Source organism: Chenopodium album, chromosome 11 (assembly GCF_948465745.1).
Source record: "Chenopodium album chromosome 11, dcCheAlbu1.1, whole genome shotgun sequence".
Taxonomy (NCBI): Eukaryota; Viridiplantae; Streptophyta; class Magnoliopsida; order Caryophyllales; family Amaranthaceae; genus Chenopodium; species Chenopodium album.
Genome location: NC_137844.1, coordinates 12,285,155 through 12,357,243, shown reverse-complemented (window position 1 = coordinate 12,357,243; position 72,089 = coordinate 12,285,155). Strand labels below are relative to the sequence as shown.

At 35.2% G+C, this 72,089-nt stretch overlaps 4 protein-coding genes, 1 long non-coding RNA gene and 2 pseudogenes across 8 annotated transcripts; 4 read left to right on the top strand and 3 right to left on the bottom strand.

Annotated features, from left to right (window-relative positions):
• Positions 1-2,123: 2,123 nt before the first annotated feature.
• LOC145566307 (zinc finger BED domain-containing protein RICESLEEPER 1-like) lies at positions 2,124-4,099 on the bottom strand. The gene is made up of 2 exons (XM_081625765.1): positions 3,462-4,099; positions 2,124-3,342 (listed from the first exon to the last, which is right to left on the bottom strand). Exons 1-2 carry the CDS (start codon positions 4,097-4,099, stop codon positions 2,124-2,126), a joined length of 1,857 nt encoding a protein of 618 aa, XP_081481891.1.
• Positions 4,100-9,149: 5,050 nt separating this feature from the next.
• LOC145567399 (magnesium protoporphyrin IX methyltransferase, chloroplastic-like) lies at positions 9,150-12,178 on the top strand. Of its 3 annotated transcripts, none has more exons than XM_081626665.1 (3): positions 9,150-9,795; positions 11,088-11,507; positions 11,753-12,178. In XM_081626665.1, exons 1-2 carry the CDS (start codon positions 9,196-9,198, stop codon positions 11,493-11,495), a joined length of 1,008 nt encoding a protein of 335 aa, XP_081482791.1. In that variant the 5' UTR covers positions 9,150-9,195; the 3' UTR covers positions 11,496-11,507; positions 11,753-12,178. The 3 variants fall into 3 exon arrangements, with proteins under 3 accessions (XP_081482791.1, XP_081482792.1, XP_081482790.1); XM_081626666.1 differs by having other exon boundaries at positions 11,750-12,178; XM_081626664.1 differs by lacking the exon at positions 11,753-12,178 and having other exon boundaries at positions 11,088-11,743.
• A 1,070-nt stretch (positions 12,179-13,248) lies between these two features.
• Positions 13,249-16,532, bottom strand: LOC145568597 (trihelix transcription factor ASR3-like; annotated as a pseudogene).
• Positions 16,533-17,283: 751 nt separating this feature from the next.
• LOC145568596 (uncharacterized) lies at positions 17,284-18,153 on the bottom strand. The gene is made up of 2 exons (XR_014095852.1): positions 17,965-18,153; positions 17,284-17,658 (listed from the first exon to the last, which is right to left on the bottom strand). It is a non-coding gene; the product is annotated as an uncharacterized LOC145568596 (long non-coding RNA).
• A 22,540-nt stretch (positions 18,154-40,693) lies between these two features.
• On the top strand, positions 40,694-41,819 carry LOC145566306 (uncharacterized). The gene is made up of 2 exons (XM_081625764.1): positions 40,694-41,374; positions 41,502-41,819. The coding sequence occupies exons 1-2, from the start codon at positions 40,694-40,696 to the stop codon at positions 41,817-41,819; spliced, it is 999 nt and encodes a 332-aa protein (XP_081481890.1).
• Positions 41,820-49,998: 8,179 nt separating this feature from the next.
• LOC145568595 (protein MHF1 homolog) lies at positions 49,999-55,817 on the top strand (annotated as a pseudogene). Its single transcript, XR_014095851.1, has 5 exons — positions 49,999-50,164; positions 50,235-50,306; positions 51,561-51,641; positions 54,587-54,740; positions 54,830-55,817. The product of XR_014095851.1 is annotated as a protein MHF1 homolog (transcript).
• A 5,703-nt stretch (positions 55,818-61,520) lies between these two features.
• On the top strand, positions 61,521-62,111 carry LOC145566304 (uncharacterized). The gene has a single exon (XM_081625763.1). It carries the CDS (start codon positions 61,521-61,523, stop codon positions 62,109-62,111), a length of 591 nt encoding a protein of 196 aa, XP_081481889.1.
• The last annotated feature ends 9,978 nt before the right edge of the window (positions 62,112-72,089 follow it).

The window sequence follows — 72,089 nt, the reverse complement described above, 5'->3', positions numbered from 1 at the left end:
TATATATATATATATATATATATATATATATATATATATTAGTATGGAAATGACCATTTATCGATATAAAAATGAACAACTATTAACACATATTTACGTAATTCAATATGAAAATGAACAACCATTTCTTTATAAATGAGCATATATTAGTTTGAAAATGATCATGCATGAAAGATAACAATTAATGAACATGAAATATATACGTGAATGAACTCTTGAATCTATCAATATGTGATTGACCATATATTCATATGAGAAAAGAAATATTAAAACAATTCAAAATTGAAATGTACATGAAACATTTGAAGTAGATAACAAAAGAATATGAACATTTATCAAAATTCTAATAATCGTATGGTAATATGTGAAATTGTGAATGACCATGTATTATTATGTGATTGAACATTTACCAAAATACAAATGAACATTCGTCAAAATAATTTTCCACTTCAAACTATGAAAAAAATGAACATTATTACATGAATGACTATGATTTATTAAATAAACGAGCATTTATATTAATTATCTATTAATATGTCAATGATAGTTTTTGTTTAAAAAAAAATACAAAAAAACACGTGAATAATAATATACTAATGTATAAATGAGCATTTATCAAAATGGAAATGAATATTCATCAAAAGAAAAAATTCACTACGAATTAATTTTATTAGTACTTAATTTTTTCCAGGATATGTGTTTTCCTTCTCTGGAACTGTTTATTTTTTGCTGTAATAAAAAAAAATGAAGAATCAACTGATTTGATTTACTAGTTTTTGAACAAAAGTTACTAAAACTATAGTAAATACTTACGTTGATGCATTTTCCATTGTTGATGTTTCGATTATTGTTCTGAAATACAACAACAACAACAACAACAACAACAACAACAAATAGTAAAACCTAGGGTTCATACTCGTTTTTGAACCAAATATGAACAAAATCACTTATTCTTTCGAATTTCGACCTTATTTTGTTGAATTTTATAATGATTGAACAATTTTTATTGATAATTTATCACTAATTCGTAGAATTTTTTTTATTAGAAAAAGTAGATCAATGGGTTTGGAGAGAGAAAATACAGAAAATGGGTGTAGAGAGAGTAAATGGAGAAAAATGGGTAAGGAGAGAGAAAATGAAATGAAATGATGGTTTTTTTAAAAAAAAATAAAATTACAAGGGGTAAAAAGTGTGGATATTGTGCGGTTACTACACAATTGCAGTTAGGGCTGTGCACCGGTCCAAAACCGGACCGGTCCGGACCGGGACCGGCAGGGACCGGAACCCGGAATAAGCAATTTTTAAGAACCGGAAACCGGACCGTATTCTGCTGGTCCGGTTCCGGTCTGGACCTGTTTAATACGGTCCATTCCGGTTTTGGACCGGTTGGGACCGACTGTACCTTTTTTTTTTCCTGCATTTTAACCTGTTTTTTTTAACGATTTAACCTGTATACTTTTTTTATCATTTTTTTTAACCTGTGTACTTTTTCCCCAAAAATATATAAATCACAAAATTAAAAAAAAAACCAAACATCATACACACTCAATAGTCAATACATCCGAATATCCGATTTATCCAAATACAAACCAAAACAAGTCCCAAGTTAAATACAACACCAAAGTAATACAAGTTTAATGAAAAAGAGCTAAGTTCTTCAATCTTTGATAATTTCTCCTCTCCATTTTTCTATCAATTCTCCATCACCGCTCTAGCAAAAAAAAAAAAAAAATCATCAACGTTAGAGATTAGAAGTTTAAAGATACTTTAAATGAAAATAAAAGTTGGAAACATTACCTCCAAATCTTAAATCATGCAAAATAGTCCACAAAAATGACCTCATGATCTCCATCATCAACTTCCACCTCTAATCAAATGAAAAAAATAAATATTTAAAATTTCAAAAAAATTGAAAATGCAAGTAATAGTGTAAGAAATACCTTTCTCAATCTCCTCTAAATCTTTTACTTTTTCTTCAACATCAACTTCCATCATTCCCTTTGGTTTAAGCCAATCTTGAGAGCAAATCAAAGCTTGAACCATCTTTCATATAAAAAAAATAAAAATTAAATAACAAAGCCAACATAGAATATAAGAATATCAATATGTAAAAATAAAATAACTTAAAAGTGGCGACCTCCCGTACTAAAGGCGGATTCCGATGCAACGGTAGACAATGGAATGGCTAATATGTCACGTGCCATACGTGAAACAATAGGATAACGATGTCCATTTTGTGCCCACCAAGATAAAGCATCCATTTCTTCTTCCTCCGGCCCTAATTGTTCATTGATGTATCTATCAAACTCACTATTTGCAAATGAATTATCCGCTCTCATCTTTTTATTAACTCTACCCTTAACTTTTGCAAAATACGCCTTATTCTTACTCTTATCCGCCACATCAACATCTACATCAATTGGCACATGATCTTCACTGTTGCCACTTTGAGGAATGAAGGAAGAATACAAATTTTTATACTCTTCAAATAAAGAGTAAGTAAATTGCTTTACTTGAACACCAAGTCTTGTCCCTTCTTCCTCTCCATACATATCCCTAAGTATTTCCTCAACAATACGAAATTTGGATTGATGATCAAGAATGGCAGCAACATATATAAACATATTCATATTAGCCACTTTTCCCCAATACTTATCAAATTTTTTCTTCATTGAAATGGCCATAGCTTGAAAATTCAAATCATCACTTTTTTCCCATTCCTTTAGCAAATCATAAACATATGCAATGTCAAACAAACCTTTATTACTTGTCACATAAAGAGAACCAGAGACATTACGAGTCAAATGATAAAACTCCTCCAAAAACAAAACTAACCTTCCCACCTTGACCCAATCATCATGGTCAGGAGGTTTTTCATTATCTTTCACACCTTCTCCATCGGGAAGTGACACCCCACCAATAACTTTTTGAAATTTCAAAGCTGTTTCCAACATCATGTAAGTTGAATTCCATCGAGTAGGAACATCAAAGCATAAAGAAGATTTGCTTTGTATATTAGCCTTTTGAGCAAGATCTTTGAACCTAGCAATTCTAGCAGGAGAATTCTTGATATATTTTACAGCATGTCTAACCCTATCAATGCACACACCATGCTCTCTAATACCATCCCAAACAATAAGATTAATAATATGAGCTATGCATCGAACATGAAGAGAATTTCCATTATTAACACATCCGGTTCGTTGAACCATTTTTTTCAAATGTGCACAAGCAAGATCATTAGAGCTAGCATTATCAACTGTAACAGTGTACAACTTATCCTCAATACCCCAATACTCTAAACATGCCTCCACTGCTTTACCAATGGCCTCACCCTTATGACTAGAAATAGGACAAAAATTTATAATTTTTTTATTCAATTTCCAATCACTATCTATGTAATGAGCTGTGAGACACATATAGTTGATTCTTTGAATTGAGGTCCAAGTATCAGTTGTGACACAAATTGACATCCCTCAAATGATTTTTTAAGTATTTCTTTTTCACGATAATAAAGGCGTAAACAATCACGAGCAATAGTAGTACGACTAGGGATGGTAAACCCAGGACAAGCAACTTCCACAAAATACTTAAAACCAGGTTTTTCAACATGTTTGAATGGCAATTCATCAGTAATGACCATACGAATCAATGCTTCTCTAACCTCTTTAAAATTAACAACCCCACACTTCAGTTTTCCAGCCTCATTTTCATTATCCCCGGGTTGAAAATTCAATTGACTTTGCTTACCCTTACCCTTGTCTTTATTTTCAGGATTACCAAAACAATTTTCAGAATGATTTTTAACATTTTTAGTACCATTAACATTGCCATCAGCAGCAAAAGTTTTTGTACAAAACTTACATTCAGCACGTAGTTTGCCATCATCATCTAAGTACTCAATGTAGTTCTTCCAATATTCAGCCTTCCTCTTGGTTTTTGTTCTAACCAAATACTTCCGTCCCTCCGTAAGTGTCTTGTCCGGAGGCAAGGATTGCCGCAATAAATCAATATCAGTGTTGTTAGCAGCATCCGAAAGTGTATGTGCCGTTTGATCAGAAGAGTATATAGGTGCCCTTTTGGATTGGGAGCTCGCCATCTACAACATTATATTTAATTATATGTTAAGAATAGAATGCATTATATGGCGAAACCGCAGAATCATAAAACATTATATTGAACATGCAACTGAATACAACATTATATTTAATACTCTGACATTATATAACATTATATGGCAGAAACCGCAGAATACAACATTATATTTGATTATATATCCCAAAAATATGGCAGAATCATATGAATAAAAACATATTAAAATCAAAAACAATTTTGTAAAAGAATTGAACATGCAACTGATGCAAGCAACTTACATTGCATGAATATGAATCCGTTGTTGAACAATTGAATGGTAATACTCTGAAAACAAATTAAATACACACAATTACATGATTTACATCCAAAAATGCCTATCAATTTATTAAGTAACAAAAACAGAAGAAAAAAAATTAAAAAAAAAAAATCACAAACCTGACTTTCGAACTAGAACAGGAGCAATTTCCGGTGAGGGCTGTTAGGCGTCGACGGCTGGAGTCATCGGAGGAGGAGGCTGAGTCATACAAATTGAATTTAATTAAACAAAAAAAAAACCGAAGAGATGAGGAGGCTGGAACATACCTGGAGGGCTGTAGGCTGGAAGTCGAAGAAGAGGGCGGTGCTGCGGCGGTGCGGCCTGCGGAGATGAGGGCGGTGCGGCCTGCGGAGATGAGGGCGGTGCCGCGGCGGCTTCGGGCAGTGAGTGAGAACGGGAAAGAGGTTAGAGGAGGACAGAGAGTGAGAGTGAAGACTGAAGAGGCTGTGAATGAGATTGATAGAAATTAGGGTTTTTAGGAAATTGTTAAAAAAAAAAAAAAAATATACATTTTTCCCGGGTTTCCGGTCCAGCCCAGAATTTACCAGGTTTTACCCGGACCGGACCGGGAACCCGGAATGACTGATTTCAAAGGACCGAGGACCGACCCGGAAGGCTACGGTCCGGGTCCGGGTCCGGGTCCGGTCCGGTCCCGGTCGGTCCCGGTCGGTTTTACGGTCCAGGTCTAAAAGTGCACAGCCCTAATTGCAGTGGGGTTATTAAGGTTGTTTAGGTGTCGTTTAGGAAGGGGTGTAGGAATAGCTACACTAGACTACTAGAGTCTAGGAGTATATAATTTTATTTTTTTTTTGACGGGAAGGAGTATATAATTACTAGGTGTAGGGTATTAATAATTAAGCCATAATTGGGCTTTCGTATAAAGAATCAGGCTATTTATTTATTGGACGGATCTGACCCATTTATGAATGGGCAAGTTAGGGGTTTTATTAATGGGCTCCAATAAGTAAGGAGAAAAAAACCCGATGAACATCTCCATTGAAGCTCACGTTCTCCATTGAAGCGCACTCAAAATCGAAGCCATCTAACAGTTGTATCCCCCATTGAATTAGTTTATGAGGTTAGTTGTTGTTTCTTTGAGTAATCTTCATATTAATTTCACAATCTAGGGTTCATCTTTCATCTAATTTAATTTAATTGTCAGTGTAGTAGTTTAGGGTTCGAAATTTTCAATTATTGATTCTATTTCTAAGATTATGAAGGATCATAACCACCGATTATGTTGCTAGAAAAGAAATTTTTTAGCCTAATTTGATAGTTGATTCACATATTCCTAAAATTAATTATGTGATTTTTCGAGATAATTGAATTAAATTTGGTTGCTAACTGTATTGCACAACCCTTTAATGTTGAGATAGAACTATCAAATTTTATAAAAAAATCTCAAATATTGGTTCTAAATACTAAGTTTATGAAAGTAATCATCAAATTAGTATTGCTTTAGTTTGAATAAAAGCAGTTAAAGAATACTCCGTAAATTTTTATTACGTGATAATTAATACTAAGATTAGGTGATAATTTTATGATTGCTACACACCTTTGGTAGGTGTGCAAGATTAGGTGATAATTTTTATTACCTTGCAACTTTGGAATATGTTATTTGGTAAAGAGTAAATTTTGATTGATTGTTAATTTTTAATTTGGTAGATAAGTGATGATGAAAAGCAAACATGGTAAGTGTAGGAGGCGTCGTAAGCGCATACATTTACCTCTTGAGATGTGGCTTGAGATTCTATCTAGACTGCCAATCAAGCCTCTTGCCATATGTACTGTTGTGTGCAAGAAATGGAGGTATATTGTCTATAATCTTAGGAAGAAATTTAAAGTTCCTAATTGTGGTTTGTTCTTAAGGCTTGCCACTAACACACAAGATTTTGTGGGTTATTTTTGTTTTAAAACTAAGAAGTTTATCAACAAACCAAAAAGTTGTGCCATTGATGGATATGTTGATGCTATTAATAGTGGGTATGATAAGGGGTTATTGACTAACTTATCATTCGATTTGGGACCTTTATTTAAGATTAACCCCTTGAATCCTAACAGGCAGGGTACTTTCTTCACTTTCTACCTCGGGTTGTTACTCTTGGGATTATATGATGGTATGATGGTACTTATGAGGTACACAATGTCGCCACTAACCAAGTCTATGTTGTGCCCAAGTCACCTATTGTATTGCGATATGGTTCAGAAACCGATTGTAGCCGGGCGGGTGCCATTATTCAACTTCCATCTAAGAATCGTTTTCGTCATTTTATTGTTGTGAGATTTAGCCTTGAGTATCGCTAGTATGAGGTATACTATTCGAAGGATGGTACTTGGGTTGGATTTGGGTTGGAAGGGTATGACTTCGATGCTGCTCATAAGTTGCTTACGGATAACTATGCTGTCATCTTTATGGAATTCGACATATGTATATATTTATTGACAAATAGCAACCATGGTGTAGGATTTATGATCTCTAGGCCTAAAACTCTTCACAAGAAAACATATCGTACATTTCCCTTGCCAAAGCTTTTGGATGGGAAACATTTGAGCACAAAATTAATGGTATGTGACAATACACTCCATCTATCCTATTATGATTTTGGTACACTCTGCATTTGGAGAGCTGATAAAGAAATTCGAAGACAGGTGCAACATCAATAACCTGGGGATGGATTCGCAAGCTTGTGATTACCAATAACTTGGAGTTAAGTATATTGCCTTTCATCAAGACGAATGCTCAGAAACACCTAGCCAAAGCTTTTGATGCCAGTCATAGTGTGGTGCCACTCACTTGCCTTCGTGATGCTCCCGTTATCTTCCTCGTCAATTCGACTACCATTTATGCATATAATTACGTTATTGACTTATTGGAGAAAATTAGTGACATTAAAGATTATGATGATATAGCTTGTGATGTGGATTTAAACCCCTTAAATTAATAAAGAATCTATCACACAATAAGAATAAAGCTTCGTTCTTGATAAGAAATTCGAATCAAAAACGATTGAAAGTAACCGGATATGACCTTGAAAACGACCACTCCTGGAATGAATTCAATGCCTAATCAAACTACTTAGACTAAACCTAGAACTAAGTATTTTGATGAACAAATCTTAGACTACTCCTAGAACTAAGAATTGCACGTTCTAATTATCAAAACAACTCCTTGAATTGAAAACTAGCAAGAAAACGTTTAAGCAAAGCTAAACAATTTTTATTGAAATTAATCTGATTTTCTATGTCTCTAAGAGCCACGAAATTCCCCTATTTATAGACTAAAAATAAACTAATTCCCATCCCTACAAGGATTAGGACAAACCCCTAACCTTGCCCCCCAAGTATCCTTACTAGAATAGGAAACTACTCCTAATTAGAATAGGAAAACTAAAACTAATCCTAAACAAACTTTACTTAATTAACTAAAAAATTTCCTAATATACTTAGGAAGTTTATAGCAACTAAATAATCAGAAAATAAACCTAATCCTAAGTGATTAAACCAAGAAAAACCCTTTCAAGTAAAAGGTAAAAACTTACAAGCAAAACTCTAAAAAAAACTAAGTATTAAAAAACTACCATTTCACATCGCCGCCTAAAAACACCCTCACGCGCCACCATAGGTGACACGCGCCTGACCGGCGTGTAGCTGGCCTCAATCCGGTGCTGGGATGCCGGCGCGTGGGACCCAGCTCGGCGCGTGTGCATCGTCATCATCGCTGGAAGTGAACTACTGCAAATCTTCTTCCTTGGTGATCAAGCTTCCTTCTTTCTCAATTGATCTATTGAACCTTTCCTTGTTTATTTCCTTGTTTGGGCAGCCTATAATGAAGTTATTAAGACCTTCTAAAAGTACATTAGATCCTTCAAAAGAATTCCCCTCTTGATTCACATCAGCTTGTGTCTCTATATTTAAGCCATGTTTAAGATCAATCTCTACCCATGGTAGTTGAGCAATGTAAGCAGATTTTTTTGTATGTAGTAACTACTAAAGGTATAATAGTTTAAAATAAGTAAGTTGATAGCGGTTCATGGAGCAAATTGATGTTCTTTTCTCTTCAATTATCAGTGCTTGCATCTCGCTTCTTTGAAGCATAAATTGAGGTATTTATATAATTACTAATCTCCCCTGATTGTTTATTAAATTTAGATTTCTGATTTTCTTCCGCTTAATGAATGCCCAATTTTTATAAAGGATTTAATACTTTGTAATTTGTATGCATTGCTTCTCTAATTTGAAGCATTTATCCACATTGATCTAAGTTTGGAAGGAAGTTTTAGTATGTTAATTTGCTTTATTGCTTTAATTAGATCTTTTGTTGTTTTCTGATTTAATTGTAGAACAAGATTTGACAGTCTTAACATTTTTCTTTCTCGTGGCTGTAATACTCAACTTGCTAAGCACTAGAATTAGATATTGAAGTAAACAACTGTAAATAATTATCCTAGTAGTTAGTTACATATGATAACTTTTGTATAGTCAAATATAGTTAGCATTCTTATCACTTTTATTATCAAACTAATCAAGTCAAAACTAACAAAATCAAGCAAATAACTTGATCATCAATGAAAACTTAGAAGTTAGAACTAACCAAAAAAAATTTAAACAAATGAAAAGACAAAACAAAGGAAAGACATTGAGTTAGCCACATAATCAAAATGTGGACCCCACAAAAAATCAGAAATCAAACCCACATTCTATCCTCACCAAGATTACATTTACATCACTCACACAAACATTACTTGGTTCAATTTCAAACACCCACTTCACCCCTCCTTTCTCCAATGGCAGCCTTAGCAACCACCACCACCACCACCATCACAACCCTTTCCCTCAACCACCTCACACACACTCGCAACAACCCCACCACCACATTCTCTCTCCAACCCCACAAACGCAAACTGACCCCACCACCCCTCTCCGCTCTCCCACCCCTCCTCTCCACCATCACCGACATCGACTCCAACCCAACAACACTCGCCGTAATCGGTGGCGGATCACTCGCTGCATCAATCGCAGCGCTAGCAGCATTGCTCTCGCTAACCGACCCCGAGAAGCGGCGTCAGCAGCAGGCCGAGGTCGTTGGCGGGAGCGACAAGGAGGTTGTTAGAGAATACTTTAACGGAACAGGGTTTCAGAGATGGAAGAAGATTTACGGTGAGACGGATGATGTTAATAAGGTTCAATTGGATATTCGGATTGGACATGCTAAAACTGTTGAGAGTGTTGTGATGATGTTGAAGGAGGAAGGGTCGCTTAGTGGTGTTTCCGTTTGTGATGCTGGGTGTGGAACTGGGTCTTTGTCTATTCCTTTGGCTAAGGAAGGTGCTCTTGTTTGTGCTAGTGATATTTCTGCTGCTATGGTTCAGGAAGCCCAGGCTAAGGTACTACTCATCTTATCATGTTACTGTCTCAATTTAATTGTCACGTTAATAATTGACACGCTCATACCGTCATATAAGTACGTATGTAAATAAATATGAGTAAAACATGGTCGGTATAAAAATGTTGATATTGTGAAGCTAAGGTATTATAATAGTACTGTCTCAATTTAATTGTCACGTTTTTAGTTTATGTTACATTGGACTTTAAGTAAGGCACATTTTATTGTTGGAGTAGAATTGTAGATTAGTATTAGATGATTGTTAGTTACTAATAGCTATTTCAATATAAATTATCATGTTATTAGTTTGAATTACAGTAGTAATATAAATATATATTGTGAGCAAGCTCGGTGAAGATGATGGGGAACTCACGAATTGAGCCTACCAGCTACTTGTGCTTGGGAGTGTGGGATTTCCTTACCCTAACGATATCATTAATATCAACATCAACTCAATCAGATGTACGCGGACTTACCCTGTGGCTTGTGGCAGTAGAAATATTGTTTCCAATTGGCTTTAATCCTGATGTTCAATAACACTGTGCTACTTTAACATTGTAAGAGATCTTTGCACCAGTCTTAGAAATCAAGATAAAGGCCAGTTGTTTACAAATTTGTACTTCTTGCATTCATTTTGAACCAAACCGATGGTACCCTTAAGCATTGCAAATATGCTATATAAACAAGCAATTGTACATCAGTGTGTCATTAGAAAAAATCTGTTTGTAAGTGGCAATGAGTGCTCTTATGTTCGAGTTTTGAGCAGCAGAGGTGCTGGTATGGTCTTCGGTGTTTATAATTTCATGGACACTGAGCAGGATCAAACAGAAGTTTCCATTTCTATAAACTATAGCTATTTCAGCAAAGAGAAATGCAGTAGATTCATGATTAGACCATTATAGAAAGAGTAACTTTGTTTCGTTTTATGAACCTAAAAGTTTGACATTCACATATTTTATAACTCACAAAGAATGGCATAAAAATAATTGAACTCAATGCATGAGCACAGTACGACCTTCTTGGGAAAGTTAGTTCAAGGAGCAGTGTTTGAATTAGAAAAATACAACTGACTTTCATGGTTTAGTTGTATAAACCGACTTTCATGGTTTGGTTTTATAAGCTGGTTTATTTGGTGGCATATATGTTACTGTAGACACCCAAGCTGTCAGACTGTATGACAATATGATCCATTTTATCTATTAATAATCGTAAACTCTTAATCAACACTCTCTTCTGTTAATTAAATTGTAAATTGCTTTCATTTGATATGTTGAACCTGTTCTATACACGCAGGCAAAAGAGGAGCTTCAAATTACCGATACTAGTCCCTCATCAAATATTGTGATGCCAAAATTCGAGGTGAAAGATTTGGAGAGCTTGGATGGGAAGTATGATACAGTCGTTTGCCTTGATGTTCTCATTCATTACCCCCAAGATAAAGCAGATGCAATGATTGGCCACCTTGCTTCATTGGCTGAGAATCGATTAATACTAAGTTTTGCACCCAAGACATTTTTTTATTCTCTATTGAAGAGAATAGGAGAGCTATTTCCAGGGCCTTCAAAAGCCACAAGGGCATATTTGCATGCAGAGGCTGATGTAGAAAGGGCGTTGCAGAAGGCTGGGTGGAAGATTAGAAAGAGAGGATTAACTACCACACAATTCTACTTCGCCAAAATTGTCGAGGCAGTACCTGCATAAATAAATTGAGAGGTTAGATCCATGTTTTGATTTGTTCACGTTCTCAACCTGTAGATTATTTTTTTGGGTTAGTCTTATGTAAAGTCCTGTGATTTAAGAGTATCTTAATATTCTGTGTTATTATAAATTTCTGTATTCATCAAGTATAGGCAACTCTAACTTTAATTAGACAAAGAACAGAAGTTCCAATTTTGTATGGGAGGCTTTTGTTGTCCATGATAATGAAAATAATCAGCTCATTTTTCTTATGACAGCAGATGTTTTTTTACTTCTTGTGGCCATTGTGTTCTTGACAGCATGTGTGATCTACATTACTTGAAGTAGTGGAACACTCGAACTCTTTGTTCACCTCAACTATTCGTGTTTGGTCCTAGATATGCTGACATGAATGAGTTAATAGGCGCTTGATGCTTTACTTTGGACCAAAAAAAATTGAATTACTATCTATCTCATACATACAATGTATATGCTGTGCTTTGAAGTGATGATGTCCATCTGTAATGGCCAATTGTGAATGCTGATATGAGTATCCTCTGGATCTATGTACCATAAACAAAACATTGTACCTTATTTAGTGACTTATGTGCAGCAAATCAGTATAAAAAATGTTTCGATGTTAACTTCCAGTTCAGAGAAGATAATACAAAATCAATATTTGATGATGGCAGTGTGATTGTTTTTTACATTATTGGTCACAATAACTCAGACTGTAGTGTCTCCGCAATTTTAATCAGGACATCAGTAAGCTTGCTGAGTATATTCGTCAATGCATTGTTGTTTTTCTTCTTCTGTTCTCCGTCCAGTTGACACTGTTGACAGATGTTGTGCCAGTTGAGTTCTGCATTCAATAATTTGTCTTCTGCCTCCATGACCCTATGTCTCTGTGCCTTAAGAGGAGTTAGAGCAAGTTTTCTTCTGTGCCTTCGAGCAATTTTGGTTTATGGTCATCGCCATCTTTTCCCTTGTTATGAGGAATCCAATTAGAGATGTCTAGGCATGATCCAATTGCAGTGTTGAATGTGAAGAAATCAAATGATTGAACCATAATTGTGACAGAATATAAGGAGGAAAAAGGCATATTCCAAAGATAGGATGGCCTCCCTAATGGAATGGTGAAACTCGAATTGGTGAAACCAATTGTAACCTGGAGAAAACTCAACCGTCTCCAAGAGTATTTCATTCTTCTGGTGCCAAAATTTGAGGTGAAGAATTTTAAGAGAATTGACTGATATCACCCCATGTTTAACCTGTACTTTTGTTGACCTTGATAATTGGGAAAAAATAAATCACCCCATTTTTCTTATGATCAACATAATTTCATTGCCTCCTTTTCTTCATCTTGTTTGAGACATCATGCGTGATCTTTTGACTAGCCACCTTGGGTATGAACTCTTACTTAATTGCAGATCAAAATATGAATTTATGTATAGAATAGTGGAGATTGACACTTGGACACGCACCCCATGTTTGATAGCAGGGGTCTTTTAGCAAAGTATGCGATTATTCCAGTATCTATATCGTTTATTCAATCATTCAATGTATATCCTGTGCTTTGAACTTCTGATATATGCATTTAAAATTGCCATTGTCAATATCCTGTGTGTCAAATAAAGATGATTCCAAGATTTTTGCACCTTGATCTTAGTATACCTTAATAAAAGGGACTTGGGAGAAACAAATCAGAAGTACAAAATGTTTAAATGAAAATTTGCAATTCAAAGATAATAAGTAATTGTGTCAAGCATGACGAAGGTGTAAAGGTACTATGAGGTGTTGACATCTTTTACATGGTAAAGGTCTCGAATTTTCAGGTCACAGCTTCTCAGCAATCTTAGACAGGACATCAGTAAGCTTGCTAAGTGTAGACATCAATTCATTGTTGTTCTGTTTCCTCTGTTCTCTCTCCAGTTGACAGTTTTTGTTGTGACTTTCGAGTTGTGCATTCAACAATCTGTTGTTTTCCTCCAACACCTTTAAGAGTTGTGCTTCCGAGCAGTTTGCTTTACATTCATCTGTAGATAATCGCTGTCTTTTGCCCTTTCCTTGTGAATCCCAGTTAGAGAAGTTTGGCCTTGATTCTTTTGGAATATCTGTTAGTGTGAAGAGAAATCAGTTTTTTTATGAAGTACAAAATATAGAATGTCATTTACTTTAGCTTGTTTTGTAGAGAATTCAGAGAAATCGATGGACTGATAACCCGATAATGCATATGCATACTGATATTTGGTCTTGATTTGGATTTCTAAGTCGAAGATTAGGATATATCCATAGATTTTTATAAAATGCAATAAGTGAACTATTGGGTTTGGTTAAGCTAATGTGTATAGAGTGTTTCATTCTCGTACCTTGATTCGAGCTTTTGTTCTTTTCCTGGAATGCTTGATGATGCTGCTCTTCTGCTCCCAAAGAAATTACAGTCAGAAAATGTATGTCATAGAAACAAACTGAATTTCAGTACAAAAACAGTAGATGGCAAAAAGAAAACAACTCCCTTTAAGACTGAACTAAAGGTGCAACACAATATTTGATAGAGTTATGAGAAAGAGAATGTTGGAAAGCTTAAATTATATTGATGAATATACAAGAGTATATATAGTACAAGATTAGAGTATTAAACATTACAAAACTATGACTAGATACATTATATAACTAGGTACATTAGCTAATATTAAGGAAAATCTTTGACAATCAACTAATTATATAAATCAAGGAGTAAATCAAGGGATATTGATATTGATGATATCATTATCCTTTACACGCCCCCGCAAGACGGACGTCCGGAACAAGAGGCCGATCTTGAATATAATATCACAAACACTTGTTCAATGTAGAAATTGGAGTGTATGTGAAAAAGGTTGCATTGTAATTCTCCGAGATGGTTTGGAGAAGGTTGAGTATTGGGAATTTTTTTTTTTTTTTTTTTGAAAAGGATATAGAGGTTCCTTCACCAGTTCACCACCATTGAAGGTGAGATAGAAAAATTTCATGGTGTTGTTTTAGAAGGGAATTATATGTTTCTCCATTATGGTTTTGGAGAAAGAATTTCATGTTTGGCAACACTTGGTAGGTAAACTACGGGATGCTGAAAAGGAATTGTTTCTCCGGAAGGGGTTTGGAGAAAAAAAAAATTGATAATTGACATCTCTTGGTATACAAAATACGGGGTGTCAAAAGAGTTGAGCAAAGTGTGATTTTGGTTTGAAGCTTTCCAGGAAGGAAGTTTGATATGGTCACCATCATTTTTCGGCGTCGGCAAAGGGTTTTGATAGTGTAACCATGGTAGTAGCGGAAGTAAGAAAAGATGGATCAAAAGCTCATGATACCATTATATGACTAGGTACATTAGCTAATATTAAGGGAAATCTTTGACAATCAACTAATTATATAAATCAAGGGATATTGATATTGATGATATCATTATCCTTTACAATATTGTCATCCAATACCAAGAGTATCTTGATACAGGACAATAAATAGGAGAGCCACCCCAAAAGCTAGCTCAAAGGGAGGTGAGCCCATTGTCCTATATAAATCCTACATTAGCCCCCCATATGACCGATGTGGGACTCAAGTCCCATACCTTGCAATGGATCATTAAATCCGCAGTCAAGAGCCACCTCTTGTGGCCTCAACGAGAGGATCGTAACATATCTTAAGACAATATGACCCATCAATTCAATCAACACTGAACAATAATTTTATATGTTTCAATCAACAAACTCGGGTGTGGCATTGTAACCATTTTATATGCGTGTGATAGCCCGGTTCTGTTCGATATCAAAGGGCAATTTATATGTTTCAATATCTTTTTACGACGGAAGGGTTGAAATGCAACTGGGAAGGTTTGTGTCGTAGCCTAATATCGCAAGGGCGATAAACTCAAAAACTTATACGAAGTACAATGTACATACTATGGTCTTATGGCCAAGATTTTATATTATGTTGCACAAAATCAAGAAATTCAAACGTCAAGAAAATACCTGAAATCGATCCTGGAATGCAGAAATTCTTAACAGGTTCCTCAGTCACATTGTCAGCAGACTTAACATTGTCCGACTTCCCTGTTATTGCCATAGTCTCCTGCCCTTTATTCTTGATTTCAGACAAAACCTCTGCACCATCCTGCATTTTCTCATCCTCCTCATCAACCTCCTCGAGTCCTCGTCGTCGCCACCCTCCTCGGAACCAAACTCAGCATCTTCAGATACAGCAGCAGCAGCAGGAACCGCCTGTAAAGGCAACGGCGAAACAGCACCAGCAACACCAGTCTCCCTTCCTTCCAAAACCTTAAACACTTCGACATCGAACGTAACAGGCAGCTTCTTCTCTTTTCTAAGATCATTCCTCATATTCCAAAAGGAATCAGCCTTATTTACCATCTTAGACTCCCAATTTTTCACCTTCCTGAAATCTCCTATCAGATTACTCCGCCTCTTCTTGCATTGTGCAGGACCCCTCTTCACACCTTGCTGCTTACAGTAACATGATATCATTACCCACTTCGGCTCCGTGTTATCAAACAACAACCACTGCGACGACGATGACCCTGCTCCTGCTCCTGCTCCTGCTCCTACATTACCTAGTAATGCAGAACTTATCTTTCTTCCTTTGTGAGGGGAGTTTTCAGTGATTTCCTTAGCTTGAATGAGTGTAAGAGTTTCTTGCCTAGTCCATCTTGGGTGTCTTCTGCTCTTTGCATCAGTTACACTGCCATCATCCAAACCCGGGTTTTGGTTTCCGTTTAATTCAGAAACAATTGTCATTGTTTTTTTTTTAAAAAAAAACAGGGAAAAATAATAGTAAAGATTCAATCTTTTTTATTTTATTTTATTGGTTTTTGGGATGTTCTTAAGTTTTGGGGCTGTGCTATACAATTGAAAGGGGTGATTAGGGTAAAGGAAATTGATAATTTTTGGAGATAATATTTGGGGTCTGTAAGTAATCTTACAGTTTAGGTAGGATAGTAATCTTTTTGGGTGTTTTTCCAATTTTAATTAATTGAGAAAATCTTTTCTTTTAAGTCAGTAATAATGGGTATTATTTGATAGCTGGGTTAATTGTGTATCTTATAAATAGGGTGATTATTTCCTTGCTTTGGATGATTTACTTACCTAATATATATGGTACTCCTTCCGTCCCTTTATTACATGTCTGTATTTTTTTTTGGGTGACCAAAATTAAGTGTCTGTTTCAATTTATAGGTTGTACTTTTTTACAATATTATTCTCCTTTTGATGATTTATCACCCTTTTTCTTTTTCTTTTTTGTAATTTAACATCAATTCCCAATATTTTATCTCTCCTAATTCCCAACCATTTTTTCTTTCTCTTTATTTCTCTCTAACCCCACATGCATATTTATACTCCCAATTATTAATTTTAAGGAATCTTTAACTTTCTTAATTTCCGTGCAAAATGAGAATTAGGCTTGTAATAAAGGGACGGAAAGAGTACATTGTATAAGATAGAAAATCAAGTTTATTGCCATTCTAGGATTTGGGAAATAGAAATTGAAGGGTTGTTTTTATTTTAGAAATTTTGTACTTTTACCTTTAAAATGCTTAATTTTGAAAATAACTACGGGAACAAAAAAAAATTTTATTTAACTACCACTCAAACTCAATTTCTTTTTATTTTGCTACCAGATAACGGAAACCGTTACTGTAGACGGTAGTGGGGCCCACCCAATTAAAAACCATCTTCTTTTCAATTACTCTGTACGATTCTCCCTCCCATTCAATTCTCACACCCACCTTCTACCTCCTCTATCCTACTGAATTTTCTGAACCTCCATAAATTACCACCATTTTTTTTTTTTTTTTACAGAATCTTTGTTATAGATTACAAACATTCCTAAGAAAAAAATACACAAACCAAATATGACAACAACTATGAAATTCACTCCAACAAGATGCATTTGTCGACCTGCAGCCTTGCTTTTCTTCTTGTCAGAACTCCAAGCTTTGCATTTGAGTTTCAGATTATCATTTGCATTCAGTAGACACCTTCTTTGGCCAACAAGGTCCTCCACTTCTCTCTACATTGAGCTTATTTCACCCTTCATTAGTTTCTTATCCAAAAGATGTTGGTTGATAATATCCTTCTGCCATTCACTAACATCTTCTTCATCCACCACTTGAAGGCCTAGTGAAAGCCATATGACGCTGCAATTCATAGCAATGAGCTTAGATATTGACTCAAGTATGTTGTAATTAGCATACATAGACCAAGGTATGTTCAATTTACTTGACGATAAAAAAAAAAAACCCCAATTCAATTTACTTATGAACCCTAGAATTTTTAACCCAACAAGTTTACTGCTATTTCACTCAATTATAATGTTAATTAACCATTCAAAGTCGTAAAACATGATAATTACCCTAATTAATGTATTGCAGAACCCTTAATCTAGCATTCACGCACAATTGGGAAAAAAAAAAATTAGAATTGTTAAAATGTAGAAATCAAACCTGATTCGTGCTTCAATTACCTTCAAATTTCAGCACTATGTCTTCCAATTACCTGCATTTGACGATTAAGGTTTGATTTAAAAGGATTTCAATTTTCAGACTTTTTGATTTTCAATTGGGAACTAATAGGATGTAGTTCGTGATTTTGTAGAGCAGTTCGTTGAATTTTATTTTTTTTAGTTTAAAGGAGAAGAGTTCGTTGATTAGAAGTCAATATCAAGCAACTTAACAAATATATGCGTTGTTCTGGGCCCCACTACCGTCTAACCGTTATCTGGTAGCAAAATAAAAAGAAATTGAGTTTGCGTAGTAGTTAAATAAAAAAAAAAATTTGTTCCGGTAGTTATTTTCAAAATTAAGCATTTTAAAGGTAGTAAAATACAAAATTTTCTTTTTTTTTTTTTTTTTTTAATTTTTATAAAGGAAAGATACAAGTAGTTAGGCTAGTCTTTTTTCAAGACTGTAACCCAACCTATGTGAAGCAATAAAAAAAGAAAATTTACTATCTAAAAAAGGATCAATATCCTGGTGCGTTTGCATGAAATGACCTAAAGAAGCAACATAATCAGTTGCTCTATTGCCCTCTCTATAGATGTGCCTGGACTCGACGGAAGAGAAAAGACAAAGGAGCTCCCTAATATTTTCCAGTAGTAACTTAATCTTCCACGGACATTGAGCTTTACCCTGCAAAATATTAATTATAAGTAAGTTATCCCCTATATGTAATTTAACTTGAGGCAGATCAATATGTTTTAATAATCAAGATATTTTGTCCACGAGATGAAAATCGAAAACCTCATAAGGAATAGGAATATGGCTTACAACTTTAACCGCAAGTGTTTAATATTGCACGAAACTAATAATTTAGCGGGATAATGAGCAACAAAATTACCCTTAGCTTTCTCTTTACATAAGACCTATTAAGCAAGTCAAAAGAAGTACAACAATGCATAACATCATCCAAGGCAACATCTAAAATAAAAAAGAATACCATGTCTAAGGGTTACTAGAAGTGAAGAGATTTATATCAAGCAAAATGATCAAGTTTATTCGTATATGAACTAGTTGTGATTTCCTAGATACATTGGGCTTTTGGGTAAGACTATTTGGGAAATTCGGTATTTTTATCCACTTTCTCTCACTAATTTTACACTTTCTTCTTCTCAATTTAAATATTTTTTATTTACTCACCATACACCACTGAATTTTTTCAAACTTACCATATATCCTTGAGTTGTTACACAAATTCACCATATACCCCTAATGACAACAAAATGAGTTCATAGATATAAAGTGAATAAACAAAAAAAACTTAGGGATATACGGTGAAAAAATCATTAAACAAAATATATAAAACTAGTTCAAATCAAACTTGGAATAACCCTTACATTGAACTTGGATAATCCTTATTACCGCTATTAATTTAAAACTTATCAAATTCATTAAAACTTAATTACTAAAACTTGGAAAATAGGATGAATATCATAGATTCATTAGTTCCTTATTTTAGGATAGAAAAATTCAAATAAATGTTTACAAACTTGGGTTAAAAAAAAAAAAAAATGTAACGATCAATATGGGTTATCCAAGTTTAATCTACAACTAAAATTAGAGCTTGTTTGACATCATTTTTTGTTTTCAGTTTTCTTTTTTTTAATGAAAATTTGCCACCAATAATCCCAACTTTTACTCGTCCGCCAATAATAATCCCTACTTTCGATTATTCACCATCACTTCCAACTTTGTATGGGATTAATTTCTATTGCACCCAATTTACCTGAAACCGGATTAGGAGGTTACCTTAAGGGAGTTGAGTTGTTTCCCTCCCTTATTACTGCCACGTCAGCTCTCCCTCCCAACTACTCTCTTTACTCCTCTGCTACTCCCTCCCTTTCAATTACTTCTTCATTTACTGCAACAGAACATCCAAAAAAAAAAGTGAAATTGACGCCATTATTGAAGCTTCAACCAGAATAGTACTTTGCCCTAACGTCACGATCATCAATTTCTGACTAGGAGAAGCAACACGTGATCTTTGGAAAGTGAAGAACTTCCATTTTAGGTAAGTTTTTTAACCCTAAATTTCGCTGAAATCGCGCTTAAAGTTTGCAACTTAATCTCAAACCCTAACGAATTAAACTCGGAATTGATGAATTTGTGTATGGATATGCTATTTATTTGTTAATTATGGCTGTGAATTGTTGTGGGTTTGTATTATTTTGTGTTTTGTTGTTGTTGGTTTTTGTTGTTTAATTTCGAACCCTACATGCTTGGATTTAGTGTAGTCTTGATTTTAATGTAGTTGCTGTTAAATTAGGTATGGCTCCCACTAAATTTACCTTGAAAATGTGGCATGGAGGAGTGTTTCAACATCTTGACTATGGTGAATTGTGTTATGTCAATGGTAAAGGTAGAACCTTTAATTTAGACCCTGATGAACTATGTGCTTTCTATCTGTTGGAGTTGGTTATGAGGTGTAAATTTAGTGGGAGCCATACCTAATTTAATGTGGAACCTTTAATGTAGACCCTTGAATCGTGTTATGAGGTGTAAAAAATATAAGGATAAAATTCAGGGGTTTATGTACTTAGTTCCAGGACTAAGTTTGAAAGGTGGGTTGAGGAGAGTTGATGATGATGACAGTATGAGGGAGATGATAGATATGTCACTTAGTCATAGGACTGTAGAGGTGTATGTTGTACATGGTGAAAATGACCCAATGCCTTTCCCAAAAGAACTTCAGCCTACTTCATCAAAAAAACTCAAAAGTGTAAGACCCAAAAAACTGCCTATAAAGAGGGGACCACCAGTGAGATCTAGTCCAAGGAACAAAAGTCAGCCACCCTTGACTATTTCTGAACCTTCCCAAAATTCCCTTGACAGCTCATTAAAGGCCAAAGAAAATGCTCCAATTCCATTTGTTTCCATTCCACCCACCGGTACTTTACCCAACCAAAGTACTTTTAGAGTTAAATATGTTATAAACCCTAATCCCAAATTAGCTAAAACACATCCCACAACCTCTCCCCTTCTTGTAGCTTCACAAACTAACTCTGACCTTGTGAACAATTATGAGTGGGAAGATTCAAGACCTAACAGCCCTATTCCTATAAATGAGCTGATCCCAACTGATAGTTCTGAGAGTGACAAAGATGATCCACTTTACAAACCAGCAGAATTAGACAAAGGATTAGAGTTAGATTCAGACAAAGGGAAAGGGGCAGATTTAGGGAAAGGGGCAGATTCAGACAAAGGGAAAGGGTTTATTTCAGACAAAGGGAAAGGGGTGAGTGGTTTTTTTGGTGTTGTTTATTCAGATGTTGAAACTGATGATGGAGAGGATAAAGTTGTAGGAGAATTAAGTATTGGTAAGGGTCTTGATCTAGAAGCTGAAGCAGGGGAAGAGGTAGAAGGATTGGATGATTTAGAGGTAGAAGAGAGGGAGGAGATCTTGGATGAAAAGCTGCAATATCAATCAGAGAGTGAGGATAAGGAGTACACTTTAGCTAGGCAAAGGTTTAAAGATACCACAGCTAAGTTAATTGACAATGCTAGAAAAATCCAAAAAGAAGCAGTTCACACTTTCAACACAGAGAAGGAGGAAGAGGAAAGGGCAGCTGTAGGGAATATTTCAAGCATTATGATCCCAAACTTGAACCCCACTGTGATCATACACTTAAGTACAGTGGCGTTCCAAAGGGAAAGAAAAGAGAGCAAAAGAGTCGCCAACAAGTTTTAGGAACTTGTAAACCCAAAAGACAATCCAAAAGGACCATCAACTCCATAAGGTCTTGAACCAAACAGGGTTTGGGGATGAGGGTACGAATCCAATCTACAAAAGAAAGGACCCGCCCTATAAAATAGGCCTCTACTTTGTTCTGCTCGTATTCATGCGCGCTTTTCGAATAACATACAAACATTATATTAAACCTATCCTGTTTATCTATGTTGGTTGAATATTAATGCACAAATAAGACTATTATTGGCGATCACTTGAGTTAAAATCACATTAGCCTAAACCAAATTATTAATTATCTTATTAAGCGTGATTTCAAGTACAAATTCCCTTTAACAATCATAAAAGGTGTGATCAAGCAATAATAATATGAAATATAATCAAGCAACATAATAATAAACAATAAATAATAATAGTAACATGATAAGGCATAATAAAGCTTAAATATAATAGCAAGATCCTAGGCATGATACTAACAAGATTAACAAATCCTAGCATGTCACTAAACGATAAAGATCAAAGCTTTAAACCTAACATGGTACTAACATGATAACATGACATTAGAAATAATAAAGGCACCCTAAACATGATACTAGAAAGCATAAAATAACATCCTAACATGATACTAGGAATTAAACATTAATAAACATGCTTTCTACATTGAAAGAGAGTAATAAGATTACATACTTTGAAGCCTCGTACCTCTTTCTTTCACGTCTAGGGCGAAGGAAACTTCGAACTTGGCTAAGAGATTCTAAGTCTTGTGAATGCGGAATATTGTATGTAAAAAGCTAGTTTAGAAAGAGAGGGAGAAAAAGAAAGAATTAAGTAATTCTTGAGAGGGAATAGAGAGAATTGATGATGAGAGTTGATAAAAGTTGATTGTTGATGATAGTTGATGATTGTGAATGATTTTGAAAACAGAGATTCGGACCCTATTTATAAGGAAAATAGTCCGGAAAAACATAGAATTTGATAAGGAATAAAACTACACGCTGTCGCTAGGAATCGACTCTGTCGCGACGCGACAATGTCTGTCGCGAGGCGACAGGGTCTGTCGCGCGGCGACAGGGTCTATTGCGCGGCGACAGAGTCTGTCGCCGACATCGGCGACAGACTTGTCGTTTGGCGACAACCTGTATTAGCGCGTTTTCTTCACGCGGAATCCGATCTTTAATCAACTTGATCTACGGAATCCGTACAGAAGATAAAATATGTATTTTTAAGATAATAAAACGATATTTTACTCCAAATAAAAGTCTATTTTAAAATAATTAATTATTAAATCTAATAATATTAGAATAAAAAAGAACTTTCTAGAAACTTCTAGGAAATTATAATTAATCCTAATAATTTTAGGAATAATAATTAACATTGGGCCCTCCTCTAGATCATTGGGCCGTATTTAAATAATTAACCAGTCCCAGTTTAGTATTTTGGCCATAACTTCCTCAATATTCATCGGAATCGGGCTTATAATATATTGTTGAAAAGGTCTTTTAAAGCCCCATCCAACTACACAATTATTGGACCTTAATTATGGACCAAACTAAACTGGTTTGGCTATTTTCAAATAAATAAAGTCATTTTCAAAAACAGAGAGAAGAGAATTTTAATTAAAACTAAACCGCAACACTTGACTTTCAACCACTTTCACCTAATTCGATAATGGTTCAACGTGAAAGGCATTCATCACTGGGCTTGGTTTTGGGGAGACACAAATGGGTGTCTACAGAAGCCCCCACTTTGACTGAGTTTGGAGAAACTTAGGTTTCGAAAACAAAAGTCAAAGTAGCGATAGGGACGGAGAATGATTCAGAACGTTCTGCAATTCCAAATCATTCTTATAACGCCGATACCTGTAAACAATGTTAGTTAAACAGATAAAAGAGTTAAGAAACGCGTATCTTGCACCGTCGAGCACACGTCTCTAAATGTAACCATTTGTTGTTGCTTCATTTGTTGTTTGTGACAACCTCCACAGTATTTCGTGAACGCCATCATTGAAGATAACCGTACGTCGTCGTCTTCAATATTCTTGTGACAATCCTCCACAGTATTTCGGGAATATTGTCGAAAATAACTGTATGTCGTCATCTTCAGGGTGTGGCGGTATATTGCCACGGCAGTGCATCGCCGCTATAGACAATCTCTTCTTTACCTTGAGGGACCGTCGAAGTTGACCTTGCTTCGCCATCTCCAAAATTTGTGACACTACCTCGCCACGGCCGTGCTTCGCCATTAGACAACTCCTCTCTATGTTGGGACATCGCCAAAGAATCATTCTACTTATTGACCCTTAATATATTGTTATTATTGTTATTTATATTTGTGCCAATACTTCGGTGCTTTTGTCTTTGTAAACCATTATTTCGGTGCCTCTATTGAACCATTATTTCGGTGCCTTATTATGAGCCAATACTTAGGCGCTTTAAGCTAAGTGAGACGATCTTCATCAAGTCGATCACTTAATGCATTGCAATCAAGCTGACTAAATTATGTCAATTTTGCTTAAAGGGGCTAACTGGCGTACCAAGGAACCCAAATTACTAAAATAGGACCACAAAACCATAAGGAGGGGCTCAGCATTCTGTCGCCGCTCCAGCGCTGGCCAGAAATGTCTGTCGCGAGCTTCCGCTTCTGTCGCCACGCGACAGAGTCTGTCGCCTCGCGACAATTCTGTCGTTTGGCGACAGAATCGGGGTTTTAAACCCGTCTTCTTCTTCATTTCTATTTCGCTGCTCTGCTTCTCAAAACTCACGAAAACTTCACTTCACTCGTTCTCGCTCATTTCTTAACCAAATTCGCTCAAACTTGTTGCAAATCGAAGCTTTTCTCATCTATTTTCCCAATCTATGTAAGTTTTGCTCAAACTCTACTCAGTTTTTGACAAATTATGCATTCTTGTTTGCGGATTTTCGAAAAATCCGAAAATGTTTTTGCTTATTTTGCTTTGTTCGTTGAATTTTATGCCTTGAATTTGTTTAATTATGCTTGTATATCACCTTGGGAGTATTTTGAGACTTGTTTGACTCAATTTGGTGAAGAAACGAGCGATTCACCATTGTTGGACCTCTTAAGGTCGTGAGGAACAATGTGGGTCGTTCTTTGCATTTTTACTGCTTTTACTTGTACAATTTGTCACAATATTCATCATATGTTTGCAAGAAATTGTTTATTTTCTTAAAAAATGCTTCCATGCTCGTTTGAAATTCTTGCTCTGTTTTAGTACTACGTACTCTGTTTTGCGAACATAGTATCATGCGGCCTAGGCGAACCTTAGATACTGTAGAGCCTTAAATTTAATTACTTTTACATACTTTAGCATGGCTAGACGACGTGGTTCTGGCTCTCAGTCGAGAGACACGCGTCGAGAGGACGAGCCCACCAGCGAGGGCGAGGACATGCCTTCTACTTCCAGGCTGGGTCTCATGCCGGACTAGGATGAGCGCACCCTATTTCACGCGCCGGTTCATCATCTATCGGAGCGGATCCGACGAGGTCTTGCGAGTGGGAGGACCCGTAGCCACGGCTCGGGTAATTCCACCATCATTTCTTTGTACGACAACTTCATCAGCCGCGACGAGGGACTTTGTCGTCTTTGGGAGTCATGTGGATTGACTCCTCTGCTGCAGGCCACCCGGGCTATGTTTTCATACGATGGGGGTAACCTCGTCGTCCGAGCTTTGGTGGAATTCTTTTGGGACACCACCAACACCTTTCATTTTCCCTGGGGTGAGATGACAGTCACTCCAGCTGACTTCAGCCTCATTACGGGGCTAGAGTTCCAGTCTACTCCTCTGCCTTTCGATGCTGGTGTCACCGTCTATTCGCCGGAGGTTCTGGAGTTGTTGGGGCCGATCGTTGTTCGGGCCCAGGCTGAGGCTGTGTCGGGACAGCTGAGTTCCCGATGCATTCGTCGCTGCACGCTGGCTGCAGCTTTTGAGGATGATGCGACCACCCGAGGGCAGCGACTGCGCATCTTTGTGCTGATTCTGCTATCAGGGACATTTTCCCCTGATCGAGGTAGTAGAGTACTACTTTACTACCTGTCCGCTATTCGCGACCTTCACTTGGTCGGGACGTATGACTGGGCCAGCATGGCCTATGCGGACTTTCTACTGGGCTTGCGGCGTTCCTGTCGTCACAAGGCCCTGTCTGGAGAGGTAGCCCTTTCCAGCTTCTGGAGGGTCGTAGAGGTACATCTCCTTTCCTTTTTTAGGTTTTAATTCTAGATTTAGAAGCACAATCTTTACTGATTTTCATCTTTTCGTATAGATCTGGTTCTGCGAGTATTTTCCCTCTCTCGCACCTGCGAGGCCTTCTCCTCGCGTGCTCCCCGTCACTGTCAGTTGGGGAGGCCGCAGAGGTCCGCCGGAGGTGCTGCGCCTTCGAGAGATGATCCTCACGGTAGGTCTCTATAACTCATACTTTTTCTTTTATCCTCTTTTGGTGTTAGCGTTTTATTTAGTGATTTTTGCAGGAGCCTAGCCCGGTCTATCAACCTTGGGCTGCTTTCCCTATCTCTGCGCTGGCGGCGCAGTACATAGCCGAGCGTCGTTACTTTCTGGGGACGTACGACGCGGTGGTCTACCTAGGGGAGAGGGTAGCCATCCAGCATTCCTCAGATACTTTCGTTGTTCCCGCTCCTCCACCTCGGCATATGTTCCACGATGCCTTGCAGCGGGATCGTGCTGGTGGGCCTACCCGGGGTACTCCTTGGAGGTCTTACGTTCTCCTTGAGCAGAGCTATGAGGAGGACCTGCTAGCGTTGCTAGAGCCGGCTCCTGTCCTTTCAGAGGAGGCAGCGGTATGCTTTTATTTATTGTTTATCTTTCTTTAGGTAGCCCCCAAGTATTTTCCTAACTTTTTATTCTTAACAGGCTAGCCCTAGGGAGTTCATTCCTCCGCGGATGTCCATACGCTACCAAGGTATGTATGGGCCGATCGAGGAGCTTATTCCGCCAGCTCCAGAGGGAGAGCAGTTTGTGGAGCGGTCTATTCCTCGTCACCAGACTCGAGTAAGTGATTTCTCACATATTATCTTCATATTTGCTTCGTAATTGTTACTGACTTAGTTACTCTGATAGTTTTCTCGCGAGGTGGTGACGGCTATGGCTAGGTGCATAGACGCTTTTCGCAGCCAGCTTGTGAGGTTGCGGAACCGCGCTACTTGTCGTAGCAATGATGCTGAGGAGGTATTGCTTTTACTTTCATCTTTATTTTTTCATTTGCACTTGCTAACTTTGATTTACTTTTGCAGGGGCAGCCTATTCCTTCTCCACGAACTCGGTCGAGACCCGAGCCTAGGAGAGAGACTACTAGGTCCGACTCGAGGCGCCGCCGGACTACTTCCGGTGGCCGAGGTGGTCGTTCTGAGGCGGCCGCTGCAGAGGACTCGGCGTCATCACCTGAGGATGTTCCGACCGGGCCAACCGTTCGAGGTGGGATGGGTGGTGGGACATACGAGTTTGGCTCGTCGTCGCAGCAGCCTTTGCAGCCCCAGCCTCTTTCTGTCGGGTTTCAGGGTGAGGTTAGGTGGCCTGGCCCTGAGTTGCAGTTTGCGCCGCCTGGTGGTTCAGGGGGCGATGATGGACATATTCCACGGAGTAGGACATTTTTTGATACATTTGGCATCCCTCGCGACTTGCGACCTCCGGCGCCATAATTGTACCTGTGTTTATTTATTTTTGACTTTTGTAGGACTTTGTCTATTTTATTCATATGACTTATGTACTAGACACTTGTATATATATGCACTTTATCATTTATTAACATTTTATTTACCTGACTTATTATTTTATAACAAATGTATTGTGCCTGTGAGTGTGTGAAAGTCTAATTTTTGCGCAAAATTTCCGTCATTTTTAATATTAGTGGAGGGTACCGACTCTCTCCCCCAAAAAAGAAATGAAAAAAAGAAGGAAAAAGTATAATTATCGAAAAAATAAGCCTAAAATTAATTAAGCTTAATATAATAATAAGAATAATAATAATAATAATAAGAATAATAATAATAATAAGAATAATAATAATAATAATAAGGGTGTATGAATAGAAATAGAAAAATAATAATAAGTCAAGTCAAAGTCGAAATCAAGCACGTAAAAAAAACACGGTTTCCTACGCGTAATAGGTGTCGCTGCGAAGAAATATGCTGGCGCCACGTAAATCATCCTGTCGCCACGCGACAGTTTTGTCGCTTGGCGACAGACTCACTTTCCTATTTCCTTCAGAATTTGAAGTCTGTCGTGAAGAAAAACTTATAAATAGCCCCCGAATCATCCGTTTACTGCATAATTTAACCAGTTTATTAATTAACTAATTAACTAGGAATCATGCCTTTAGCTAAAAGAACTTTCTGTGGGTACATGAATGAGTGGTGTCGTCTTTTAACTGCTAAAGAGAAAAAAACATTAGATTCTTCTCATATGGGGGGTATGTTTGGAATAAAGGGGGTGAGTCTTGATATGGATTTTATTCATTCTGCCATAGACTATTGGGATATTGATACTCACTTGTTTTAGATTTTTCCATGATGAAATATGCCCTTTACCGGAAGAATTTGGAGCCATTATAGGCTATTATTCCACAGATCTTGCGGTAATGCCTAGAATTAGTGAATATTATTATAAAGATTTTGAATGCTTTTTTGATCTAAGGGGTACGGCCTTAAAACATATAGTGCATGGGAATGTAGTTGATTTGTCAGAATTTGCACATTATTTTTATGACAATCCTAATCCTGCTTTTCGTGTCCATAAGAGAAGGGCTTTTCTTTTTTGCATGTTTAACCAATTACTTTTAGTAAGTGGTAAGGATAATGAAGGCCAATCAATGATTATATCTGTTATAGAACAAGTTGAGTCCGGGAGAAATCCAATGCCGCTAATTGTTGGAGAGACTATACTATGGTTGGATGCGTTAAGAAAGAACCTAAGAGCACCTTTTCGAGGTTCTCCAATTTTATTACAGGTATAAAATAATACTATTTTTAATTTACAGAAAACCAAAAATATTTTTACACTGTAATACTAATTAGATGCATATTTTACAGATATGGCTTATGGAGAGGTTAAAACTTATTAATCCTCCTGACGATATATACACATATGTCCCAAATTGTATAGTCCGGCGAAAGAAACGATTTTTGAAGATAGGTCGCCGTGAATGGAGCAAGGTGTTTGCTGCCGGTGATTTTACCATAAGCTGGATCGTTCCTTGGTGGAAGATTGAGGCAATGGTTGGTTGTAGTAACCAAGCATACTGTCGTCTCCCGAGCCTGTCAAGATTAACTTTCTATTTTCCTTGTAGAGTTATGAGACAATATGGTCTCGCACAAACCATTCCTACAGGAGATCTCCGTCGTCCTTATGAATTTCCTGTGTCACAAGGGATCAAGCGTTTTGACAGATATTGGAGTGGTAGGCCCTTATGGGAGGTGATTACCCACAAGGATCCACCTTGTCTGTCAAGCAAAGTGAAACAATGGCTTGATGGAAGATTCCAGAAATCTCAAGTCAAGATTGAGAAGACCAATGTGAAGGATCGTCTAGGTGACAAAAAGGTTCCTGCTAAGGAACTCTTAGGGGAAAGGAGTGAATTCAAAACTCCTATTATGCCAAAGAAGAAAAGTTCTAAGAAAGATAAAGGGAAAAGAAAGGTTGATTCTACGAAAAAGGAAGCTTGGGTAGAGAAGAAACATGGGGTTTTAGCGGAGGGGGAAGCTATCTATACTAAAATAGAGTGTAGGTCTTCTAATGGTTGTCTCCTAGCAAAGGTTATGGATCAAGAGGAAGAAAATGAGACAAAAATTGGAAGAGAATCAAGAAAGAGAAAAAAGAATAGAGCATTGCTTTTCTTTTGATTTATTAGACAAAGTAAATTTGTTTTAGTTAATTTTTTCAGCTTTTATTTTATCAATAATGTAATTTCTTTATCAAATAATAAAATTTCAGCTTTTATTTCAATTAACTTTTAATTAAAGCAATGAGAAACAATTACAATATTTATTTTTCGGAGAATTAATTCGAGTACCGAAGTCGAATAAATTTCCAGAATATACGAAATTTGCCCAGACACTCGCAGAAACTTGGCGCTGCTATCCAATTAGCTGTCGCTGTCAATTTGGCTCTGTCGCCTGGCGACAAAATTGTAGTCTGGCGATAGAGGCTATCCTTTGGCGCCAGTCTTGAAATTTTGCAGACATGTATTTTTTACTTCGGGGATACAGAATTTGAAAAGATTAAAGTGGCCGCACCCTGTCTGGGTTGCCTACGTATCCTTTGTTTAAGGAATCAGGCCAAACGTAGCTCTCTTGAGTATTTTACTCAAGTACTTATGGGTAGTATTTCTTAAGTTGGTCAAGGTTTGTCATGTTTGAAAATTCATTACCATCCATGTCAGTTAATTTAGTCGTGCCTCCTGACAGGATTGTTTTGACAATATATGGTCCGGACCAATTAGGTCTAAATTTGCCTCTTGGATCCAAAACATTTTTTCTTAATGCTTTTAATACCAAGTCCCCAACCTTGATATTTCTAGTCTTGACCTTCTTGTTGAAATGTCTAGCCATGCGGGTTTGATAACATTGAGTGTGATGTAGAGCCTCTAGTCGCTTTTCATCGAGTAGGATTAGCTCTTCATACCGTGCTCTAGTCCATTCGACTTCATCGAGTTTACTTTCTAACGCGATGCGTAGCGAAGGTATTTCTAACTCTACAGGTTGTACGGCATCCATTCCATATACTAAGTTGAATGGCGTATTTCCTGTTGATGTTCGGATTGACGTGCGATAACCCCACAGTGCGAAGTGAAGTTTGTCAGGCCAATCCTTATAATTTTCAGTCATTTTCTCAACGATTGTTTTTAAATTTTTATTAGCGGCCTCAACTGCTCCATTTGCTTGAGGTCTATAAGGGGAAGAATGGTGATGTTGAATACCATACTTTTGTAGCAATTCTTCACATTCAGCTTGAAAGTGAGTTCCATTGTCACTTATCATTTCATGTGGTACTCCGTATCGACAAATTATGTTTCTTTCGATAAAGAGTGCTACATGTTTGGCAGTGAGCTTGGCATATGATTGTGCTTCCACCCACTTTGTGAAGTAATCTATTGCGACTAAGATGTATTCATGACCTCCTGTTCCGGGAGGTGTGATCTTTCCAATTATGTCTATTCCCTATGTAGAGAAAGGCCATGGTGAAGTGTAGGTGTAGAGGAGAGATGGTGGGATATGTTGTAAATTTGCGTAAATTTGACATTTTGGGCATCTTTATACATATTGATGACAATCTTTATTCATGGTAGTCCAGTAATATCCTTCTCGCATTATCTTTTGGACTATCATTTTGCCATTAACCTGTGTTCCACATATACCTTCGTGGACTACTCTCATAGCTCTTTGAGCATCTTTTTTGCCTACACATAATAGAGCTCGACCCTTAGGCACCTTTTTGTGTAGTTCGTTTCCTATGAGTACAAACTGGGAAGCTAAAAGTCTTAGTGCTCTTTTCACTCTTTTGTCAGCATGAGGAGGATATTCTCCTTTGGTGACGTAATTTAATATATCTATGAACCATGGTTCTTCTTCATGTTCTTCTTCTTGAATCACTTCATCATCTTCTATAGCTTGAATATATGCTGGTTTATGCCTTTTTTCTATGGTTAAAGGCATTTTCTCAATTTCCTTAGGAATTCTAACCATTGAGGCTAGTCTTGCCAAGGCATCGGCGAATTGATTTTCCTCTCTAGGTAGGTAGGTGTATTCCACTTTTTCCAGCTGATCGATGAGAGTTTCCAAATATGTTTGGTAGGGAGCTAAGATTTCACTCCTAACCTTCCATCTTTTGGAGATTTGATTAATGATTAAGGAAGAATCTCCAAATATCCGGAGTTTCTTTAGACCTAAGGCTAAAGCGATTTCGAGGACTACCACACATGCTTCATATTCGGCTGCGTTGTTGGTGACGTCGAAATCTAATTTAATGGATATAGGAACATGTTCTTCTTTAGGTGATACTAGTAAGACTCCTACGCCGCATCCCTTTTGATTTGAGGCTCCATCGAAATATAGAGTCCATGTATCGTCCTCCGTCATCATTAAACTTTCATCTGGGAACTCATTCTCTTCTAAGGGTGTCGAATCTTCTGTTGGGAAATTTGCTAGAAAATCCGAGACCACTGATCCTTTAATTGCCTTTTGAGGCATAAACCTTATATCAAATTGGGCCAAATTCACTATCCACCTTGAGATACGCCCGTTAAGTGTAGATCTTTCGAATAGGTATTTAAGGGGGTCCATTCGTGAGACTACGTAAACGGTATGCACGAGCATGTAATGTCTTAATTTAGTTGTGGCCCACACCAATGCGAGGCACAACTTTTCCAATGGTGTGTAGCGTGTCTTATATTCGAGCATTTTCTTACTTAGGTAGTAAATAGCATTTTCTTTATTTTCTACCTCTTGTGCAAGCATAGCTCCCATTGTTTCCTTTGTGACGGTTAAGTATAATCTTAGCGGTATTCCAGGGAGTGCTGGAGCTAATACAGGAGGATTCGAGAGATAGGCTTTGATCTTTTCAAAGGCTTTTTGACACTTATCGTCCCATATAATTGGTACATTTTTCTTAAGCTTCTTGAATATTGGTTCACATATTGTGGTTAACTTGGATATGAACCTACTTATGTATTGCAACCGGCCAATGAATCCTCGAATTTGCTTTTCGGTTTTGGGCGGTGGCATAGACATGATTGCTTTGATTTTGGTGGGGTCTATCTCTATTCCTCTAGAGCTTATGACATATCCCAAGAGTTTTCCTGAGGTAACTCCAAAAGCACATTTGGAGGGGTTTAATCTCATGTTGTATTTTCTTAGCCTTTCAAAAAACTTTTTTAAAGCTATTGAGTGTCCTTGGCGGTCTTTTGATTTTACAATCATGTCATCCACATAGACCTCCACTTCTTTATGCATCATATCATGGAGTAGGGCAGTTGCTGCTCGTTGGTAAGTAGCACCCGCGTTTTTTAACCCGAACGACATTACCGTGTAGTAATAAGTACCCCAAGGTGTTATGAATGTTGTCTTTTCCATGTCTTCTTCGGCCATGAGGATTTGATTGTATCCTGCGTACCCATCCATAAACGAGAGAAGTGCATGATTTGCTGTGTTATCTACCAAAATATCGATGTGTGGTAAAGGGAAGTCGTCCTTTGGACTTGCCTTATTTAGATCTCGATAGTCGACACACATTCGAACTCTACCATCTTTTTTCAGAACCGGGACAACATTGGCGACCCATTCGGGGTATTTGGATACCCTGATAAAACCTGCAGTTATTTGTTTTTGTACTTCTTCCTGTATTTTAAGAGCTATGTCGGGTTTCATTCGACGTAACTTTTGTTTTACAGGCTTCATTCCTGGAATTAATGGTATTGTGTGTTGAGCTATCTCTCTATTAATGCCTGGCATATCTTCGTATGACCAAGCGAATACATCAATAAATTCTTTAAGTAGATTAATTAAATCGGTTCTTTCTTCTTTGCTTAGTGTTAGTCCGATTTTAACTTCTCTTTTAATGGTTGGATCTTTTGAGATATAAACCGTTTCTGTATCCTCAACTATTGGTGTCTTGTTTTCAAGTGTTTCCATTGCTTTAATTATTTCTTTATCATTTTCATCATTAGTTAAGCAATGCTCGTCATCTTTAGATAAAGAGAAACAAGAAGAATACGGGGAAGAAGACATATTATTGAATTCAGAAATCATTACATCAAATAAAGAAATGTCCATTGGGACTTGATTGCTAACCATCCTAGGAGTAGAAATATAAGGCGAGGGTGCTACAACTAAAGGTTTAGAAGACTCGATAGGGGAGGACTCTAACTCAGACTCTGACTCAGACGATTCTTCGAACATTGGTCCTTGTCCTGTAGTTACTGAAATCTTTTTTCCATTTGTAGTGGTTATCTTTACCGTCTTGCGCCATCCACGCTCTTGATCTTCTGTTGGGGTGATAAATTCCGAGGGATCAAAGCCTTCACTTTGGAGAACCGTTTGGATAAGTGAAGAATCATCCTCCGCGTATTTTGGTTTATTCTTTTCTCTTCCAAAGAGGAGTCCCATGACGTTAAAGTCAAAGCAAGGGGGTGTCTTCCCTTTATAAATTGGAGTTGGGATCTCGTCTAGAAAATAACAATCCAAAAAGATATCGAACCCAGGTTGTCTTATGCCATTTACAACGAAGGGTTCAGGAAATTCATGACAAGGGTAATTCTCTCCTTCTCTTATAAATTGTCCATTTAAGGTGAGAGGATATTGATCCATGGGTATCTCCCTTTTTTGTGTGCGGGCATTCTTTCGTGCTCTTGATTTTTCCCAGGCCCACTTAAGGTCTTCATGAGTTACTTCAAAACCAAGTCCGAAAGTATCCAATTTAGGGAGGCCAGGTAGTCCCATATGTTTAGTTATTCCTTTCTTCTTTCCTAGAGTCATTCCAGGAAAATGGCCTTGCTTTCTTAGAATAGCATTCGTCGTCATGTTTGAGTGGAGGTCGTAATGAAGAGGGGTCCTTTCGTCTTCCTCTATTAAGGAGACCTCTTCGCTAAAGCCCCACAAATCCTCATCATTTTCATCATGTTCCACATTAATTAGTGGATTTTCTACTGTTTTGATCCTCATGGATGAAGCATTAATGGTAATTGGAATTCCTCCAACTATGGATTTTACTTGTTGATGAAGAGATGAAGGGACGGCCTTTAAATCATGAAGCCAAGGGCGTCCCAATAGCAAGTTAAAGGATGCCTTGATATCCACTACTTGAAATGTGGTGGCATGCTCAATTGCACCCGCCGTTATATTCATGGTAATTGTCCCTAGTGCTTGACGGCGTGAGTTATCATAAGCTCTTATGCCTTGGGTTGATGGGGATAAATCCTCATCTCTTATTCCTAACATTCTTGCGGTTCTAAGTGGGCACACATTAATTGCTGAACCATTGTCCACAAGAGTCATAGGAACGTTCATCCTTTTGCATATGACTGTGAGGTTTAGAGCCTTATTGTGTTTGTCACCTTCCGGTGGTAGATCTTTATCCGAAAAGGTGACTAAATTGATTGGACTTGGAAGGTCACTCGTGAGGAAGTTAGCAAGTCCCTCAGGAGTAGTGTCCGAATCTATGCCTACTTTAGCCAAAGCATCCATGACTGCAACTCTATGCTCTCGAGACGTGGCTAAGAGTTTCCATACGTTCATTTCCACTTTAGTCCTTTTTAACTGTTTGACGACATCGTTGTCTTCTATAATGGGCACGGGAATTTGCTGGATAGAAGGTATAGGTTGTGTTGAAATGGGAGGTTGTACTCTCCCGGACCTAGTGAGGACATCTATGGGCGAATCCTCCTCGTCCCAAATGTCACTTACTGGGTATATTGTTGATAGAGGAGTCTCTTCAATATCTTTAAGGTAAACATCCTCATCATCACTGTCCCATACTCCATTAATCGTGGCGTCTTTGTGGAAGTTGAACTAATTTCTTTTCATCAATCAAACGTTGAACCAAGTCCTTGAACTTGAAGCAGTGCTCTATTGTATGTCCCCCTCATTGATGATATGAACAATAGTATTTGTCCATTCTTCTTAGTGATTCAAATGGTCTCGGTTCGAGAGGTTGAATTTTACCATTCTCGGAGAGCATTTTAAACATGTTTGCATACGACGTCCCAATTGGAGTATATTTTCTATTATTCTTTCTGGGAGTGTCAATTACTTAGAGAGAAAAAGGTTTCTTTTGTTTGGGTGGAGATCTACTTTTAAGTAACTCATTTTTCTCTCTTATAGCCTCAAAGGTTTGTGAGATCAATTTTTCCAATTCTGTCAATATTGATGTCAACGCCAATATTTCTTGCTTGGTTACAGGTTCTTGGCCATGGAATTCGAGAGCATCTTCGAAGATTTCTTCTTCAATGGTCTCGATAGGCTCTATGAGGCTAGAGGGATCCACTTGATTTTCTTCGTCGGAAATAGCCAAGGAATCTGACAGCGGTGCGGTATTGATACTTGGTTTCTTGCTTGCAGGAGGTAATGGGAGCTTGTTACTATCGATCAAGTCTTGAATGGCTTCCTTTAGCCTCCAACAATTTTCCGTAGGATGACCCCTTCCTTGGTGATATTTGCAATGTGCATTTGGGTTCCAGCTAGCCGTTCTTCTTTCGACAGGTGGGTCTCCAAATGGTCCAATAGGAGTTATAAGACCTTTTGCGTGTAGGCGGTCAAATGCGGTGTCATAACTCATACCAATAGGAGTATAATTCTTCCTAAATGGTTTCTTTTGTCCTTGATTATTGTTCATTGTCAAAACTTTATTTAGATTAAAGGTGCTAACATTATTTGAGTGGGTAGATTTGGATGAAGAAGGATTGTCGTTCTTCTTATTTTTCCAGCCACTACTTGAGTTACTATTAGCAGCTTTTTGTTTAGCGAGGTCATCTTCAATATTAATTCCAATATCGTAGACGGCCTTGAAGGTGTTTAGATTGCTTTGGTACCTAAGGTGCTTAGAATATTTTTCTTGGAGGTTCTTAATGAACATCCTGACAGATTCTTTTTCATTAGGTACTTCAACCATCTTTGCAGTAGTTTCCCTCCATTTATTAAAGAAGGAGGTAAAACCTTCATTTTCTTTTTGTTTTAGCATTTCTAGCTCTCTATGATCGGTTTCAACTTGTATATTGCATTTATACCTTTCAATGAAAGCGCTTACAATAGACTCCCAACTAGAGGTTGTTTCTTTATCAAGTGAAAAGTACCACTGTTGACATACAGCTTCTAAAGATAATGAAAATACAGAGTGAAATGCTTTTCTATCTATCCCCTTAATGTTCATTACAGTTTCAAAAGCTCTTAAATGAAAATAAGGGTTATCCATAGCCTTAAATTTAGGGATGTCATTGGGATTGAAATTTTGTGGGAGAAGGTCCTTATCCACCGAGACCCCTTGGGAGCTAATCTCTTGGAATCTAAAGTCGTTGGACAGCTTGCCCAAGCTTTCCTGGATTAGGTCCATTTGTTTCTGTTTTTCAGGATTACTTATTTGCAGTGATAGGTTTTGTAACATCTCAGCCAAGTTGGCTACCTATCCCTTGACTTCATTAAGTTCTTCTTGACTAGCCATTGCTTTCTTAGCTTTCCTTTTCCTACCGATTGGTTTGTCAAAAAGTAAGACTTGAACAAAAGTGTTGTCCTTGATTAAACGCCCTTCCTTTCTTGCCCACGCGCTGTAAGTTAAACCATATTTGTTTTAATACATGACTCTAATTGACTTGACTTTATGGTTTAAAAATTAGAAAGAATAGGCAAAAATGGGGTATATATTTTAAGGGAAATTTTAAGAAATTGGAGGATTAATATCCGACTTACCCCCCTAAAAAAAATGACGGAAAACACGCATTCAAGACTCTCTAGACATGGTCATAATGTGACAAACATATTATGTGTGTGCTTTATGTGTGTGTGAGTGACATGCTTTGACTCTTAGTGTATGACCATTGGACTTTAAGCGCCTAAACTCAACTAAAGACCTAAACATGGTTTGAACCATTAATAAACTGATTAACCGATTAGTAGACTGTTTATTAGACTCGTCGTGATGACTCGAGCAAGAAAATTGGACTGTCGCTAAAACAACAGGACTGTCGCCACTGTTTAGAGTCTGTCGCCAGATGACAAAATTGTCGCCAGGCGACAGACACTAAACTGTAGCGCCGCAGTCCAAATTTCTGTGCCATTGCTGGAACATTAATCTGGACTGTTTCCAGTAATTTTACTCTAAATGGACATGCCTAAAGTTGTACTAAGTCGAATTGATTAATTTATTAGCCTTTAATTAATTCAAAATTAATTAATTAATTAGACAAAGTCCTTTTAGTCATTAGTCAATTTTATTTAGTCTTAATCACAAGTCAAACAAACGGTTAACACATATATAATAAATACAAGCAAGGGTGCACAAGTAGTTCACATAGTCACAAAATGAGTTTGCAACCTAACCAAGGCTCTAGTTCTCTAAAGTTCGAGGATATGGGTTAAGTCAAAAAGGTCCATGGTTATGAATCCATATGCATTGCACACAAGCCTACCGGGAGGGTTGGAGCGAATGGACAGGATTCCGCGAGTTCGTGATGAAATCGAACTCGACTCCATGGTTTGGTGGATTCACAAACTTTGCACGTACCCAAATCTGAACTTTGCACATGATAGTGGGATATTCCATTGAGCAGGTGAAGCAGGAACCCCCAGAGGGTTATATCCATATGTAGAACACATATGGGTTCAGAAAAGTGAGAAAAGGACTCAATCAATAAGCAAAATCAAGCCAACAATGCTAGAAATGGTCAAAGCAAGAAGGCAGACCCCTGGCTCGGTATTGGAAGAACTTGGCGCCAGACTACAGGGACTGTCGCCGCAAAAAAGCTCCTGTCGCCAAGCGACAGAACTGTCGCCAGGCGACAGAAACTTTTTACGGGCGACAAGCCCTGTTTTTTAGACGCTAGTTCCTACATGCCTTGGCAAGTTTCTGTGTTCTTCGAATTTTCCAGATTTCGCATCATCTTTTCGATTCTAGTCATGAAAGATATTTCTCAAATTCCTATGGATTGACTCATGGGGTGCTCCCATGAGGACCTTTTAATGCATATGACAATAATGTTAATCAAATCACGCACATGAAATACTTAGAATTTTTCGAGTCTCATCCGCTCATTCTAAATAATTGCCAAAATTAAATAAATTTCAGGAATATAAATAGAAATCCTCCCCAGTGGAGTCGCCAAAAACTGTAGGGAATATTTCAAGCATTATGATCCCAAACTTGAACCCCACTGTGATCATACACTTAAGTACGGTGGCGTTCCAAAGGGAAAGAAAAGAGAGCAAAAGAGTCACCAACAAGTTTTAGGAACTTGTAAACCCAAAAGACAATCCAAAAGGACCATCAACTCCATAAGGTCTTGAACCAAACAGGGTTCGGGGATGAGGGTACGAATCCAATCTACAAAAGAAAGGACCCGCCCTATAAAATAGGCCTCTACTTTGTTCTGCTCGTATTCATGCGCGCTTTTCGAATAACATACAAACATTATATTAAACCTACCCTGTTTATCTATGTTGGTTGAATATTAATGCACAAATAAGACTATTATTGGCGATCACTTGAGTTAAAATCACATTAGCCTAAACCAAATTATTAATTATCTTATTAAGCGTGATTTCAAGTACAAATTCCCTTTAACAATCATAAAAGGTGTGATCAAGCAATAACAATATGAAATATAATCAAGCAACATAATAATAAACAATAAATAATAATAGTAACATGATAAGGCATAATAAAGCTTAAATATAATAGCAAGATCCTAGGCATGATACTAACAAGATTAACAAATCCTAGCATGTCACTAAACGATAAAGATCAAAGCTTTAAACCTAACATGGTACTAACATGATAACATGACATTAGAAATAATAAAGGCACCCTAAACATGATACTAGAAAGCATAAAATAACATCCTAACATGATACTAGGAATTAAACATTAATAAACATGCTTTCTACATTGAAAGAGAGTAATAAGATTACATACTTTGAAGCCTCGTACCTCTTTCTTTCACGTCTAGGACGAAGGAAACTTCGAACTTGGCTAAGAAATTCTAAGTCTTGTGAATGCGGAATATTGTATGTAAAAAGCTAGTTTAGAAAGAGAGGGAGAAAAAGAAAGAATTAAGTAATTCTTGAGAGGGAATAGAGAGAATTGATGATGAGAGTTGATAAAAGTTGATTGTTGATGATAGTTGATGATTGTGAATGATTTTGAAAACAGAGATTCGGACCCTATTTATAAGGAAAATAGTCCGGAAAAACATAGAATTTGATAAGGAATAAAACTACACGCTGTCGCCAGGAATCGACTCTGTCGCGACGCGACAATGTCTGTCGCGAGGCGACAGGGTTTGTCGCGCGGCGACAGAGTCTGTCGCCGACAGCGGCGACAGACTTGTCGTTTGGCGACAACCTGTATTAGCGCGTTTTCTTCACGCGGAATCCGATCTTTAATCAACTTGATCTACGGAATCCGTACAGAAGATAAAATATGTATTTTTAAGATAATAAAACGATATTTTACTCCAAATAAAAGTCTATTTTAAAATAATTAATTATTAAATCTAATAATATTAGAATCAAAAAGAACTTTCTAGAAACTTCTAGAAAATTATAATTAATCCTAATAATTTTAGGAATAATAATTAACATTGGGCCCTCCTCTAGATCATTGGGCCGTATTTAAATAATTAACCAGGCCCAGTTTAGTATTTTGGCCATAACTTCCTCAATATTCATCGGAATCGGGCTTATAATATATCGTTGAAAAGGTCTTTTAAAGCCCCATCCAACTACACAATTATTGGACCTTAATTATGGACCAAACTAAACTGGTTTGGCTATTTTCAAATAAATAAAGTCATTTTCAAAAACAGAGAGAAGAGAATTTTAATTAAAACTAAACCGCAACACTTGACTTTCAACCACTTTCACCTAATTCGATAATGGTTCAACGTGAAAGGCATTCATCACTGGGCTTGGTTTTGGGGAGACACAAATGGGTGTCTACAGCAGCCGGTGATAGGGCAGTAGTTGATGAGGGGACAAGCACTCATGTTGGTGAGGGTTCTGGTCCATAGAGTGATTATGAACAAAGTGATGATGAGGTGTATACTCCACCTGACAGTGGTGAAGAGGAGTTGGAACCAAGAAGGAAAAGGAAGTCAAGCAAATTAGTGTCTACTGCACACACTGATTTTGGGACTTTTAGTTGGAAAGTAGGCTAGAGATTTGCAAACATGACTGAATTTAGGAATGCAGTAGCTAGATATGGGATTCTGTAGGGCAGGGATGTGTATTTCAAAGTGAGTGACAATCAAAGGCAACAAAGATTAGGTATGAGTTGCCTTGACACTTGCCCATTCTATGTGTATGCTTCATGGGACAGTAGGAGAGCATGTATTGTTGTTAAGACTGTGAAGGGTGAGCATACTTGCCAGAGGAATATGAAGAGGAATAGGCAGTTTAAGACAAGATGGGTAGCTTTCCAGTTCCTTGAGGTATTCAAGACAAGGCCTCATTGGCCTGCAAAGGAAATTCAAGAATGTGTTAGAAAAGCTTTTAAAATGTTGGTGAGTTGGGACTTTGCTTATAAAGTCAAGTACAAGGCTCATAGGGTGTTGCATGGTTCTATGCATGACCATTACAACAAGTTTGGAGGTTACATGGCTACATTGCAGAATAGCAGCCCTGGTACTAAGTTGGAGTTGGTTACTGACAGTGAGAAACATCCTCCAACCTTTAAGAGGCTGTTCATCTGCTTTGAAGGGTTGAAAATTAGGTGGTTGGAGGGATGTAGGAAGGTACTGGCAATAGATGCTTGTTTCCTCAAGAAATTTCTAGGAGGTCAGCTTATGTTAGCTGTGGGAAGAAACAACAATGATCAGATGTTCCCAGTTTGTTGGGCAATTGTTGAAGGGGAGAACAATGATTATTGGGAGTTGTTCTTGAAGCAAATGCAATCAAGTTTAGATCTCAAGGATGGGGAAGGCATGGCAATCATTTCAGATGAGCATCAGGTTTGAACCCATATTCTTTCATTATGTGTTGCTCATTTACTTATTCTGGAAATGCATTTAAACTATATCACTTGTGTTAATGTACAGAGCATCTTGCATAGAGTGTCAACCGTGTTGCCAAATGCAGAGCACGGGCATTGTGCAAGACACATCTTTGCACATTGGCAAGACATACAAGGGAGATGACTTGAAGTTGCTGTTTTGGAGGGTTGCTAAATCTTATAGCATGGCTGACTACAATGAGAACCTTGAAAAACTAGGACAGGTGAACATGGATGCTGCAAATGATTTCAAAGCCTACAACCCCAAAGTCTTTTGTAGGGCTTTCCTTAACCCTGAAATCAAGACAGATGTCATTACAAGTAACATTGCTGAGACTTTCAATGGCTATATCATACAAGCCAGAACAAAGCATCTGCTTTACTACCTGGAGGATATCAGATGAGCTTTGATGCAGAGGCTAGTGGTGAAGAGGCAGGCAATGATGAAAGCAACTACAATTCTATGTCCAAGAATTCAAGCAAAGCTGGACATTGAGAAGCAAAAGGCAGCTGAATGTGAGGTCATGCTATCATCTGAAGCACTATTCAATGTGAGCTATTACTTGGACCAACTGGTGGTCAATTTGGAAACAAGAAGCTACACTTGTAGGAAATGGGACATGCTTGGTATCCCATGTTGCCATGCAGTTGCTTCTATTTATTTCACAGGCAAAGAAGCCGAGCATTATGTTGATCAGTGTTACCACAAGCGGCAGCCTACCTCAAAGCTTATGTAGGTATATTACACTTAACCTACCTCAAACTATTCACTTTATTACTTAGTAAAATATGGGTTATGTTTTACTGTTTGTGAGGTTTTAATTGTATGATTGTCTGGTGTAGGATCTATTCCCCCATGTGAAGGGGAAAGGCATTGGCCTAAGGTCTCCATGCCGATTGACCCACCTCTAATTAAAATTAGACCTGGGAGACCTAGGAAAAACAGGATCAAGGATCCTTTTGAGAATCCCAAAAAGGCAGGAACCATTACTAAGAATGGGGTTGAAATGACCTGCTCCCTCTGCCAGACAAAGGGACATAACAAAAGAAAGTGTCCTGAGAAAGACACTAGGCAAGCCCCTCCTCCTCCTACTAAGAAACCCAGAGGGAGGCCTAGGAAGGAGCCTATTATTGCAGAGCCTATAGCATCTGCTCAGGCTGCACCTTCTACTAGCCACCACTCAATGACTGTACAGCCTACTCAACTAGTTAGAGGTGGAAGGATGATTCACATGGGCAAGGGCTCAAGAGGTGGTAGGGAAGGCTCTAGTTCTAGTAGGGGAAGTGGGACTGCAGATGGTGAAAGGGGAAGAGGTTCTACAAGGGGAGCTGGTGCTGCAAAAGGTGCTACAAGGGGAAGGGGCAGAGGTAGAGGCAGGAACTAGCTTCCTGGTGGTGTAGGTGTCTTATTCGCACCTGATTGGTCAGCAATTACTTTAGTAAGTTCATGACATTTGCAACTTGTTTTTTTTTTTTTTTTTTTTTTTGAATACCTAACACTAAAGCACAACTTCTGATTCCTTATGCTTTGCCTTGTTTGCAAACATCAGGTCAGTAGAGAGCACCAAGATCAGGCCCAACAGGAGATGCAACAAGACCAGGGCACAGATCAGCTATGGCTTGGTTCCAGAGTCAATCAAGCCAAACCTCAACCCTGCATCAGCCTACTTAGTAGTGGATGGATGTATCTTTCAAGTCCAAGTTTTAAAACTCTATTTTAATCAAACTTTTGGGTGACATTGTTGTTGTAACACCCTAGAAATTCCTTTCTTGTGAAATACCTGTTTAGCTCTGTTTAAAACTCAAAATAGGAAAATCTAAGACATTACTGCCACCGTGAAAACGGCTAAGACAACTATCAAAGACACACAGCGGAAGACTATCTTTAAAAACATTCAAAAACGACTCAACTTAAAAATTCAACCAACGAAAGTAAAGTCAAACCAAAGTCAAACGAAGTCAACCTACAACTTAGAACCATTGTAGGCCCTTAACAAAACCGAAATAATTCAAAATTTTTGCGTTAGTCTCACAAACATAATATAATAAAGCAGTAAACACATCATAACTTATGGAAACTAGCATGATTCGCTTTTCACTCATGCCCATCATGAATATGCTTCATCACCTGAAAAGTTTCTCACTACTTGTTTCCACTACTCTCCATTAAAAATGGGTCATCATAGGGTCAAGTTAAATACAAGGCCAACAAACACACAAACACACAATCAACAAAGCTGAGTACATAAGCGTAATTAAACACACTAACATGCTTTCACCTATCAACACACAACTTACCTCGTTACACCTATTTACAAGAACACAACATACAATAAGACTTTTCAATTAGGTAACTAAATGATTCATTTAGCATTGATTACGCATCGAACGGGTTTCCCCCCTAATCTGCCCCAATAAAGGGGTACTAACACGGGAGCTAACCATGTCAGTATAAAATAACCACTCATAAGTGGCGGAATTCCTGCGCATAATATTAAAAGGAAAATACAACGTCCTGTACTCCCAATAAAAGTTATGGTTAAATATAAAACCTCGTAATTCCTCCATATGTTCATACTCAAGGTATATACGTTCCAAGAGTTTTGGTGCGTAATCTCTTTCACTTTACGTTATTTACATATTATTAAACTTGGTGATGACTCTCAAACCATAACACAATTAAACATTATAATTATCCAAACAATTAAACATTCCACTTTAATTCTTGAATAATTAGTGACCACATAATATTTAATGTTGAACCCTTTTTAAATATACCTCGGTGTCAAAGACACCTTAAACGCGTAATGCGCCACAATTCCTATTCCTTGGTGTTAGAAACACCTTAAGTGCACTAAGGCACCAACATATAATTTATTCCTCGTGTACATAGACACTTACATAGCTCTTTTCTCATGCTTATAGCATCAATAAAAATTATATGAACCATAATAAAATTCCTTTTCAATATTCCAAACCAAATTAAACATTTAGTTTAAATTAAACATGCTCTCTATCATGCCAATAATAAAAGTGTGGTTCATATAAAACATGCCAAAATAATTATTTTCATTCAATAATCCATCACAAATAATTTCATGCTTCATAATTCAATCACCAACATCAACCAAAAAATAAATTCCAACCAAACTATCACAATACTATTTGGAATCATTATTCAAAGCCTAGCATGTTCCTATATCACCAAATAAATACCAAGTATGATACCAAGTACGCGAACGTACCTTGAATACGATCTTAAAATCACCACGACTAATAGAATTCACTCACTTGGAAGTCTCCTACAAATCCAAAATCATAATATGGCATTAAAATCTACTCCACACAAATTTCCAGCAATATATACTCTTATTAAACCACTCATAATTTAATTAAAATAAGCTAAAAATTAATTTAAAACCTCTTACTTTAATCCCAATTAATGGGTAGTCAAAATTCCTTTAAGAAACTTAATTTTTAGCTTACTAACAAAATTTCCAGCAATATTAATTCATGAAAACTTGCTGTAATTATACTTTAAAACTCTCAAATTAAAGGTTTAAACCACCCTAAATCATATTCCTTCAATAATCAATTGTTTACAAATCTAGGGTATCAAATTTGGGGCTTTTTAATTAAAATTAAAATCTGAAAATTAATGTGCACCATACTTAAAATCAATCATCATAAAATCATCACAAAACTAAAAATTAATAATTAGATTTAGGATAAAACAAAAGAAATTAAAAAAAAATAAATGTTTTTTATTTTGTTCGACGGCCGCAAAATAGCAGTACCACGACACGGCTGGGTTACTGCCACGCCCTGTCGGTGCCGCCGCGGCTGCTGGCGCTTGCGCCAGTGGTGTGTGGTGGTGGCCGGCCGTGCAAAAGGGGGAAGGGGAAAAGAAAGAAGAAAAAAAAAGGAAAAGAAATAAAGGAGAAGGGAGAGAAAGTTTACCTTGGGTATTCTCTACTCTGTGCAAAGTTTAATTTGCCCAGTGTTGAATATTTATACCCCTTTCTCTAGAAACTCTTCTTACCTAAAATTTTCTTTTTTATCTTTACTAATCCCTTTCCTAATGAAACTTTACTAAAATAAAACTTTTCTAAAATAAATTCCAACTTAATAAAATAATTAATTAAATAAAACTTTCCTTTTATAAAATATTTCCAAACTTATTTAAAATAAATAATTAAAATGTCATAAATAATTCATTTTAAATTATTTAAATACCTCACAAAATATTTATTTAAAATAAAATACGGGGTATTACAGTCTACCCCCCTTAAAAGAAGTTTCGAAAACGAAATTCAAACTTTTTTCCTCACTTTGTATAATATTGATGTACTTTTTGTCATACCTTTTCCTTTTTATGTCTCTTTGAGAACACAATTACTCAAAATACTCGTAAAAATTGTGCAAAAAGTACAAAAATAACCAAAAATATAGGGGACCCCGTTAGTAGCGGCGAGCGAGAGCGGATTGGGGGTAAAAGCGCAAAATTCTACCGTATTCTACCCCTTTTAAAGAAAACGAGTTACGTCCCCATAACTCAACATACCTGAAACAACTCTGGGTATTTCTTTTTCATTTCGTCCTCGGATTCCCAAGTGGCTTCCTCATATTCTTGGTTAGACCATAGCACTTTCACAATCTTAACATTCTTATTGCGTGTACTACGCACTTTACTGTCAAGAATCTTGACAGGTCTTTCCTTATAGGTTAAGTTTTGGTCTAACTCAATAGTTTCAGGTTGTAACACATGAGACTTATCAGGAATATATCTCCTCAATTGAGACACATGAAATACATCATGCACTCTACTTAGCTCCATAGGTAAGACCAACCTATAAGCAACTTTGCCTATCCTTTGCAGTATCTTACATGGACCAATATACTTTGGACTAAGCTTTTCCTTCTTTCCAAACCTCATCACTCCCTTCATTGGTGACACCTTTAGCAACATTTTGTCACCAACTTCAAACTCCTCTTCTCTACGCTTCAAATCTGCGTAGCTCTTTTGACGATCTTGAGCTGTTTGAATTTTAGCTTGAATTTCCCTTACCTGCTTCACTGTATCCTCGATCATTTAAGGCCCTAAAATCATTGTTTCACTTATGTCGTTCTAACAAATGGGACTACGATACTTTCTTCCATACAAAGCCTCAAATGGAGCCATACCTATGCTCGCATGATAACTATTATTATAGGAAAATTCAATCAAATTCAAGCTATCTTCCCATCTCCCTTGGAAGTGTATAACACAAGCTCTCAACATGTCCTCTAAGGTTTGAATGGTTCTCTCAGTTTGTCCATCTATGGCAGGGTGAAACGTTGTACTCATCTTAAGTGTTGTACCAAAGTTTTCCTGTACACTTTTCCAGAATTTTGAAAGAAACCTAGAATCTCTATCACACACAATATCCTTTGGAACTCCATGTAACCTCACAACATATTTGATGTAAGATTTTGCAAGTTGCTCCATCTTCCAAGTCTCCTTCATTGGTATGAACACTGTAGATTTTGTAAGTCTGTCCACCACGACCCAAATGGTGTCATTTCCACTCTTTGACTTTGGGAGGCAAGTCACAAAGTCCATTGAGATACAATCCCACTTCCATCCAGGAATTTCTAAAGATTACACAGTCCCTTGGGGTCTCTTGTGCTCTATCTTCACCTTTTGACAAGTCAAACACTTTGCTACAAATTCCGCAACTTCATTCTTCATCCTAGGCCACCAATACACCTTTTTCAAATCCTTGTATAGTTTATCCCCTCCTGGGTGCACCGAGTATGGTGTATTGTGGCCCTCTTCCATTAGTTTTCTTTTAACTTCCTCACATTTCTGTGGTACACATCGACCTTTGTACCTTAAACTCCCATCTTCATGAATTTTGAAATTTGTAGCTTTGCCTTGTTTTATTTTCTCGCGAATCTTATCCAACTTCACATCTCTTGTTTGATTTTCCCTTATTTCATCAAATATTGTAGGTTGGATGGTTAGGTTTGCAAGTATGCCTATTGGAACTCCCCATTCTACCACTTCTAGATTCATTTTCCTCATCTCTCTACATAACTCATCGGCCACTATTAAAGTATTCAATCCGTGACCGGTTTTACGACTTAGAGCATCTGCAACTACATTCTCTTTCCCTTCGTGATATTGTATGTCCAAGTCATAATCCGTCGTATACTCCAACCATCTTCTTTGGCGTGAGTTTAAATCCCTTTGAGTGAAAATATATTTCAAGCTCTTATGGCCTATATAAATCCTACATTTCACCCTATACAAGTAATGCAGCCAAATCTTTAGTGCAAATATGATTGCAGCTAATTCCAAGTCATGAGTTGGGTAATTTACTTCATGAGTCTTTAACTTCCTTGATGCATATGCAATGACCTTTCCATTTTGCATAAGCACACATCCCAAGCCATTCTTGGATGCGTCACTATACACATCATAGATCCCACTATCATTTGGCAGTGCAAGCACTGGTGCTGTAATCAACTTCTGTTTTAAGAGTTGGAATGCTTCTTCACACTTATCATCCCACTCGAACTTTTTGTCCTTCTTCATTAGAGTAGTCATAGGTTTAGCAATCTTCGAGAAATCCTTCACAAAATGCCTATAATACCCTGCTAAACCTAAGAAACTCCGAACATCATATACTGTTTTGGGCGTAGGCCAATCTTTCACTGCCTCGATCTTTGCTGTATCTACTTCCACTCCATCCTTAGACACAAAATGACCTAGGAATGCTACCTTCTCCAACCAGAATTCACACTTAGAGAACTTTGCATAAAGATTGTTTTCTCTTAGTGTTTGTAGAATTGCCCTTAGGTGTTCTACATGCTCTTCTTTGCTCTTTGAATACACCAATATATCATCTATAAGTACTACTACTAACTTATCCATATATTGATGAAACACCTTGTTCATCAAATCCATAAAGGTTGCCGATGCATTTGTCAATCCAAATGGCATCACTGTAAACTCGTAATGTCCATATCTTGTCCTAAATGCAGTTTTAGGAATGTCTTCATTTGCGATCCTCAACTGATGATACCCAGACCTCAAATCAATCTTAGAAAACACCGTTACACCTCTCAACTGATCAAACAGGTTATCAATCCTTGGCAACGGATACTTGTTCTTTATTGTCACCTTATTCAGTTCCCTATAATCGATACACAATCTCATACTTCCATCTTTCTTCTTAACAAATAAGACTGGCGCTCCCCAAGGAGATGCACTCGGTCTAATGTATCCCTTTTCCAATAAATCTTGCAATTGCTCCTTTAACTCACTCATTTCTGCAGGTGCCATACGATATGGTGCTTTGGAAATTGGTGCTGTCCCGGGACTAAATATATTGTCTAATGTAAACCTGTAAATCACGTAAAGTGTAAGATGGATGAGCAATAAAACTCTGCATTTGTGCACATCTAGAGTAATGCAAACAGGGGTTGGGGTACATTGGGTATTAGTCGTGCACTTTTCTATAGGTCGTTTGATATATGAATCTCTTGTTTTCATATACTTTTTAACACTATAAGGAGTTAGATGAGATCTCATACTAGCTATGGTCATGGAGTCGCGCTTGTCTACCATTGGATGTTTATTGATGTTTCCAAAAGGAGGCACGGGTTTTTTCTTTTATTGATGTTACAAATTGGAGTATGGGGAGACAACCTTATTTATTGCTTAATCCTAAACCAGATATCAGATGATGAGGAGGACTTAGAACCGCCAAAACCACAAGTTGGGAAGAGGACTATTAGAAATCCAAACCCACTCTACTAGCAATACTCTTCCCAACTTGTGGTTTGGATTTCTTATAAAACAATTACATTTCAAACACAGTAAGTTTTTAAAATCATTTTCAACTTTTTAATTCAAGATCCTTAATCAATCAGTTAGGCGCCTAAGACATACTAATTGACTTTAGTGGTAATTAAATCCAATCTAAGCTCCCAGATACCACTTTAAGTGTTTTAGTGGTAATTATAACTTTAACCACTTAAAGGTTAACTTTTAATTTATCATTTGCTAATGCACACCTTTAACAATTAATATGTTTAATTATCTACATGTAAAAATTATGAAAAGTTTTGATACATCAATAACATTTTACATGTTAAAATAAAATCGTGCAGTAAATTCTTTTCTTAAAAAATAAATAAAATCTATAGTAATATAAAAAGTGAAAAGGGATTTTGGGTGATAAATTTTTCTTTCCCAAAATCCCCCTCTCATAAAATCTACCTACGTAGTATTTTTTATTTTTTTTTAAAAAAAGATTTTTAAATTTTTTTTTGGAAGAAATTTTTTTAATTTAGAATAAGGTAAATAATATTTCATGAAAAAAGGGGAAAATCGAGCCAATGTGCATGTCTCATAGCTAAACGAAGTACATTTAAAAATAAATAAAATAAAATAAAATAAAAAAAATCACTAATTACCCCAAAGCCCAAAATCTGTCCACCCTAGAGGCTGCTATTTTATGGACAGATGTTTTCAGAAAAAAAAAAAAAAAAAAAAAAAAGAACAAATTACCCAGAAATTTGGCGCCTGAAAACCCCTGAATTTGTTATTCTGAAATCAATTCAAAAAAATTTGGAAAAATGGAAATAGAAAGAACAGGAAGCGACATGGAAATGGAGAGAGAAGAAGAAGACGATGAAGAAACTCTACTTTTGAAGGATCGTTTTCGTCTTTCCGCCATTTCCATTGCCGATTCTGAAGGTCCTTTTCTCTCTCTTTCTTTCGCTTTCTTCTCTCAATTCTTCGATTTCTTACTCATCTATTTGAGCAGCCAAGAAAAACGGAATGCAACCATCTGAATCCATTGTTGCGTGAGTTTCCAATTTGGCGTTTAATTATGCTGGTAATCGCACTTGAAATTCCTTCGTTTCCATTTTTTTTTTTTTTTTTTATGCTATTCTAGGGTTTGCTAATTTGATTTTATTTTATTATGTAGGGTTTCGATTGTATATTGTTTTAATTATTTCTTGTGATTTATAAAATCTGATGGAAATTGTTTCTTCTGAAGTTAGGATTTCTTTTGTGTTGCTGTGAATTCGGAATATTTTGATAGCAGTAGCAAGTGTGATTCCTGAGTTGAGAACTAGTGAGCTTGATCAAAATTTTGTAGCATTTGTAGTACCTGTTTCCATACGATTATTCTCAATAGCTTCTAACGATTTGTGATCGATTTATAATAGTTTTACGCGTTTGTGGGTGACTTTTCTGGTTAAGAATGTGTATAGGACCATTTTTACATGAATGTGCATGGTAACAATCTTCAATATCAATTAGGTTTTCTTTTTTCATCGACTAGGCGTTGAGTGATTATGAATAGTTACGAAGAAAATTATCCTACCGGGTAGTTCATTGATATGTCAAATGGCAGATTATGTGGAATATGTAAAATTAGATAAGTGGATAATATTGAGTGGTAATGAAAAATTAAGAAGAAAAAAATACCAATCTAGTAGGGAGATGATTTGGAAAGGACATTTTTAGGGGATATCTCAAGAAAAGTTATATACAATTTGCTACTATTGATTTATGACCTTGTAACAAGTTGATAGCTCTTCTTAGCTTCGATTCATTATGTTTTGTGCCTTGCATAAGTTGATGGATACCTAAGTGTTGATATACTAAACTCTTTTTATATCATCACTCATGCTTCTGGCTGTTCTGGGTACAATTGTAAATTATTTGATGATAATTTGATAGGATGATCTGAATCTGTAGCAATATTAACACTTTTAAGCTGATAGATATGTTTTTTGCATGCCACCCTTGTCATCTTTGGATATCAGGCATTCTGGATGCATATTGGATTTGGATTACACTCTTAAAATGGGAACTAAAATTGACTTTTTTGTGTCAATCCCGCTCTCACATGTTTTGTCTTGGAAACAACTTTCCTCAAATATGCTGCCCTGATGCCTCATAATCAACTACCCACAATATGTGCTGACTGCTCCTAGAGTTTTATTTTCCGTGGCGAATGACTAGTTTTAGCACATGTTTTCCGTGATGTGATTAAGCACACATTTTTCATATCTATCTAGTAATCTTACTGTGTAACGAATCTCTTTTAACTGATGGGGGTTTACCTTTTGTATTACAGAGCATTTGGCCAAGGACCTTGAACTATTTGCACACCATGCTGGTCGTAAATTGGTGAATACTGAGGATGTTATACTTGCAGGTATTACATACAGTTAATGGAAAGCACTAGTTTGGATATGAGGTTGCATGTGCTTTGTCAAACACGTGAATATTTATCATGTTTCTGTCACATAACTCTATTTGGTACTGTCAATTTTATAATTTTTACTTTAATTAATCACTCATAATATTCCAGTGGTTCTTCAATTAACCAAGCATAAAGCTTCAGCTTCATCTGTTGTACAAGAATGTTTAAATTTCCATTTTCTTCTTCTCTTTCTCCCTTTCTATTTTTGTGGGTTGGGGGTGGGGGGAAGAAGGTGACAGAACATCACTTACGATGGAGGCAAAAATATAATAAACATGTGAATTTTTGAAACTGTTGTTTCTTATGAATCGGTTGGTAGCAACAGATATTGTGACAATACTTTCATAAGGTGATAATTATAGAAAGGTGGAAGCAGCAACTTTCTGTAACAGATAATCAAGAATACTGAAATTTTTTTTAGGAAGGCATCTAATGATACTTTAATCTGAATCCTAGAAGTCCTAAATTTCTGTTAGAAGGAAATCAGTCTCTAATTTTTATAATAACATCCTAATCTATTTCTTTTCATGAATTTCTGGACAAACTGATTACGAATGTTCAGACCAGGGCATGTCTTGAGGTTTATTCTTTGGAATAGTTATCTTTAATAAGAATTATAAAAGGTTTAGACATATGTGATCTTTGCTGAAAATTTACTTATTTTGTGATAAATGCATAGGTTTGCAACTTTTGATTGTAACGAGTTATGAACTTCTTTAACAATTTTTATCTATATGGTTTGTCATCATATCCACCCTTTGTTTCTTTTTCCTCTGTTTAGTTTTATGTTTTTTAATAACACAACATTATGTTTAAGCTGCTTAATTTATGTAGCTGTCTTCTCTTCCCTTTTGAGTATAGTTTGGACAACAAACATCCTATACCACCCAACCTTCAGTTCATACATGGATTGTATCTGTCTCAACTCTCAAGTCTCAACTTATTGCCACCAAACTTTCTTTGAGTGCCAAACTCTTTTGCTTTACTCTTGCACATGTGGCTTGTTTATTATTGTGCTAAGCATTATACAATTATCACTAGGTATATCATTTGATCTTGGCCAACTCATGTGATGCTTGGTTAATTAATTGTATAAGTTCAGTATCTTATTTGGTTGATAAAATGCTTGTGCTCTACTTTTAGCTGATAAAACACAATTTTTGTATGCAGCATCCTCTATTCCTTTCTGAGTTATGTACAATCTAAAACCACAATTTGTCTGAGTAGCACGATGTATTCCAAAATTTGTTTTTGATCACCTTTTCAACCAACTGCATCCATCCCATAACAATAGGATCCTCTTCACAACTTAATGACATTTTATTTCTGCATATGAAAACATTGAGTAATATGTGACGTACAGTGCTTCATTTGTCTCATAAGAATTTTCTGTTTCCTTTTTATTACCTTGCCTCCCCCACACCCCCTCATGTACAGGGTGGAGTAAGCGGGGGTGTCATCTACAGTTTTAAGGTCAAACTTGTTAAAAAACCTATTTATTTTTGTGATGAACTGAAATTACTGCTAACTTACACAAATAACAGTAAAATATAGAGAAAAGATTGGTTCTTTGATTAAACTAGATAAATTGCTTTTTGGTTAATTGATTGAATGAGAAGAAATAATAAAGATTGAAGCTAGAAGATTGATTTTATATGGTAAAAGGGTTACACAGATAGGTTAATAGCTTTTACTCTAAAAATAGCTTGAGGCTATCACTCTCTAACAATGGCATGAGGGTATAACTCTCTAGGTTTTCCATACAACTTATTGTCTACCATTTTCTTTCCCCTCCCTCTCTATTTATACCAAGGAATATTAACCTAGTAAACTAATATTACTACTAGAATACCCATACTACCCCTCCTTAGGTTAGTCTATTACAATTTTCAGTTGTTAACAACAGCGATGAGTGCATCTTTTGGAATTTTGGACTTTGGAACTATCATGGTACGGGGATTTTGATTTTAAAAAAGGATTACATTGTATTTGCTTTGACTGACCTGTAACCAGGACTATTGAGATTTCTTGTATGATAGTGGAAGCAGTATACTTAGTATTCATGGGCATCTGATGATACTTCAATCTTAATTCTAGAAGTCTGTATTCTAAATCATATCCGCATCCACTGCATTTCATGAATTTGTTAGATAAACTGACTACCAAAATGCTCAGGCCTCGGCTTAAGATTTTCTGTATGGATGGTTTTGATAAAAGATATATGCAATCTTCTTTGTGAAAAGTCACTTAGTTTATAATGAATGTAGAACCAGTTCGTGACTTTAGGTTGCAATTACTGATGAACAGATCTTATGTTGCCTTCTGTTCACTCATGTTTCATACCTTGTCTCAAACTGATTTGCCAATTGCCACTAATATTTATTTTGGTTAACAAAGCTTTTGCTTTACTCTTGCACATTTCATCTATAGAGTATTATTTGTGTTGAGTACCATACATTTATCAGTTGTTATATCATGCATAAATTTTTATCATGTCTGATACATGCAGTCCATTATTAATTGACTATATTAGGTTTTTTTTTTTTTTTTTTTTTTTTTTTTTTTTTTTTTTTTTTATATATATATATGTAGGGTTGATATTTGCTTATGCTGCTCTTTGCTATGTTAATAAAACATAATTCTTGTAGACAATATCCACTGATTCATTTGACTTAATCACAATCTAAATACACTTGTTTAAGAAGCTTCAAGTCTTTTAAAATTCTGTTTTTCATCATCTCTTGAAGCTTGCATCTAGCGGTAACATGTATTCCTTTGTTTGATGACAACTAAATGACTTTGGTGTTTGGTCACAGTCAATATACTAAATTTGTATTGATTTACTAGTATAGCCTTTCAATATGGACAACTTGTGATAGTCTTAAATTTTGTCTCAGCCCATCGAAATGAGAACCTTTCTCTATCATTAAGGACCTTCTGCAATGATCTAAAAGCCAAAGAACCTCAGTCAGAGAGGAAGCGGAAGAAAGCTTCTAGGAAAGAGGACAGAGCTACGACAAGTGCACTTGAAACTGCTGAACTCTAAGATAGGTGAATCTTACTTGTTCCTATCAGCCTATGTTAAGCACTTCGAGTTTAGTAGAATTATTTGTTGTACTTATCCAGATTACCTTGTCTAGGAACGATCCTATTAGCCTGTTTCTTTGCCTATATCAGCTGCAGTGATGAAGGAAGGACTTTGACGTCTCTTTAAGCTATTGAATGGAAGGATAGTTCGGAGCTATGTCTAATATTTAGTCATTGAGCACATGAAGTGGTCACATTGAGTTTAGACGAGGAGATAGTTTCAAGCTCTGTGAACGCTTTGTTTTTCCCCTTATCAATTTTGTATAGGTTAGTAACAGGCAGCACATGTTTATATGAGAATGCTATAAACTGATGCTCTTACAGGCAGTTAATATTATCTGTTTCGTAATACTTTAATCACGGTCATTACTGAAACAGTAAGTTGATCACTGGTTACTGTTGACTTGTTTATACAAAAGTACAACTGTACTGTATTAACCTAAAAGAATTATGGCGTAATTACTTTTCTGTGCCTTTAGTCCTTGTAAATTTAATGCATTTCCTTGATTGAGGAGGCAATACTTTCCTATGGAATCAGACCGTGTCCTATATCTGATACTGTATGAGTTCATCACAACCCAGAAATATTCATATAAGACTTTTTTTTTTTTTTTTTTTTTTTTTTTTTTTTTTTTTTTTTTTTTTTTTTTTTTTTTTTACAAATAATTATTTTTAATTTAATTATTATTTTTATTGTTTTTTTTTAAGATATTATAATACTACTAATTATTTTTACTACTCCTCTTTTTAATCTGTGGGGGAGGGGCCTGGGGGTGTTGTGGAAATGAGTTTGTGCCTTGGTTTTGAGTTCCCATAAAATGATCATGCTAAATGATTAGATTGGATAACCCACTACTCCACTACTTTCCTCAAACTTAAAGTACCTTTTATTGTACCAGATTCAGTAATCCACTTAATTAAGGAAAATTTCTCAAACTTTTTTTTTTCACATTGGTACAATATACAGGTTTCATAATTAAAATTGTATCAAGGGATTGAAGAGAGAGGGAAAGAAGGGATACTCATTTAATAAATTTTAATTAATGATTTTAGTGAGAGATTATTACGAGTAGTAGGGTTTTCATTTCACAACCAAGAGGTTGAGGGTTTAATTTTCGGCTTCCTTAACCCTTATAATTGGTGATAAACTTGAACTATTGTGAGTAGTTTTATGTTGGGTGAATTGCCCACTTAGGCACTAACCATGCGTCTTTTGAGGGCAAGAAAATTTTACTTAAATTCAATCAAGTTTGGATATGGTTTTACCACCTATTTTGATGATGGATATTAATGCTTAATAATTCTTACGAGTAATATTAAGTCATAAACATCTGCAATAATCAATATTATGAGAATTTTCAAAGACTTTAATGTAATGAAACACAACCACGATTTTCAGGATATAAATGCTTAATCATTTAAAGGCTCAGCTTATTGCCATTTGGGCATCTCCAACCCAACGCAAATAAAAAAAAAATACTGAAACATGTGATTGGATTTATCGGTGAAGCCAATAATAAGAAGTCGTCCTAACAAACAAGTGAATAGAAGTATGGAGAGAAGAAGAAAATAGTAGTAGTGTGTACAAGTAGTACTATAAAGAGGTTAAACATCTTATTTGGTGTGATGTATAACTTACAAAGTCTCATTATTTTTGATGTAAAATGCAAAAATAAAATGTGGTCCAATTCCTATAATGTAACTATATGGTTTATGTGTGGCCTTTAGCCTTCCTTGAGAAAATGACTAATATAAGCCCATTACTTCATGTCTCCAAAGGATGCCTTATTTGGATGACACGTGTTCCATTTGTCTTCAATGGAGGACTTGTCACTACCTCTACAAATTATGTTTAGTGCCCCATGAGTTAATTCAATTACCTTCTTTTTCTTCTTTTTATCATTCTTGTTTTAATTTCTACTTCTGGCTTTTTTCGGTGTATAGAGAGTCATAAGATAGTGACTTAGACGGGTTGCAAATTTACAAGTATAAGTGTTGGGTATAAGAGTGCTATGTCATGAGAGTTTATGAATTTAACTACTAGGTTCCTTAATGTTTTTTACACTCAAATTGTAAAGGGAGACCGTGTAAAGCCGTAAAGGTAGTGTAATAAGTGAGGAAAGGAGTTGTTTTTAGTCACACAATAATGCAAGTGGATAAGTTATGATGGGCCAAATAAAAATAAGTTACTAAAGATTCCTTGTTAAAATGGTATAAAGTAGGAATGTAAAGAACATTAAGAAACGGGCTAATAAAGAAACCGCAAATAATCATCATGTATAAATTGCATTTTTTTATTTAAATCAATACTTAGTTTTTCTAAAAAAGGGCAGGGTAAGGTATCACTATGTAGACTGCAATATTTAAAATCGATTAGTAATAGTATATCGACATTTTAAACCGACATATAATTTGATAAGTTTGTCAAATGCTGGATAATGTTAAATGAGGAAAGAAGTTATGTGGTAAGACTATACAAAGTACGGACTAATAAACGAGCTTAGTAATATTTGAGGAGAAATGAAAGTACTCCCTCGCTTTATACTTTGACTATTTTTTTAATATCAATATGTATGTAAGACGTAAGACTACCACTATCATGCACTCTGTGTATGACATTAATTTTTTTATTCATAATTTCTCTAATAAACTCGTAATAAAGATATTAATGGGCTTAATTGTACATTAATAACTTTAAATCTATAACTAAACAATAAAAAAAAAGAAAAAAAAACTATTCAAAAATAAAATAAAATAAAAAAAAAATTAATTAAAGAGAGTAAGTTTGTATGATTGTTCCCTGAAAAATGGCTGTAACTCACTTGTTTGTAGTAGGCACAAGATAAAACCATTTTCAATTCAATTAATCAGCGCAAATAACATGTGAACCAGCCAATTTATGAGTATAACTTCCTCCATCTTTTTTATTTGGCTTTTTGTCATTAACTAGCTTTTGGACCCGTTCTACGCACGGGTTATGCTTAAGTTATAAATTTATTTGAAACTTTACAAATTATCTTGTCACCAAAAAAAAAAAAAAAACCCTTTACAAATTAATTGAATAATTATTTTATCGTATTTTGACATGTTATAATATTTTATGAATTAGTGGTAATAGACTAATAGTTGTAGAAAAAATGGCTTAAAATCGTAAAATCATATCTCTATCGCATGATATATTAATAAACAATTTGTATAAAAAACTACTTCGTAAATACCAAACACTTATTATAATTTTACAATTTTTACATCAAATGTGAAGGCATGATATTCTTCTTTAGTCTTTACCAATATATGTCTCTTATATTGCGCTTAATATCTTCAAAATTAAAGCCCCATGACACGCAAACAATGTCATCCCATGGAATTTCCATAGTATTCTTGCCACCTCAATATTTCCCTTTTCAATCATAATCCTCATTGTTGTAGAAATTTCACATAGAATTTTGAGAGATGTTTCTCTAATTTTTTAGTTTTTGAAACTTAATAAGTGAAAAATTCTTTATTGAAAATTTGTATTTATATAAGAAGAGGGGGAAGATAAGGGGTCAAATTAAAGAAATGAATTATGAATGTGAATAAATTGAATTGATAGATGGAATAATGAGAAGAGGAGAAGGTTTAGGAAATTTAATTTGTTATTGAATTAAAATAAAGATTACAAAATATAAAAGTTATTGAGAAATAAAGGGGGAGATGAAGAGAGAATTTCTTTGAAAACATAAGGAGGGAGAATGAATAAAGAAAGGTGAGAAAGAATGATGACATGTGTCAATTTTGGTTTGTGTTTTTAAATACTAAGTATAGATTCTACTCCTTTCTTTCCCTCTTTATTATTTTAATCCTGCTTTTCTTAGCTAATCATAACTGCTTTAGACTTTTTAATTAAATATTATTATAGGGAGTATTTTTTTTTTAGGAGCCTAAAAAGTTCTTACTGTAATTAAAATGACAGTAATTTTTCTAATTAGGACTAAAATTACAAGACTGTTAATGGTAAAAAGTAGAAGTAAATGGGCTTGAGGTTAGGCACGCACTAGCTAAACGGTAGGGTGCAGAATTTGGTAGGTGAGAAAAGCAGTTAGCCAGCCAAAACTTCAAATTCAGAGATTTATCTATGTGAGCTTGTGTATTACAGAGTATAATATTAATTAAATTTGATTGGAGTCAAAATTATTTTGATAGTACTACATAAGAAGTACATACGTAGTATAATAATTTTAGGTGTCATAAATAAGGGTAATTTTTATCGTGGATTGCTAAATACCGTCAACGTTTTTTATCAAACCGCCAACAATAGTGATGAAGAGATAAAATCACCCTTACTCATTTCCCACTTTGCTTTCTCTCTCCTAAGTCCATCAAGTCTCAAACTCAACCGTCAACCACCATAATAGCAACCACCCATGCCACCACTACCCACGCTGCCATGACCACCATCACCCACGCCTCCATGACCACGACCATCCACCATCACCGCCCACAACTACCAGATTTTAGTTTGTGTTGCCGGAACCACCAATTCACGAACAACAGTCAACAATCAACATTAAAAATAAAGACCCACCACCTTTGCTCCTCGTCTGGTCGGCGGTGGTGTTTTATATCCCAGCTAACAGCACAATCGGCGTGCTAAACCGATCAACCGGGATGGTAACCGATTTCCAGCACCGATTGACCATGGTAACCGGCGTCCAAAACCGGTTACCGTACCGGGTGATCGGTTTTGCACACCGGTTGACCATGATAACCGGCGTCCAAAATCGGTTACCGTGGTGCTTTGGTTTTGCGTGAGCGTCGGAAATTATTGAAGAAAAAAAAAGAAAGGAGAAGATTGGGGACGAATTGTTTTGCTGACCACCGTGATGCCTCCTCCAGTCATCAACGTCACTACCCTTCCACCTTCGACGTACGGCTGCTGCTTCCCTTCACCTCCAACATACAGCCGCTGTTGTGGTTGATGGTGGTTGGGAAATGGTGGTTGTGACCCTTATGGGTGATGAGAGAGAAAACAATAAAAGAGAAAGAAGATGGGTGGGGGGTATAGTAAGGGCATTGATGTCCATTCACCTTAAATGTTGGCGGTTTTGATAAAAATTGTTGGCGGTATTAACACCCCCCTTTTTGTTTGGGTGGAGACTTATTTTAAATGTGAATAGCTAATCATGTTGGCTGTTTAAATATTAATTTTGGATTAAGATCATGTTATTTTCATCTTGTTTTTGTTAAACTGTAATTATTCATGTTAAATTGAAATTATATATGTTGAATTTAAATTATTTTCACTGAACTGAAATTAAATTTTACTTAATTGAAATTATTTTTACTAATGCTTTATTATAAATCTACTTCAAAATTAAAGATTTAACTAAACTAAAACTTAAATTAATTGAATTGAACAAAACTTCATCCACATTCGACATTTTTTTAATACTAATAGAAAAGATCTTTATAGTGTTAGGCCCTGTTCTCATCATATTATTTTTAGTTCAACTCAGTTCAGTTTAGCTCCTAATATCCTTCTCGCATAAAATATTCAGTTCAGTTCAGCTCATTTCAATCAATGAGAAAAGACCCTTAGTCAACATTTTTTAATACTAATAAAAATGATCTTTATAGTGTTGAACTCATGACCAACAATAATTACACAAACTTCTTTAAAAAATCGGGTGTACAATAATTATTGTACATCCATTATAAAGATAGCAAAAGTTACCCCTGAAATGAATAAAAGTTACCCCAATATGCATAAAAGAAACTCAATACAAATAAAAATTATCTACACTTTATTAGTAAAGAATCATATTTTAAATGACTAAAATTCAATTATTAGTGATTGAATGTAATTAAATTACCTTTATAAAACTTTTCTTGTTGTCTATTTTTATAAAAATTGTATTATGTTTAAAGTTACTCCAAAAAAAGGCAAAAAAGTTATCCTAAATTAGCTAAAAGTTACCCTTATACAGCTCGATGTACACTAATAATAGTATAAGCCGGGTGTATACAAAAGTTTTTCCAATAATTAAGTTGAAAGTCTAACCATCTTAGCCAACTTTTAGTTAAATTTTTATACTTAACGCTTTTAATTACATACCTAACTTTAAAACCTAGATCTTACTGTTGATCATTTCATTTTGGACAATAATGAATGGGATGTTTCTACTTTGTTTCTTTATGTTCTGTCTAATATTGTCCATCTTATTAAAGGAATCCCACTTCCCTCTTCAGTTATTCAAGATGAGCCTTGCTGAGGTTTATCTAACACTGGTGATTTTACTGTCAAATCAGCTACTTGGCTTGCTCATAATATCTCTTCTCATACTAAATGAGAATTTTCTTGGATTTGGAAACTTGATATATCTCCAAAACTGAAATTTTTTGTTTGGCAACTTCTTCATAATGCTCTACCTACTAGGGCTAATCTTGCTCATCATCAGTTGTTTATTTCTTCTATGTGCCCCCTTTGTAATTGTCATGATGAAACTCAAGATCATCTTTTTCTATCTTGTTCATACACTTCTCAATTTTGGCATGCTGATGCTACTATTCGTTGGATTGGTCAGGTCCCTTTAACTACTGGTATTTATTTGTTTTTTAAAGTTTTAACGGGTAATTTCTCACTGTCTCTAAAAAAGATTATAACTTGTTTATGGAGTATCTGGAAAACTAGGAATTCAGTGATTTTTGATGAAATTGCTTTTTCTCCTATGACTATTTTTTCTCATGCCCAAAAAATTTATCATGAGGCAGTTTCGTTCTTGTCTCGACTCTTTGGATACTCCTACTCTCGCTCTTCCTTCTCATCCAACCCCAAGGAGTATACGTGTCTCTTGGTCGCCCCCTCCTCCAGGTGTTATTAAAATAAATTTTGATGGTTCTGTTCGAGATGGTTCAGGGGCTGTAGGCATTGTTCTAAGAGATCATTTAGGAAATAATGTTTGTAGCCGTTCTTTTAATATTGGTATACGTACTCCTCGTATTGCAGAAGCTACGACCCTTCGTAATGGTCTTCTTTTTGCGCAGGCTCATAATATTTCAAAAGTATTTATTGAAGGGGATAATTTGCTTATTATTAATATTTTGCAGGGAAAGGCTCAGTGCCCGTGGAAAATTCAGCTATTAATGGAGGACGTTAAGGAGCTGATTCGAAATTTTACCTATGTTGATTCGCGTCACATTTATAGAGAGGGTAATAGAGCACCAGACTATGTTGCTTCTTTGGGCCATTTTATGCAAGCTCACCAAGATATCGATCCGTTTATAGATAGTAAATTTTCTTTTTTTATTTATTCTGATAAGTTAGGGTATTGTCTTGAGAGAAGATTATCCTGACTTCTTGTTCACCTTTCCATTTAAAATATATATATACTCCCTCTGTTTTTTTTATTTATTTATTTGTATCAATTTGATCGACACATTTGTCAAGACGCAACTTTGACCATTAATATTTTTAATTGTTAATTAGTAAAAATTATAACAAAATTATATTATGAAACTAGACAATATGACGAATCTAATGACATATTATATAATAATATTTATTTATTTTATAGAGGTGAAAAAATTAAGTCAATCATGGTATGTGAAAAGTGCAAAAATTAAAGTGATGCATTTAAAAAAAAACGGAGGGAGTATATTTTTTCCATTAGTTATTCAACTGTTTAATACTTTCTTTGTTTTTAAATACTTTGCTCCACTTTTTATTTCTGACCGTATTTAAATAGTTGCTCCATTTCCTTATTTGGAAATTTTTTACAATATTTAATTCATTTCTCTCAACTAGTTTTTTCAACTACTTTTGCTATTTTACAATTTTTTATTTTTCACCTACCCTACTACCTTCATATTTTAATTTATTCTCCAATTTCTCCAAAAATTCCGTATATGGAGAAATGGAGTAAGTATTTTAAAATAGAGGGAGTAATATTTATGATGCACTATGTATATAGAAAGTTATATATTGCAATATAATAATTATAATAATGGCCCAGGACGTCGCTCTTACCATACACTAATTTAATTTAATGAATCAAATATATTTAATTTACTTTTTTTTATTATTATATTTATCTTTATTATATAAGCAAAGTGGTGAGGTGGTTACATACACCCACCCCATGACCCAATATTTATATGCAATGTTAAATATTGGAAAAAAAAAAATAATATTTATTGAGGGAAACTCTTTTGAGCCTTAGTCTTCTGATAAAAAAGTATTGACTGTAAATTTCGCACACATGCACATATACGCAGAGCTCGAGTGAGGGCGGTTGCGTGGCACAATTGTAGGTGTTGGGTATGGGTTTTATTCTATTTTGCCAAATCTCTTTCTTGTGTAATCGATAACAATGCTTATTAAGTAACCTCTAATATTCTATGGATTTCTTACCTATTATGAAGAAGATTACATTATGTAATAATCTTCAATTGCTACCTAGATTTACCTAGTCATATTGCTTGGTTGAAGGCCAAATTGATTGCCTAAGATTACATTATGCCATAATCTTCACTTGCTACCTAAATTAGCCTAAGCTAGCCATTTTTGCTTGATTGAAGGGTAGTTAAATTGATTGCATTGAGGTTTTTCTTGAATGCATTGACTATAAAATAACTCTAATCTCCTCTCTAGTTAAAACATAAAAGTATTCATAAAAATGGCATCTTTAAATCCCCATTATTCTAGAATGTTAAGCCTAATGTTGTACATTAGTTAGCGGGCCAATGTGTTAAGGCCATATATGTTTATCTAGGCTATATATATATACTTGAGCATACAACAATACAACACAACTACACAAGGAAATATTTATTCCTGACATGGTATCAGAGCCTACATTCCAAAAACCTTAAAACCTAATATTTATTTTTTTCTCTACACTAATTCTTTCTCCAATAATTTTATGTATCATTGCTATATTGTTGTTTTGGAAAGTGTTCATGTTCTCAATCAAGCTATTCGATGTACCCTGATGAAGAGTTGGAGTCGTGTAATCTTAAAGCTTATTAGTTGCTACGAGTCTACGTACACTGTGTAAGGAAAATTTAACTGTAGGGCAAGAATATCTTCTTACACCACAATATTCTCATATAAGTCATTCTAATTTTATTTCGCTATTATTCACAAATCTATTGCAATACATATATCATGAACGAGTCTTATATTAAATTATTTTCCAATCAATTTTTAATGCATGGTATATTATGCATTTTTTTTTTAAATGTGAGTAAAATTTATATTCAATATACATAAATTAATTACCTATAATACTGTTTATTGAAATCAAAGTTTAATTTACTCTTATTTTAAAGGGTTTTTTTTTTTTCAACAATGAAATTTATATTATTGTTACTATCCTATAAATTATATTTTATGACATGACATACTTCTAGAGCTCTATAGTTTTGGAAAGTTTATTATATAAGGGTTGATAAGTTCAGATAAGATAAATAAGTTTCATAAGTTCTTTTAAGGTCCAATAAAATAAGATAAGGTGATAAAAGATGAGATAATACTTCGTATAGTATAAGAGTTGATAAGTTCATATAAGATAATTTAAAAGCTAATATATATATATATATATATATATATATATATATATATATATATATATATATATATATATTTATTTATTTATTTATTTATTTATTTATACTTTTTTACTTGCCAACAATAAAAAGGAAGGAAAGTTAGATACTGTTAAAGTGTAAACATTCCAAATAATAGGTGTTCCACATTGAGAAATAAAAAAGAGAGTAATTAAACACTACGGAGTATATATATAAGGCTAAGGGCCTGTTCTGATTGACTGAAGTGAGCTGAACTGAACTAAACTAAACTGAACTGAATATTTTATGAGAGAATGAAATTAAGAACTGAACTGTACTGAAAATAATATGAAGAGAACAGACCCTAAGTGAATACACCTTCTATTGTCCCATGGTATTGGGATGAAATCTTTTTGGACTTGTAAATTGGACTATCTCTCTTGGTGATATATAGGTGTGACTTAGACTCATATTTAACAAATACATACATACATACATAAATATGTATGTATGTGTATGAATTATAAGTATACATCATTTATTTGTGTATATGTGATGTAAAATTTTTGTGGCGCAATTTTTTTTTTTCATCAATCAACTTTAATTATAAAATTAATTTGATTTTAATTATCTTAAATAATTATTGTTTTATTTACCACCTAAAAGAATTTTAAAAAACAATGAATTTTGTCATTGCTAAACAGAAAGGCTGAATTTTAATGATTATTAGTGTATTTTGGAGTTGACTTTATATCTTCACCTACACATATATAATCATATTAATACTATTATTTTAAAACTAGAAGTTGGAAGGACACTTGTCCTCTTCCTGTTTTAAAATAATTTTTTTTTTAAAAAAAAAAAAAATCACACATATCCCAATCTCTAATCATGCTCATTCAAAAAAAAAAAAAAAAAAAAAATTAATCAAACATCACTACCATCCCAATTCCCAACTATATTATCATGCCTTTTATAAGTATAATTATCGGATTATTAGATTGTATCTTTTCGATTTATTTACCTTTTTTTAAAAAAAAAAAAAAATCAATCAAACATCTCTTCCATCCCAATTCCCAACTATATTACTCATGCCTTTTTGAAGTATAATTATCGGATAATTAGATTTTATTTGAATCATACGGAGTAATATGTTTAGAAATAGATTTGTTAAAATCAATAATTTAAGTAGTATAGAGTCCTTATTAGTATAAAAATACGCTTTGAACTATTTTATACTACTTCTATAAGTTCTATTAAAGCTTTAAGAAGTATAGAGAAGTTCTTATTCTTATTAGTATAAATACCCTTTGAACTAATTTATAATTTCGTAAAATCAATTATTGCCTGCTTTTTATGATAACAACAATAATAGCTAAATGACTTATGTTCCTAAGGTATTTGATAATAGGAAATCCAAGTTTCTATGTATACTACTGCTATATTTTTTTTTTTTTTTTTTTTGAGGGAATACTCACTGTCACTATGGAGTTTTTTTTTTTTTTTTTTTTTTTTTTTTTTTTTTTTTGAAGAAACTGCTACTATGGAGTATTAAACACGTTGTACATGTTTTTCTATTTGAAAAAAAAAACTATTTATGTTTTGGTAAAAAAAAAGCCTTAATTAGGTACATTATTTAATTATAGATTTTCGTTTCAAAAAAAATAAAAAAAATTATAGATTTAAATTAAACGTTTTTTTTTAAAAAAAAAAAAAAATCCTCTGTCAAAAGAAAAAACCCTTTTTTTTAGTGAATACTCACTACTGAATACTAATTAAATACGTTGTACATGTTTTGTTTTTTATTTAAAAAAAATAATTTATGTTTTGGAAAAAAAAATTATAGATTTAGACCTTGTTCTCATCAGATTATTTTCAGTTCAGTTCAGTTCAGCTCTAATAAGTTCAGTTCAACTCTAATGAGTTTAGTTCAGTTCAGTTTAGTCAATGAAAACAGACCCTTAAATTATATGTTTTTTAAAAATCCTCTGTCAAAAGAAAATTACATTCACAAATTTACCATAGTGTCAGTTCATTTTTTTTTCAAAAATATAAATATAGAAATGCTAAACCAAAATCAGTGTTTTATCTCAATGAAAGTTAATTGTTCATAAACCCATAGTAAATTCCTTTCTATTTCCATTTCACTATGCATTCATATTTAAAGTTTCACTTATATATGATCAAAATTTGTTATTTAAAGATTCGCTTATGCTTTTATATTTAAAGTTTCAATAATGCATTCATGTTTAAAGTTTCGATGTGTATGATCAACATTTGTTTTCCACATAATTGCTATGTTTGATTTGCATGCAAAAAGGTCATTGTGGACCAATAGTGAGTGAAGTTCAAATTGGGTTACAAATTATCTCAGGTAAGCATGTTTCTTCTATTTTATGTATATTGCAGAACAATGAAATTAAATAAAATAAAATAAAAAATTTATTGCCTTATATGTATTTGTACTGTGGAGTACAAGATGTCTATATAAATTGTTGAACAATTTTTATAAATTGTAACTATTATAGATGACATATTATTTAAATTTGACATACTTTTAAGTGTATTGTACTTTAAAAATACTAACCTAACACTATTGTTATAATATTTCCTATTACTATAAGATTTGATAATAATGTTTACTTTTTCTTTTATTCCCTAATTTACACTGAAAATGAAAATAGACAAACATTTTGTTTAGTTATTCTTAATTTTGTTGATAAAATTTTATGGCTTTATTCTATTCTTCTTATTATATATGAACTCATTATGTATGATGTTGAAATCCCATATTATTTTAGTAATATTTTTTAATAAAAAATTACGATACAATAAACAGCCGTTGTAGGGAATATTTCAAGCATCCCATACTTGAGCCCCACTGTGATCATACACTTAAGTATGGTGGGGCCCAAAGAAAAGTAAGCTAGAGCAAAAGAGTCGCCAACAAGTTTTAGGAACTTGTAAACCATTCACAGGGTGAAGGTTACACCCCTTCACGATCCATGAGATCGCTAACTCCATAGTGGTCTGGAACCATGATTGGATATTCGGGGATGAAGGTACAAATCCAACCTAAAAGAGATTAAACCTGCCCTAAATAGGCCTTTACTTTATTCTTCTCATATTCATGTGCGCTTTCTGACTAACATACAATCAATATGTTAATCCTAAACCTGTTTAATCTATGTTGGTTGAATATTAATGCACAAACAAAACTATTATTGGCGATCACTTGAATTAAAATCATATTAGCCTAAACAAAATTATTAATTATCTTATTAATGTGATTTCAAGTACAAATTCCCTTTAATCCTGCAAGAAAGGCCATGATCAAGCAATAACAATAATATCAAGCAGCAGAATAATATTGACATAACAAATCATTATCATCATAACAATATCAATAAAGCATAATAATATTAGCAAGATCCTAGGCATGATACTAACATGATTAATAACAAATCCTAGCATGACACTAAACAATAAAAATCAAAGCTTTAACCCTAGCATGATAGAAGAAATAGAAAGCAACCTAAACATGATACTCCCTCTGTTTTCTTTTATTTGCATCAGTTTGACAGGCACATTTGCCGAGATGCAAATTTGACCATTAATATCTTTAATTGTTAATTAGTAAAAATTATAACAAAATTATATTATGAAACTAGACATTATGACAAATATAATGATATATTATATAATAATATTTATTTATTTTATAAAGGTGAAAAAATCAAGTCAACCATGGTATATGAATAGTGCAAAAATCAAAGTGATGCATTTAAAAAAAAATGGAGGGAGTACTAGAAAGCAATAAATAACATCCTAACATGATACTCGAATCAAAATAATCTAAGCACGCTTTCTACAAAATAAAGCAATAAAATTACTTACTTTGTTGCCTCGTACCTCTTTCTATCAAAACAATACACGCGTTAGTAATTTCAATGAAAGTATTAAATCAAACAATTAATTTAAATAATTGAAATAGGGATTTGGGACCAAACTCTCAGAAATTATCAACCTTTCACGTCTAGGGCGAAGGCAACTTCGAGCTTGGTTAGGTGTGTCTAAGACTCGTGAATGAGGTATTGTATTTGAAAAGGGGAAGGCTTAGAAAGAGGGAGAAAGAACAAGCTTCTAGCTTTGAAGAGAGAAGAGAATTAGAATTAGATGATTGTTGGTCCTTCAAAACGGGGAAATAACGCCCCTATTTATAGAGAAAACATCCAGAACGCTTAGAAAAGAGTCAGAATTTGACTCGAAATAAAACAGCCTTTATCGAGATGCGATAGAGCTATCGCGATGCGATAGGTCTTATCGCGACGCGACAGACCCTATCGTGACGCGATAGGCTCCTCATAGCGCGATGGCGCGATTAGGATAAAAATCCTATACGGAGTCATTTTCCCAATATAATTAGGTAATTAGACTCCGTAATTATCTAAATTAAAATCAGCTTTATCTTTCAAAACACTTGTTTTATTTCAAACTGAATTCTTTATCTTTTCTAAATAATATAAAAGTATAATTACTAATCCTAATTCCATTAGAATTTAAAATAACCTCTTAGATCATTCAATTCTAGAAAACTACAGTCAATCCTAATAAATTTAGGAGTGATAATTAATAGGCCCTCCACTTGATCATTGGGCCATTTAAAATCATTTTGAGCCCAATTTAATATTTAGGCCATAACTTCCTCATTATTCATCGGAATTGGGCTTATAATATATCGTTGGAAAGCTCTTTTCAAGCCCTATCTAACTACACTATTATTGGACCCGTATCATAGACGACCAAACTAAATTGGATTGGACATTTTCCATAAATACGGTGCAAAAAGAAATATTTTCGAAAACAGAAAGAAATATTTTTATTAAAAACAGATGCATCACGAGACTCTTTCACATTTCACCTCGTTCGATTATCAATGACGTGAAAGATATTAATCACTGGGTTTGGTTTTAGGGGAGACATAATCAGGTGTATACAGTCGTGCATCGCACGGGTTTAAGACTAGTTAGTCGTAATAACTTTACATAAAAGCCAACAAGTACCATTAATTTTGCCAAACATGACCCTATGATTCAAAAAATTGTAGCAACTATAAGTTGTTGCTAAAAACAAACAAAATAAAACGAAAAACAAAAGTATACTAAGCAAGTAACTTTTAACCTATTGTGATAAACTATATCTATGCATGATTTGCCCCGGCCCATTTGTTTTAAACTACAAAGTACAATGATAAATATTGTTGACTTAATATAATCTATAACTATTTGGGTTAGAAGGCAATGCAAGATCCCTTAAAAGTGGTGGAGAGGGTATGTGCATTCGAATTCATATTGCCTTTAGTGGGGATTGATCCCACTAATAACAATTCTTACCATTATGAAATGAAGTAATTAAGTGAAAACGATTATGTTACTCTCAGAAGCAAAAAAATACTTACATTAGCAAGAATAACAACAAGAACCTATCCAAATTGAATAATCCAGATTGATAGAGCAATTTAGAAGAAAATCTCACTCAGTAATTCCAGTATTGGGTGAGAGTGTGAGACAATGTCATCATATGTGCAATGTGAGTATATGACGTAATGTGAAATTAATTAAGACTAATCATCCAAAGTGCGAGACTTAGGGCTTGTTTAGTTCACTTTATTTTTGCTTATATGAACTTATCTGATCTGGTCTAATCTGATATGGTCCAATCTGATCTGAACTTATCTGATCTGGTCTGATCTGATCGTCTGATTTGACCAAGCTTTGACCTTAAACGTACAATAATCTATAAGGAAAAAATATTTCATGTGAGGTCTTGTTAGATTTGTAATAATGTGTATGAAAATGTAATTTTCATAATTTTTTTCATTATGAAATTAAAGATATTTAGTGATAAAAAACTGCACATAAAACGATGATCTGATATGAACTTATTTTTTCTGATCTTATTTTTTCTGAAATAAGTAAAAATAAGTTGAACTAAACAAGACCGTAGCATCCAATGTAGAGACTCATTGTATTAATTTCTAGACTCATCATTGTCTAATAATGTAAGACTTAGCATTTAGTATATGATACTCATTATCAAAAATTTGAGGCTCATCATCCAATTTTGTGCCTTATCACCCAAAATATGAAACTTGTTGCTCAAAATCAGAGACTCTCATTGTGTGTTACCGCGTCAATATGGTAATGTAAGTTATGTAACCTATCACACAAAACTGGTTAATTGATTTTAGGGAAACCCACAATTTCTTCTTGTTTCAACATTTTAAACATGAAAAGTAAGCTAGATGTTTGAACAACACCAAAGTTCGTGAGATCAAAGATGGTTTTTGACAAAATAAACAACCAACGAAAGTCTTTATTTGCTCTCCTTTGGGCTATTTGGCTTTCTCGGAACTACTTAAGGTTTAGACATGCGGTTTGGTCGCCCAGAACGATTGAAGGTTTGGCTGAGGAGTGGTTCAACCGTTGTGTCCAGTCTCAAGATTGGAAGAAATCTGTATTGGGATCTTGCTCGCCTAGTTCGCCTGTGCTTTCAGGTGATCCTTGGTTGGGTTTGAGGGGATTACTTGGCATATGCCCCACGGTTTGTTTGATCGTCGATGGAGCTTGGGATTGCTCCACTGGTAGAGCTGGGGCAGGTTGGGTTATCCGTGATCTTTATTCTTCGGAGGTTCTGAGTGGAGGAAATTGGGCCTTTTTGTCTGGGTCGGTATTACAGTATGAGCTATAGGCTTGTTTATGGGGACTTCTGGCGGCGGTTCGCAAAGGATTCTTAAAGATTCAGATTCATTCTGATTGTGCGGCCCTTCTTTCTTTGATTCCGAATTCAAGTTCAATGGACATTTCGGTTTGGTGGCTCATTTTGAAATTGCGGGTGACTGTTGAGTCTTTTTTGGTGTGTCAAATTCGTAAGGTTCCTCGGTCTTGGGTTTCTCCGGTTCACTGGTTAGCTAGTTGCGCTCGGCGACGACAGTTGTTGTTTTTTTAGTTTTAGTTTGTTTCTTACTGTTGCAGTTTGTTTTTCTTTGATAGCTCTTTTGTCAAAAAAAAAAAGGTCATTGAATCTTCTTTTTAGATGATAGATGTCATTAAGATGAGGGTGACGATAACATCAATGACACTGGCCATGTTGGGAATTGGAACACTTAGGGTTAAGATTATGAAAGTGTTTTGAGAGAAGATTCCCTCTTATTAAGGTAATGAAATAAAATCAAAGTAATATTACGATACTTATATAAATAAGCGTTAAAATAAAATCACTAGATTAATGATCAATGGTTAGAGAAGGCAAGCATGAGGTTGTCTTAGTTTCCTCAAATCTCAATTGTCTTTTCAATTTTATCAGCATCTAAGATTTAGGGTCTGTTCTAATTTATTGAACTGAACTGATTGGAGCTTAATTGAACTGAAATGAATTGTTTATGAGAGAAAGAAATTAGGAAATGAAGTGAACTGAATTGATTGGAGCTGAATTGAAGTTAAGTTGAAGAGAACATGCCCTAAATTTCATTCTTTATACACTTCAAATGCAATAGATTATCATTATAATTTTAATTTGTTTTTAAATTTTACTTTTTATAATAATAGTTTGAGTAATTTAGGACATGTAACTAAAATTGTGGTAATATTATCTAATGCATTTTTCAAAAGAATGACCAAATAATGAAACAATCACCCAAATCCTAAATATCCCAAGAGCAAAAATAACACTTTTTAACCATCAATATTGACATATTGTTACAAC

Excerpts from the sequence above, each read along its gene's own strand:
- LOC145566307 (XM_081625765.1), bottom strand. The coding sequence starts at position 4,099 with ATGGCGAGCTCCCAATCCAAAAGGGCACCTATATACTCTTCTGATCAA. Across the intron at positions 3,343-3,461 it reads TTTGAGGGATGTCAATTTGT|TCATAAGGGTGAGGCCATTG; the intron begins GTCACAACTGAT and ends TCCTATTTCTAG.
- LOC145567399 (XM_081626665.1), top strand. The coding sequence starts at position 9,196 with ATGGCAGCCTTAGCAACCACCACCACCACCACCATCACAACCCTTTCC. Across the intron at positions 9,796-11,087 it reads TTCAGGAAGCCCAGGCTAAG|GCAAAAGAGGAGCTTCAAAT; the intron begins GTACTACTCATC and ends CTATACACGCAG.
- LOC145566306 (XM_081625764.1), top strand. The coding sequence starts at position 40,694 with ATGAGTTGCCTTGACACTTGCCCATTCTATGTGTATGCTTCATGGGAC. Across the intron at positions 41,375-41,501 it reads TCATTTCAGATGAGCATCAG|AGCACGGGCATTGTGCAAGA; the intron begins GTTTGAACCCAT and ends TGCCAAATGCAG.
- LOC145566304 (XM_081625763.1), top strand. The coding sequence starts at position 61,521 with ATGAGGCAGTTTCGTTCTTGTCTCGACTCTTTGGATACTCCTACTCTC.